The sequence below is a fragment of the Schistocerca piceifrons genome, chromosome 3, assembly GCF_021461385.2.
Source record: "Schistocerca piceifrons isolate TAMUIC-IGC-003096 chromosome 3, iqSchPice1.1, whole genome shotgun sequence".
Classification (NCBI taxonomy): Eukaryota; Metazoa; Arthropoda; class Insecta; order Orthoptera; family Acrididae; genus Schistocerca; species Schistocerca piceifrons.
The window spans coordinates 673175449-673247537 of NC_060140.1; the positions used below are offsets into that span (position 1 = coordinate 673175449).

The following is a 72089-nucleotide window of genomic DNA, read 5'->3' on the forward strand; positions in this document are numbered from 1 at the left end:
AGAGACTGAGTTACAGAGTGACTTAAGTCTGTGTGAAAGCCTTCCCACAAAAATTAGAAAATTCCACAACCATCATTTCATTGGAAAAACGTTATGCAAAATGGTGTTCATTCTGTTCAGAATCGCTTATTTGACACCATAAGAAGGCCGTGGACACAATATCTTTACTTCGCCACACATCACGCTCGGGACACACATTGGTTGCTACTCCACAACCAGAGAGGCAACTTCAAATCCTGTGATCAAATAGAAGTCAATACACATAAAGGCTACTATTTGATTGCTGAAAGTGGTAACTTGGACTAAGCAGTTGCAAACTTAATCTTACTTCTAAGCTAGGCTCGTCACACAAAATCATCAATCTGATTATGTTGCAAGAAATGAATTTATATCAGTATTGCTATGCTCAAAAATGGAAGAAAACTCTGTTTTTAAATAAACGTGGAAAGAACTGAATTAAAGGAACATCAGTGCTGGTAACACATGTTCAGTATTAATATAAACGAAAAAAGAACTCAGATTCAAACTCCGCTCACGAAAATTAATGGAAAAACTCCATGATTCAAAATAAGAAAAACTCCCGAGCATTTAACGAAATTAATGAAACGATTTCATAACAGAAGACAAGCATTTGCCCTCAGCAACCGGAATAGAAATCGTACCAATGCATTATATGTAGCAATCGTGCATACGAGCTCGCCGACCTTGCCAGAGTGCCATTCAAAAACGCCAGGCAGCTGCGGTTGCTGCGAAGACCCGTTTGTTACGTGATTGTGGGAACGATTTCGTAGAGGATAAAAAGTGGAAACAAACAACTTTACCATACCTCGCTGGAGAAGATTATGAAGGTTAGCACCATAGTACCACAGAGTGCATGAAAGTCTGTTTCCATCACCAGTAGATTTGAATACAAACACCCCTCAATCTCACTTGCAGAGAATATTCTTGGGATATGGAGTGGAAGGGGAAAGGATGCTGATTATTACTCAAAATAAATAGGTCACACCCTGCGCATTGTCTTTCCAAGGGACAACACACAGTAAAACTATCTGTGCAACCTATAAACGGGGTTGACAAACAATGACAAATGCTTAGACAGACCCCTTTCAGTGCATTTAGATTTCGTATTTCGTGCATTACGGAGTTTTACTTGTCTTTTATATAATATGCAGTTTAAGCAATACAATGCAATGAACGTCTTCTCAAAACTCATCATTCTATGTACTGTTTGTTGCATTCATATATCGGAAAAAATGTAATGTCAGTGGATAATTATGCTACCACAGGCATGGTGTTGATCAAATTTAATAAAAAACCAGTATTAATAGTCAATAATGTCAATTACATTTTTCTAGTATAGAACAACCTGCGTCATCTTCTTTTCCCCCTAAAAAAGGTGGTAGGTGAAGTGAAGAATTTCTGAACAATTTCTAAGCACACCAGGCGCTGATACTTGTGCTTCGCACCACGAGTAAGATAGCGCAAAGCTGTCTTAATATCGAAATGCCAATATTTTTAAATATTTTGGGAATTAGTTTAGATGTGAAAATAACATTGTGACACTTGGCATAACAACGAATGTGTTTCTGATGAATTTTTGACATACAGTTTAGACTTCACATAACTTGTGTGTGTGTGTGTGTGTGTGTGTGTGTGTGTGTGTTTGTTTTGTGTGTGACTGTGTGTGTGAGCGAACTTAAATATTTGTGATAAATAGTAAATATAATTTGGAGGTAGAAACATTTAATTTGGGGGCTTCATTCCGCTACACACCAACTATGATACAAATATTGCGCGAAGCTCTTTGAGCAGTGCTGCCTAAGATGTAAGTTAGACAGCTAGTACCAAGTTACACCAGTATATCTATATGTATTTTTGACAAATACTCGAATCCTTTTGAACATGGCACGAATTCCAAGATGGTGGTTCTGGGGCGATATAGCGACTGGCTGTTTCGTTTTAATGTACAGAAAAATACTGGGATGTGACTGGCTGTTTCGTGTTAGTGGCAGTCACTGTTGCAAGAAAAGAGGTGTGCTTTCTTGGAGTGTAACTCCATGGGGTGGGCTTGTGGTGTCATGTTGATGACGTCATAGGTAGTGGGCGTGGCTTTCGACGATATGAATGGGGCACTGACCCGTGCACGAGATGTCACAAATGTATAGAAAGTGTGCTGGGGTGTTAATAGTCATACTATTCTGTCTTTCCATTTCATCACCTGCTTGTTTCTGTATGCCGTTAGGTATTCGTCCGTCTTCAGTTTTTCGTTTTTCGTGATGTGAGGGAACTACTTTCTGTTTCGCTGCATTGTGCCGACAATGTCGGTATTCTTACTCGTTGGTTTGTCAGCCAAATCTGGACTAGTGAACCTGTAGTCGAGATCAATACAGTAACTCTTTCCGAGCAGGTTATTATCATAAGCAAGTTTCAGAATAAGATGTTTTCTTCCGGATATGAACAATCAAAAAAATTATCATTGACTAAGAACACTCTATCTTCACTGATGAGATGCACCACCTAGTGGAGGAAGCATTAATTAATAGCATTATAACACCTGCCGACGTGAAAGGCGTCATTCCCGTTCGATACAAGTTATAGAATACTGCAGACGGATATACCCATTGAACAAGTGTGTCCGTCATGTCTACTTACAGGTTTAAGAGGGAAAGAAAAATCGAATAAGCTGTTAGTTTGATTCTGAAACTGCGCGAGCTAATGTGAATCTATTGCTTTTCTGAGGCGATTTATTCATTAGTCGACTGCTAACACCGCTTAAAGAACCGATGCAACTAAAAGTAATTTAGAACTTAAGAACTGAGCGTGTTGCAAGTACCGCTGATTTGAGAACGCTGTATCTGAGACGAGTTGTCTTCGGTGGTGATTACACACTACGTAGAATTGCTTCTTGGATTTGTGTATTAGCAGGGCACTTTTCTGTACGTAATCGAACCATGTACCGGTTGTGAGTCCTACAAGGGTAACATAAGAGAGGTATGGACGCTGGGACTGCCTTTGCTTTAATATTATTGTAGAATGTCAGAGTGGTCTAATTTTAGACCAGAAATCCTTTTCTTCTTATTGTCTCTGAACAAATACTTTAGATATTTTTAAAAGAAATGTAGAGGCTCATACAGCATTCGCCGAACGTTATACGAAGATTTTAAAATGAATAATCGGAAACTATTTTCGCATTGGTTACAATGATGAATGGAACTGCTGCTTTACTGAACTATCAGAATTGTTCCTAATTTTTGTAAAATAAAGTAAAAAAGTCTTGAATCTATAAGCTGGCTTCCTCTTCCGCCTACTTAAATATTTTAGGACTTCACTACCAGAATCGAGATTGTTATCCCAGATTGGTGTTTGGATATGCGCAACAGAGGATGTGTGGACCGACTGAACTTTAGAATATGTAAACTGCACATCTCGATTTGTTAGTCGCTCTATGCGGATTGATTGAAGAAAAAAATAATAAGAACAGAGACAATGAGATGAATGGACGTTCCATATTAGTACTCTGTCTTCCCTGTTACAAATATTGAATAATAAAACACATAATACAATGAATAATGAAACAAACACGTCAACTGGTTAACTGATAATAAGACAGCACTTGAGTAACTCAAAGCAAGTTAATATATTATGATGTTACTACAGCTACAGCCCATGATGCTTACATGTCGAATGCTTAAGGCAAAAAGAGAGGTGCGAACAACCATGCTTCTCCTACCCGTTCTCAAAAAAATTTAAAGGCTGCGCTGTCTTTTATTATACAGATAATACAAATATGAACAGTATCTTTGGTCGGAAATGTTTAGACAAATTTTGACATAAGATATAGCGTTTAGAAAAGTGGTATTACAATGCCCTCTGAATGACAACCATACAATTCGTTGCTTCGTTGGTGAGTTATCATTCAACATTTATACATTGAAAAAAAATTATATGTAACACTTCTTTTCCTCGTTTGATTAAAACAGTTTCAATAAGGATCCTTTTCAATTATGATGAAGTCCTTGGCACAAATTTGTCAGGTCTTATGTCAATGTGGCATAAGAGCCACGCAGAGTTCTGGCGTGAGCGTCGATTTCAAACGCTTGTCAGCTGCGAGTCTGTCGGAGAAGCGACATTAGTCGCGAATGGCGACGTCAGATGCAGGCTATGGCGTCAGATGTGTTAGTGTGACATACCGTGGCGGCGCCAAGCCGGCTGGAATGACGTCCTTGGTAGGCTCGCAGATCGGTCACACGCTTTCGTCTACCTAATTCTCACCCTAGTGTCCGCTCACATACATGTAACAGTGCCGAGGCTCGTGATTTATGAAAAATTTGCAAACTGACGTAGGTTAAATGAATGCGTGGTGCCTGTTCTTTCAGACATGTCAGAAAGAATGAGGCGTACCGCCGTATACCGATCCTGCCTTGGAGGCGGTTAAGTGGGAGATGTGTCTTATAGCTGGATAGTGACAGATGGTGACGCGAGACTGGACGCGCACGTAGTTTATGTATCAGAGCCGATAGAGGACAATATTGGATAGGGCACTGATTTAATTTCGATTGTGCCCACTAGAGTGCACTAAAATAATAGAATGTTTTTCATAAACTGTTCCAGTATTTTCATAAAGTGTTATTATGTCTTTTTGTGTATGTAAAATGTTATAAATGTGTTTTAACAGGATGAATGATGCATGAGTGTGGTTTAAGGTTAATATGAAGATAATTGTTTAACGAGTAATGTAGTGGGATTTAGTGTGGGAACATTTCGAAGAAGTGTGGATATGGACAGAGGGAATTTTTGTAGAATAGGTTTGTAAAGTAAGTTTATGGTAAAGGGAAAGTTAATTCAGGTATAAATAACAATAGTAAATAACTTGATGCATAAGAAAAATTCAGCATATTAGATAATTACGCAAGTAAAAAGTGCAGTCGTTAGATTGACTATTTTGCGATTGGTTATTGATAAAAAGCGCGCATTGACGCGGGAGAATGTTGTTTTGCTGTTGGCTGTTGAGTAAACTGGCCAATGGTAAAGCAATATTCTTCGAGCGCATTTCTCTGATGGTAGAGAAGACTTAGAGTATTCTAGAGAAGAGTGGGAGCCTAGCCATGAAACAGTTCGGACGTGTGTAGTAGTAGTTCCGATGGACTGATGATATGCTGAGACAATGTTCACAGCTAGGTGCAGGTTAGTCGTAAAGAGGCGGAAGGAACCGTGCCACCACAACACCACGCAGAATTTGCAGGTTACACGTTATATGTAAATTGAAGTTGGAGGGGGGGGAGGTAAGAAAAGGAAAGGTAAGGAGAGGAAAAGGAGGGGATCACTGCTGTCAGTTCCATCGGAACATTACGTGGAATCAGCGGCGACGAGTGAAAATATGTACCGGGTCGGGATCTCTTGCTTCTGGGTAGGTGCGTTAACGGTAGATGTGTTAACCACTGCGCCATCCGGGACTCAGCACAGACTATCTCGCCACGGCGCACAGTCCACCCACATTCCCATCGAGAGACACCTGTCCGCAGCCCTTGTATCTCCTCCATATTCGCCCTGTGAGATTCCCACAGAAGCTCGGACATATTTGTGCATGCGCACTTAAGAAGATGGATCCGTAGCCCAGCTATGTCAATTAATTTATATGAATGCGTGGTGTCTGTTCTTTCGGACATGTCCGAATGTTTGGACCTTTCTATATTCCGAGTCAGTCCTGACAAGTACTTATTTTTCGATTTTTTCGTATTTTTCATGTAACCACTTCGCCTTAGCTTCTCTCCACTTACCATTTTTTTCATTCCTAAGTGACTTGCGTTTCTGTACTACTGAATTTCCATGAACACTTTGGTAATTCTTTCTTTCGTCGACCAGCTGAAGTGTCACTTCGCTTACCCATGGTTTCTTCGCAGTTACCTTCATTGTACCTACGTTTCTCTTTCCAGCTTCTGTGACTGCCCTTTTTACTAAGTGATTTACTAGGCAAAACAGAGGTCAATTCGGTCTTGCTAGTTCTGTCGATGGATTTTGTTTTCAGACAGCTGACACAAGTGCTTAGTACTCAATGTACTTTTCGTCACATATTAGGGAAGCAGAAAAATAGGTTCAAATGGCTCTGAGCACTATGCGACTTAACTCCTGTGGTCATCAGTCCCCTAGAACTTAAACCTACTTAAACCTAACTAACCTAAGGACATCAGACACATCCATGCCCGAGGCAGGATTCGAACCTGCGACCGTAGCAGTCGTGCGGTTCCGGACTGAGCGCCTAGAACCGCTAGACCACCGCGGCCGGCCAGAAAAATAGGTTCTCTTACACAGTTTGAGGTACCGTAATGTCTCAGGTATGAAGTCTATACCACATAAGTTTCAGACGGAATCCATACACAGCAAGTGTAAGTGTTAGGATGTCTCCTGTAGAACAAAACGTCATTTTTAAGGTATAATATTGTGTCATACGGCTTGCGTTATTCTGTTTTAACTGTGTTCCCATCTTTTACCAACGTGGATCTGCTTCTTGTAGTTCTTTCATGCTTCTGCACATGTCAATGTAGTATTAAGTTTTTGCAAGAAACTGCCACTCTTTTCTTTTTCTGCACACGATGATACACTCACAGTATATGACCAACTATTTTCTGTGTCAAAGTCTGTAGTGGAAAATGACGGGGTACTTTCTCTGAGGATGACTTACGTGACTCCGTCCCCTACCAGTCTTGCTCTCTCCAAGTTGTGTTTCGAGTCTGATGACCTTGTCACCTACAGTGTAAACCTTAATATTTTCATCACTTTGAATATAATGTGAATACTATGTCAGATATGTATTAAGTTAGAGATGCGAACATTTTCCAGAAACAAATGGTTTTCCGTTAGCGAATTGACTTTAAACTCTTTTTCAAGAACGACCTTAATTTAATACGCAACATGGCGTGAAATACGTTACATTAATATGCAACATTTGTTGAAAAGAATGAACATTTCTGTATTTCCCTCTTTCCTAGCAACTGAAATCATTACTGGTGCATGGAATTCACATCAGTGTACACGTGTTCAGCTTGTTTTGGTTCGATATGGCGGTTACTTGTGTGACAATATGAACGGCGCTCTCTGTCAACACCCGTGTTTATTTGGTGAGCAGTAATCAGTCCCTGAAAGATAAAATTTCATACATTTTTAACCACCAGAATTAGCTTCACGGCGTAATGTACTCTGGGGTTGTTTTTGCTTAGTGAAAAACGGAGATTATTTTCGATTCGTCATTACTGGAACCTTTTCACTCTGGTGTAGCTAATCTTTCCTGAAGTCATTAAATTATTATGTTCTCTTTTAGAAGTATACTAATTCATCATGGACGCTAATTAGAGTTACCTATGAAGTGGTATCTAAAGGGCTCCATTTGAAGCTTGTTTTAATATCATTTCACTACGTTTCACGGAAGTGGGCAAACGGAATACGAGTCTACAGTTTTGCTGGTGTATTGATTTACGTTACCACTTGCAAGTTATCCTGGCTTTTTTACAGTTAAATTTATAATATTGGGAAATAAAAAAAAGTTACGTATTGACACTATTAACTTCACGTACTATAACGTTTTAAGGATTTGTTTATTTGTAAATGAAATTATGAAAAGTTGTTGCGATTTTATATGAACAGACATATTGCTGTTTGCGAAGTCACCTGCGTATGCTGATATGGCGGGACTCAAGTTGGATTCGAACCGTACTGGATGAAATATTCATCAGTAACTGGCTAGCAGTGTAAGGAATGACCAAGACCTTCCAGTCTCACAGCAGTTTGAACGCTCATCCTAGAAAACTAACTTGCGGTTCGTCGTGACCAATTATTCTCACGTATGGTGTGTAAGCTGAAAAAATAGAGACCAACGATAAAACAAACGTTTTTAAAATGAAAATTGCTTCTTCTTGTAGTGTTTTGTGTGCTGGATCCTAATATGATAAAGAAGCTGGGTCGCACTTTACTTTTTCACCATTAAAAAGCGTTTTAGAGATTTTACTGATTTATAATATTTCATACACTCTTTCAGTTAATGATAATAAGAAGTTGAAATCTCGATGACATTTAATACGCTGGTTAGTATGTACGGTGTAACTCAGCTCAGCCGTTCATTCAAATATTCCAGGAGCCATTAAAGATACCTTAATTCTGCATGGTCCAGTCACACACAGACGGAAGGCAGCAGCACGGACAGTGGCGAGTATATAAAACGTATCGAGAGGACGCGCAAAACACTGACAGGCGTTATTTATTTAATATAATGGAATGGCTAGGGCCCCCCGTCGGGCAGACCGTTCGTCCGGTGCCGGTCTTTCAACTTGACGCCACTTCGGCGACCTGCAGTCGATGAGGATGATAGGATGATGATGAGGACAGCACAACACCCAGTCCCTGGGCGGAGAAAATTCCCCAACCCATCCGGGAATCGAACCCGGGCCCAGAAGATTGACAATACGTCACTCTGACCATTCAGATACCGGGGGCGGACACTACAGGTGTTGTAATGCGAAAATGGAGCGATTTATCAAACGTCCAAAGGGGCGTGATCATTGGCTTTCAGGCAAAGGGTGGAAGTATTTCAGAAACGACTAGGTTTTTAAATTGTTCGCTTTCCGCCATGGTTAAAATGTACCACGAGTGGCAAAATGGTGACATCCAAAAACGACACCGATATTTGCGGAGATGTGTGCAGGAGAATACTGAGACCTGGTGATCAAGGGAAGGCAGGATTCGGTTACGATTGTGGACGGGGCCGTAATCAGTTACTATTGGTTGCCTTTTACTGTTACACACAATTTATTTTAAATCAGTAATTCCAGACTCAACAATAAATAATAAAAATACCACACGTTATTAATGAAGGAATAAACAACTGTGAACATAATATTGTTTTCAATGAGTTACAATTTAGCAAATCATCATTAAATACAGATACAACAGCTAATGTTTTAAAAGCAAGCCACTGTGATCTGGACAGAAGGCCTTTCAAGCCAGGAATGACAATAAATTAAGAATTGTTTAAAACTCGCTGCAACTTACGTATTACAGGTGGTACAGTCGCCACAAACACGGCATCAGACGCCAGGAATGGCATTAAATAAGGTTTTAAAGGCTCACTGCGTGCCGGCCGCTGTGGTCGAGCGGTTCTAGGCGCGTCACTCCGGAACCGCACTGCTGCTACGGTCGCAGGTTCGAATCCTGCCTCGGGCATGGATGTGTGTGCTGTCCTTAGGTTAGTTAGGTTTAAGTAGTTCTAAGTTCTAGGGGACTGATGACCTCAGATGTTAAGTCCCACAGTGCTTGGAGCCATTTTTTTGCTTACTGCGTAAATACAAATACCATATCAGAATTTTAAGGGAAGTGACCACAATCATGGCTGAAGGCCTTACATGCCAAGAATGGCAATAAATTAAGAATTGTTGAAGAACTTGCGGCAATTTACAACTTACAGGTATTGAAATATTAAGGTAAGTCGCCACAAACACAGCAGAAGGCATCAGACACCAGGAATGGCAGTAAATAAGGTTTTAAGACTTATTGCTAAAATACAAATACCAAATTAGAATTTTAAAGCAAATGACCACAACCTCGTCTGAAGGCCTTACACGCCAGGAATGGCAATAACACACACACAAAAAATTGAAGCCTGCTGTAAAACACCAAATACAATAGCAAAAGTTAATTTAAAAAAGAAGCAACTAATCCCGACGGTGCTCCAGGAGTCGACCTCCGAGAAGGTCCGGCAACAAACACTTGCGCGAGCGATGAGATAGGCAGCCAAGAGTTGCATTCACTTCACAAGATGGTAACTCAGGCTAGTGGCAGTCTAACGAATTACTAATGATAATCTTGCTGAAGCTACCTGAGTCCGATAAACTAAATGCAACGACGGAACAATACGCCAAAGCCGGAACCGGTGGTCTACACTATATCCAGAATACGGACAGCAGCGGCAAGGCGAGGAAATGTACACTGCCGTTACACACACTAACCCCCAGGGCAGGGAACTGGGGCGCTAGCAGCCACCAGGCAGGAAAAATTACCTCTGGTTGAACTTAACAAATTGTAACAAGCTGAACGCAGTAAATAGTAATAAGAAGTCGAGGAAAGCAGATCCGCCTTCCCCCAAGCACTCCACTTGCTGCTCTTCGCCTCGGGGACACTACTAGTAGCAACACGAACACAAGTCACTGGAGATGGCGAGATATCACAGTGGTAAAGGTTTCTCTACTTGAATTGAAATGAACTCATCTTAAAACTTGCTGGATCCGGTTTACGACGAAGTCGTGCACCCTCGTGACCACAGCCCTTCCATCCGACAGTCCTTGCGTGCCGCCAGCGGTCGCGGCTTGTTCCCGCACTGAGCGGACCTGGCTTCTCCTCAGTCCCCAACCGGACTGGCACACTCACACGACCCGGAAAAACAACGACGTCGCCCCCAGGATAGGGCAATAGTTACCACATATCGATAACCGCCGCTGCTGCCACTAGCGGACGGGCAACTATTGCGAAACCGAGTGGCGCCAGTCAAGACGAGAAGAAGACAAACAACCGCAACCATGCCAACTAAAAGATAGCGTCTGGCCTGCAACAGAGGGCGGAAACCTACAACAGGACCAACGCGAGCCGCAGCACGGCTCAAATACACATTCAACTGTTGAACGACTCACCTTCCAGATGAACCAAGGTTTATATGAAGCCTTTCCTTCTCAACGATCTTTCTGCGAACGTTGCTGCATACATGCCTCCGCAGCAGGCGCCTGGTTCGTGCACCCATGTTGACTGTTGTTCATCGGCGACGAAGCCTGGAATTTCCACGCTAGTACCGCAACTGGGCGTCCACTGGGTGAATAACGTCTTATACTCCGCAGGACAGATGGTCGTCGGCGTGTACGGCGCGAAACGTCTGAAAGTAAACAGATGGGAGCGTTACGGCGTGAGGAATGCTTTCGTGAGATTCTCTGGGTGATCTCGGCATGGGAAGTCACAATGGATCAACACATGTATGCATCTATACTTGGGGACCATGTGCAACCCTACATATAGTTTGTTTTTCTTCGAAGGAATCTGCTAGCTGGACGACAACGCGAAATTTAGCTACTTGTTCTAATCAAACTATCAGATCATTCCCCAGTATTGCTACCGTCGCACTGCAGTGTTACCAAACACTTGTGTAATGTTGGTTGGAGCAGAGCTGATGTATATCAAGCCTCTAAGACTCATTAGCGACAATCTGCCAAGGCGCAGAACTCCGAACACAGTGCAAATGCGGCACCGTTTCCAGACCAAGCGTAGAATATCAGTGTCTTAACAGAACCAAGAGTGTTTTTTCCAATTTCCACTAACTTCCCTCCTAAACTTCGTTCAGGCACTATCCACCTTTCGTTATGGCCAACTGTAGGGCATGGTGCGAACGCCCCTCCAACGACAGATTTATGATAGTAACTCTTGCTCCTATCAAGTTTGTAAAACCGGGGGCTGACACTCCATAGGGTAGCACAAGTGGAAAAAGCCCTGGAACTTTGTCATCACACGCTACGGAATGTCCCGAGAGCGCCAAACTAGGTTAGTAAGAAGTACGTGGAAAGTTTGAACTGTGGTTCCCAAAAATGTTTTGAAACATGTCAGCGGATCTTCCAGAAACCCACTTGTGAGGCCAGCAGAAACAGTTCCTGCCTAACGGAAAATACATCCATAGAGGTGCGTTACTCACAGGCAGCAACGTACCCTGGTGGACTCCGAGTCGGGTGACCAATGTAAGAAGATTAGTGTTGAAGGGCTTCCCAAGACGCCTACATGCAGATCCCTGCCGTGTATTTGCCTCCCCAAAGCAGAGTAAAGGCGTAAAAACACGAAGATAATGAATGTACTAAGGTTTATCCTATAATGACTAAGAAAAGTAAGGAATCGTTAATCTAAATTCCCAGTACCTTCATCGTGTGATCATTCAAGCTGATATATCGGATGAAACAGAAAATTAATCGAAAGCAGACGTATTCAGTAATCTCGCGAATAAAACGTAAAATGAGAGATCGCTGGCGAGAATGACCTGCTTCCTCTGAAGTTGTTAAAAATTACACTACGTTAATGTTTTACCATTCCTTACTCTGTGTTATCTAAAGAATCCTTGACTTTGCAGAATGAATTATTTAAAATGCACGCTTTAACTGACTTTTTAAAGATTTGTATTTTAGTCGCCTCTAATTTCCTTGGGCAGTTTATTGTATAGTTTTATTTCATCTCATAATTTTTTTGTTTGGTCGTGGTAAATGTAAGTCTAGTGTGGTTCTCGTTCCATGATCTTCAGTGATAACGTTTGTGAGGTAACTGGTGAAGTTCTTCTTTATGTGCATAACATATTGGTAGTTGAACTCACATGGTATAGTTAGAGTCCCCAACTGCTTAAACAGATCTTCACAGCTGAAATGCGGTAGGGAGCTGGTGTTGAGTGGACAGAGGAAGACGGAAATACATGGAAATGGACATGGACAGGATCCAACGTTACTTGCTTACTGCAAAAGATACTGTAATATTTTAAGGAAAGTCATTAAGAAGTCGAGAAGCTTATGTGATCTGACAGAAATTAATAATGCGGATAATAAGATTAAAACTGTATGGAATATTGTCAAACGGGAGACAGTGCACAGCATACCATAGCAATAAAGCTAAATGATGATGTTGTGAGTGTAATTCACAAGTTGCAAGTATTTTTAACAATCACTTACTGAATGTAGCAGGAAAAATTGGGTTAAAGAGATCAATTGAAGAAGCAAAACAATATGTTAAAAATGTCATTTCCCAGGACTTTAGGCCTTTAGTAATAGCACCAAATCCCCCAATGAAATTAAGGGAATTATAAATGTACTGAAAAACAAGAGCTAATGTGGTGTTGATGGAGTCTCTAACAGAATTTTGAAGTGTTGTTCTAATTTAATAAGTGGAGTCCTTAGCGATATATTTAATGCTTCGCTGGCACAGGGAATTTTTCCGGATAAATTGAAATACGCAGTTGTCAAACCTCTTCGTAAGAAAGGGGACAAGTTTGACCATTCTCATTGCTGACTTCATTTTCTAAAATATTCGGAAAACTTATGTATTCAAGAGTAGTCTCACATTTAAGTGAAAATAATTTACTCAGCATGTCACAGTTCGGATTCCAGAAGGGTTACTCGACTAAGAATGCTATCTACACATTTACCAATCAAATAGTACAAGCCCTAAATAACGAAGTATCGCCAGTTGGTATTTTTTGTGATCTCTCCAAGGCATTTGACTGTGTGCATCATGTCACACTCTTAGAAAAACTCAGGTTGTATGGAAGTGAAGGCTATACATACAGCTGGTTTCAATAATACTTAAAGAACAGAAAGCGAAAAGTTGTGCTGAATATCTCAAATAATGTCGTGAGGGTCGTAAATTCTTGTGAATGGGGAGGTATCACAGAGGGAGTCCCACAGGGTTCAATTTTTGATTCTCTGCTGTTCCTTTTTCATGTGAATGACGTCCCACTTAACGTTCAGCAAGCGGAACTAGTACTTTTTGCAGATGACATGAGTGTTATAATAAATCCGATTCCAGAAAAAGCAGCTGAAGATAATGTTAAGGATGTCTTTCAAAGAATTATTAAGTGGTTCAAATGGCTCTGAGCACTATGGGACTTAACATCTCAGGTCATCAGTCCCCTAGAACTTAAAACTACTTAAACCTAACTAACCTAAGGACATCACACACATCCATGACCTAGGCAGGATTCGAACCTGCGACCGTAGCGGTCGCGCGGTTCCAGACTGAAGCACCTAGAACCGATCGACCACCAGCGGCCGGCAATTATTAAGTGGTTCTCAGAAAATGGACCCTCCCTTAATTTTCAAAACCTCACTGTATCCAGTTCAGTACACCGAATAAAGTCATACCGACAACTGATGTAGCATATGAACAGGGCTCAGTTAACAGGGTAGATTTCTTCAAATTTTTGGGTGTTCACATTGATGACAACTTGAACTGGAAGAAACATATTACTGAGCTTTTCAAACAACTAAGTTCAGCTTCTTTCGCTCTTCGTATAATCGCTAGTCTTTGTAATAAACGGATCAGCATCCTAACGTACTTTGCATATTTCCACTCGATAATGTCTTATGGAATAGTTTTCTGGGGTAACTCACCACTTAGACGTAAAGTATTGATTGCACAAAAGAGAGCAGTGAGAATAATTAGTGGTGTACACCCAAGGACGTCATGTAGGCACCTTTTCAAGGAGTTAGGTTTTTTAACTGTACCGTCAGAGTACATATATTCGCTAATGAAATTCGTTGCAAATAACCCATCTCAATTCGCGAAGAACAGTGGTGCTCATACGTACAACAATAGAGGGAAAAATGACCTTTCCCATCCGTTATTGAAGCTGTCAGTTGCTCAAAAAGGAGTACATTATTCAGCAATAAAAATCTTTGATCATTTGCCCAACAACATAAAGTGTCTGACAATTAGCAGATCAAGTTTAAAATCTAGCTTAAAATCATTTCTTTTGGACAACTCCTTCTAATCCATGGACGAGTTTCTGTATCAGATATGGTAAAAAAAATTGTACCTCTAAATGTAGTTGCATGTGTAGAACTAAAAACTTCAGTAATATTAATATTAGCACTATTCATATATATATATATATATATATATATATATATATATATATATATATATATATATATATATCTTGTAATATGACTTGTTCCACATCATATCGAAAAAATAATCGGGAAAATGATGTACGGAACAAGACATAACTAAAACTAAACTAACTAAACAGGTACTGAGCCATAACGAATTTATTAACTTTTCTAAAAACACTAATGAATTTATTTTTGAAAGGCAAAAATTCAAGAATAACATTGACTGAAAAGATTAAATTTAAATAGCCAACTGATGGCAAACACTTCAAATGGGCAATAGTATAAAATCACTTCCTTTTTGTAAAGAATATGAAATGAAGAAAAAAAAATGCATTTAGATTACAAACAGCAAAACATGTGATCAAATGATTATGTCACAAATATCAATCATCGGCTATTGCCAGTAATTATCAAAACGCCATTGCCTTCAGAGTAGGCAAAATGACTGACAAATGTGGTTCAAATTTATGATGATAGTGGCGGTAGCAAAGGCAACGCCATAGTAATAATTCCTCTTTCTCCACTAACATAGGACGGCGGTTGCCGCTACCACAGTACTAGAAACTTCATTAAAAATTTCAATCATGGTACACAGGTAGCTTTAACTAGATCACATTTAACAAGAGACACAATCACTTATCCTGTAACACAGAGGCAACTCGTTAATTATTTAGTAAAAATTAAACGTACTACAAATGTAGGAATCCTTCTTTAGTAAACAGCTCGAGCTCGTGATGCTAACCAAGAGGTAACTACAGACATGCCTCAAATATAAGGCAGCTACAGTCAACAATTCTCAATGACTATAAAATACAATTTGAAAGTCAGAATAATTACGTTTGCATTTTATATCCTTGGATTCTAAAATCATTTTGCGATAGTGACAGACACAAGCCAACACACATTCACGGAACTGGATTCAAGTAGAACCAGGCAAAACCTTCATAAATAACACATTTATATACATAACAACGGGCATACGAAGTCAAAATAGTCGCCACAGGAGACCAAGTGACTTGCACACTAATCGCATGCTCACCGTGATTTCTCTTAAAATCCAGGGCCCATTGATAAACGCTTGCTTAGAGAGCGCCGAGAGGAGGATGTAACGAAGATTACTCGTATTGGGAAACCCACGGGTATCACCCAGCAGACGCCACCGCGTCCAGTTCTTGGTAAGATCACATCGGACTCCATCCCGGCACCACAATGGACAGAAACTCTTTGCAAGTTCAATAGCAGAGGCACGCCAAATTCTGTGCGTCCTGCCGAAGTATTTTTTAGCGAGCCACGTTCACGACTGCGACCAACACTCGGCCCCGCCAAACCCGCAGTCAGCAAAGGCACCACTCTTGCCAACGGACCACGGCAGATGCTTGGCCACAGCAACACGCCGCCTCACTTGCGCTCTTCGTCGCCCGTGTCACACTCTCCTTTTTTTCAGGTCGCCACAGCCCGTGTGCTCTTGCGGCCAGAGGGATTTCACATCCGCGGGGAATTACGCGAATTTAAATGCGGGCGCACGGCACAGCAGCGAGCTCGATTAGTATTTTTATTTATTATTCTAATGGCCCTTTTCTGTAATCTGAAGACTGTGATCATCTTTCGTGTGTGGGATCTCCAAAAAGGTATTCCGTAGCTAATAATGGAGTGCATATAGGAATAATACGTAACTATAAGACATTTTCTGTTACACACTGATGACAGTACTCTAAAGGCATGGAAAGCTGATTGCACTTTCTTTGCAAGTGTCGTATGTCCATTCCACTATATTAATTCCGAAAAATTTTCTGTTCGCTATACTGTTTATCAGACTGTCAGCCACATTTAATTCTACAGCGTTCTTGTGACGGCAGCGGAATTCTGATGGTGCTCGCTGTACGGAGTAAGGTGCAGAAATACAGGTACTTACCCGGGTATCATCATGCATCTGTCACCGTAGATTCGGTTCCATTTATTGCTTCTGGAAAAGCCAAAATTCTATTAGTGTGTGGCACCACGGTCGTTCACAGAGGAACAAGCATCTACTACTGACATTAATAACTGTTGCATCAAACAAACTAATTTGAAGTGTGGGAAATGTACACATTTGAATCGGTCACTAGCATCCTGTGATTATGGAAACATGAAATCATACTCGTTCCGAATGCAGGCCTGCACTGTATCCAGAGTTGCTACAATCGGATTTCTACACCATGACTTCTATGAGATCGCTGAAGACCTAGATAACTCCACGCAGGCCCTATTGGTGAGAGAACATGGTCTGGCAGTCACCAAAAGAGTGACATCATTCTTATGGGATTCCCGAACCATCCGTGCTACATTTGTTCAAACATTGCCCTATTGGTTTGTGAAAACTCTCCCTTAAGAGTAAACATCGGCCTGCTGAATGTATTGCACCTAACAGTGCACTACTATCGTATCACAACTGGAGACGACTGTTATGGTGCTCGTAGAAATCTCAATATCTATCTAAAACAAGGAAAGGGATTGGAAACATTGTTTAACAACAACTTCGCGTTATGAAATTAATGTCAAGAAACTCATAATAAAATTAAATTAGGTACAGCGTGTGACGCCCCCTATTGTTGCCTACCGGCGCTTTCACGCTCAGCGAAGGTGCAATGTCCTTTTTTTATACCCAGTCTTTACCTCGTCGAGATATGTGAAAGCGAGGTGGCACAACAATATCTGTCATTGCAATCGATATCTGTTGATCAATAAGTTTAGGTCTAGGGATAGCGTTACCGGCCCCGGCTTCGAAACCCGCCACCACTTAAAATTCCATTAATAATCAGCACTGGCTGCCGAGGATTTCCGTCATAAGGAGTCACCCTCATTCTGCAAACGGCCTTGTCGAAGAGGACACTCTCTTGTCCCTGGGGTGGAAAACTGCACCTAAAGGCTAAAGAATCAGGAATGATCAACGCCATGAGGATGCAGAAGGCAATGGAAACCACCGCATTAAAGACATATAACGTGTATCCACAAAACATGTGGCTTGTAATTGAAGAACTGTCATGATGGTCTCTCCATTGGCAAAAGATCCCAGAATATTCCTCCATTCGGATCTCCGGGAGGGGACTGCCAAAGGGGAGGTGACCAGGAGAAAAAGACTGAATGAGCAACGAAAGGATAACGTTGTATGAATCAGGGGGAGGAACGTCAGAAGCTTGAACGTGGCAGGGAAGCTAGAAAAAAAAAATGGTTCAAATGGCTCTGAGCACTATGGGACTTAACTGCTGAGGTCATCAGTTCCCTAGAACTTACAACTACTTAAACCTAACTAACCTAAGGACATCACACATCCATGCCCGAGGCAGGATTCGAACCTGATACCGTAGAGGTCGCGCGGTTCCAGACTGTAGCGCCTAGAACCACTCGGCCACACCGGCCGACGAAGCTAGAAAATCTGATATAGAAAAGGCAAGGGTTCAATGTAGATATAATAGGCGCCATTGAAGTGAGATGGAGAGAAGACAAGGATTTCTGGTCAGATGAGTATAGAATGATATCAACAGCACCAGAAAATATGACGGGCGTAGGACTCGTTATGAATAGAAAAACAGGGCAGAGAGTGTGTTACTGGGAACGTTTCAGTGATAAGGTTGTTCTTATCAGAATCGACAGCAAACCAACACCGACAGCAAATCTGAAGCTGAAGATGAGGAGACAGAGAAAGTATATGAGGGTATTGAAAAGGAGATGAAAATCTAATAATCATGGGGAACTGCAATGCAGTTGTAGGGGAAGGAATAGAGAAAAAGGTTACAAAAGACTGTGGACTTAGGACAAGGAATGAGAGAGGAGAAAGACTTAGTTCTGCAACAAATTTCAGCTAGTAATAGCGAATACTCTGTTCAAGAATCACAAGAGAAGGAGGTATAATTGGAAAAGGCCAGGTAATACGGGAAGATTTCATTTAGATTACATCATGATCAGGCAGAGATTCACAAATCAGATACTGGATTGTAATGCGTACCAAGAAGCAGATATAGACTCAAATCGCAATGTAGTAGTGGTGAAGAATAAGTTGAAGTTCAAGACATTAGTCAGGAAGAATCAATAGGCAAAGAAGTGTGATACGGAAGTACCAAGGAATGACGAGATACGCTTGAAATTCTGTAAGGCTATAGATACAGCAATAAGGAATATATCACTAGGCAGCACAGTTGAAGAGGAATGGACATCTCTAGAAAGGGCAGTCACAGAAGTTGCAAAGAAAACCCTAGGTACAAAGAAGGTAACTGGGGAGAAACCATAGGCAACAGAAGAAATACTTCAGTTGACTGGCGAAAGAAGGAAGTACAAAAACGTTCAGAGAAATTCCGGAATACAAAAACACAATTTCCTTAGGAATGAAGTAAACAGAAAGTGCAAGGAAGCTAAAACTAAATGACTGCATGAAAAATGTGTAGAAAGCGAAAAAGATATGATTGTCGGAAGGACTGCCTCAGCATATAGAGAAGTTAAAACAACCTTTGGTGAAATTAAAAATAAGGGTAATAACATTAAGATTGCAACGGGAATTCCGGTGTTAAAAGCAGAGGAGAGAGCGGATAGATGGAAAGAGTACACTGAAGTCCTCTATGACGGGGAGGATTTGTCTGAATTGATAGAAGAAGAAACAGTAGTCGATTCAGAAGAGATGGGGGATCCAGTATTAGAATCAGAATTTAAGAGAGTTTCGGACTTAAGATCAAATAAGGCAGAAGGGATAGATAACATTCCATCAGATTTCTAACGTCATTGGGGAAAATGGCAACAAACCGACTATTCAAGTTGGTGTGCAGAATGTATATGACTTTCGAAGAATTATCATCCACACAATTCCGAAGACTGCAGGAGCTGACAAGAGCGAGATTTATCGCACACTCAGCTTAACAGCTCATGCATCCAAGTTGCTGACAAGAATAATATACAGAAGAATGAAAAAGAAATTTGAAGATATGTTACATGACAATCACTTTGGCTTCAGGAAAGCTAAAGGCACCAGAGAGGCATTTCTGACTTTACGGTTGATAATAGGAGCGGGCTTAAATAAAAATAAAGACAAGTTCTTAGGATTTTTTGACCCGAAAAAAGCTTTCGACAATGTAAAATAGTGCAAGATGTACGAAATTCTGAGAAAAATGGGGGTAATCTATAGGGAGAGACGGACCGAGCGAGGTGGCTCAGTGGTTAGCACACTGGACTCGCATTCGGGAGGACGACGGTTCAGTCCCACGTCCGGCCATCCTGATTTAGATTTTCCGTGATTTCGCTAAATCGCTCCAGGCAAATGTCAGGAAGGTTCCTATGAAAGGGCACGACAGACTTCCTTCTCCGCCCTCCCCTAATCCGATGAGGCCGATGACCTCGCTATCTGGTCTCCTCCCCCAAACAGCCCAACCCAAGCTTTGGGAAAGATGGCTAATATACAATATACAAGAGACGACCAAGAACGAAGTGCTCGATTTAAAAAGGGTGTGTCGCATGGTATAGCCCCGTGGTCTAGGGTGTCTCGTCACGGTCCGCGCGGCTCCCTCCGTCGGAGTTTCGAGTCCTCCCTCGGGTATGGGCGTGTGTGTGTTCTTCCTTAGCGTAAGTTAGTTTAAGTCAGATTAAGTAGTGCGTAAGCTTAGGGACCGATGACCTCAGCAGTTTGGTCCAATAAGACATTGCCACAAATTTCCAAAAAATAAAAAGAGTGTAGGACAGGGATGTAGTGTTTCGCTCTTACTGTTCAGTCTCTACATCGAAGAAGCAATGATGGAAATAAAAGAAAGGTTCAGGAGTGGAATTAAAATTCAAGGTTAGAGAATATCAATGATACGATTCGGCGATAACATTGCTATCCCGAGTGAAAGTGAAGAAGAATTAAATAATCTGCTGAACGGAATGAACAGTCTAATGAGTACACAGTATGGTTTGAGAGTAAATCGGAGAAAGGTGAAGGTAATGTGAAGTGTAGAAATGAGAACAGCGAGAAACTTAACATCAGGATTGATGGTCACGAAGTCAATCAAGTTAAGGAATTCTGCTACCTAGGCAGTAAAATAACCAATGACGGACGGAGCAAGGAGGACATCAAAAGCAGACTCGCTATGGCAAAAAAGGGATTTCTGGCCAAGAGAAGTCTACTAGTATCAAACATAAGCCTTAACTGATGAAGAAACTTCTGAGAATGTACATTTGGTGCACAGCATTGTGTAGTACTGAAACATGGACTGTGGAAAAACCAGAACAGAAGAGAATCGAAGCATTTGAGATGTGGTGCTACAGACAGACGAATGTTGAAAATTAGGTGGACTGTTAAGGTAAGGAATGAGGAAGTTCTCCGCAGAATCGGAGAGGAAAGGAATATGTGTGAAAACACTGACAAAGAGAAGGGACACTATCATAGGACATCTTAAGACATCGGAGAATGACTTCCATGGTACCAGAGGGAGCTGTAGAGGGCAAAAACTTTATAGGAAAACAGAGATTGGAATACATCCAGCAAATAATTGTGGACGTAGGTTGTAAGTGCTGCATTGAGTTGAAGAGATCAACACAGGAGAGGAATTTCTGTGGATCGCATCAAACCAGTCAGAAGACTGATGAGTCAAAAAATAAATAAATAAATAAAAACTTCTGGGCTGGTGGCCAATTTATCACCTCCTTACTATGGCTAGTCTATTGGGGGCTCACAGCATTAATTTATGTAGATTTTATTATAGTCGGTACATATATGGCCCAAACTGCCGCCCCACAGCGTCAGTATTGGCTCTTGAGGGAAAAAGTTCGACGATCACTCAGTTAAGTACTTGGGGGTGTGCTTGGTCAGGCAGTGATAATAGATAATGAAATACAGAGGAATGTTCACCAAAATGTTAATATCATGGCAGGGAGGTGATTTCCTGGTACTTGTTTGTATTCCTCGTGCATCGTATCTGTGTATTTATTTCTTGAATGCGGAAAGGCACAACTATGGAAGCCTATAACCATCTTGTCTACTGGAATTGCTTTCATTGCTGGAGACCCAGTCGTTTCTCTACCTTTCCTCCTATAAATTTTATTTTCTGTGGTTAGCAGTCGTAAGTTATTGAAATGTACGGGGGCTTGCTGAAAAGTAATGCCTCCGAATTGTCTGTTCTGTTCTCAATACTGGTTACTGGTTGAGGTATTGCATGTCGTGCATATTATCCGGTCGACATTCTTGCCGGCTGAAGTGGCCGTGCGGTTAAAGGCGCTGCAGTCCGGAACCGCAAGACCGCTACAGTCGCAGGTTCGAATCCTGCCTCGGGCATGGATGTTTGTGATGTCCTTAGGTTAGTTAGGTTTAACTAGTTCTAAGTTCTAGGGGACTAATGACCTCAGCAGTTGAGTCCCATAGTGCTCAGAGCCATTTGAACCATTTCGACATTCTTGCTTCGCCGACGCAAGTTATAACCCTCTGTCGCTAGAGCGCTCCGAATGGTAGCGTGTAACGTGTTTAGGTCGGGGATGAGAAACAACATGCTGTAATAGAGTTTAGAATTCGAAGAGTCCGTCCGCACATGGAGCACCCTCTCCTTCAGCGTGACAATGTCAGACCACACGCAGCGACATTTGGAACAATGCGACACCTTGGGCTCACTGTCATCGATCATTAAAAAAAAAAAAAAAAAAAAAAAAATTGGTTCAAATGGCTCTGAGCACTATGGGACTTAACATCTGTGGTCATCAGTCCCCTAGAACTTAGAACTACTTAAACCTAACTAACCTGAGGACGTCACACACATCCATGCCCGAGGCAGGATTCGAACCTGCGACCGTAGCGGTCGCGCGGTTCCAGACTGTAGCGCCTAGAACTTCTCGGCCACAACGGCCGGCCATCGATCATCCTCCACACGGTCTGACTTGACCCATCCGATTTTCCTCTGTTTCTAGAACTCAAGGAACATCTTCGAGGACTTCACTTTGATAGTGATGAAGCGGTGCAGGTAGATGTGAGGTTGTAGCTCCGTCAACAAAGCCAAACGTTCTACAGTGAAGCCATGACAGATTGGTCGTTTGTTGGGAGACATGTATTCCTCACCAGGGAGACTGTGTTGAGAAATCAATATGTAGACATGAAGAATAAAGATGTAAAATCTTAATGACGAAGAATAAAGACGTAAAATCTTAATAACATTTGTTTTGTTTCAAAAGCTTTCAGAGTTTTCATATACAACAGTCGGAAGTACTACTTTTGAGCACGCCCTCGTAGTTTTGGCAGCAGTCCTCCTGATGTTTTGCTACCACAGGTTTCACACTACATCATAAAAGCGTGGAGCGTTCGTGCTTTTTACCGAGCGAGGTGGCGCAGTGGTTAGCACACTGGACTCGCATTCGGAAGGACGACGGTTCAATCCCGCGTCCGGCCATCCTGATTTAGGTTTTCCGTGATTTCCCTAAATCTCTCCAGGCAAATGCCGGGATGGTTCCTTTGAAAGGGCACGGCCGACTTCCTTCCCCATCCTTCCCTAATCCGATGAGACCGATGACCTCGCTGTTTGGTCTCTTCCCCCAAACAACCAACCAACCAACCGTTCGTGCTTTTTACTCTGTTCTTTTATTGTCCTCACAGTTTCGCTTATCTGCACTTTGCCACAGCTGTACGCTACCTCATACACTCATGCATAGTGAAGGTGACCATATATTTCTGTTGTAGATCAGAAAAGTCGCTTCCTTTTTACTAACTACAGAATGTGACCCAGTACTATTTTTCCGAAGACTTTTGATTATGCGGCCAATATCACTAGAAACAAATAACTTTTCGTATGTGGCCAGTAACTCTAGAAACTAACTGTAGTCTTACAGATTGACATGGCGTTTCCTCGACCTTGTTTATATCATTAATACTCTTGCACTTGAAAATACCTTTAAGAAATTCTGGTCGGCCGGGGTGGCCGAGCGGTTCTGGGCGCTACAGTCTGGACCGGCGCGACCGCTACGGTCGCAGGTTCGAATCCTGCCTCGGGCATGGATGTATGTGATGTCCTTAGGTTAGTTAGGTTTAATTAGTTCTAAGTTCTAGGGGACTGATGACCTCAGAAGTTAAGTCCCACAGTGCTCAGACCCATTTGAACCATTTTTTAAGAAATTCTGTTTCGTTTCCAAGCAGTTGTCACTGATGAAGGTAGCACACGCAGACAGTTTTCAGAACTTCTTACTTGTGGGATGGGTGGTTGTGCGAAGTAGGGCTGAAATACCCATTTACGCTGGTTACCTTCCTGTATACTCTGCGTCTCAGAGTATTATCACGTCTTCCGTAGACCAACACATCTAGTACCGGAAGACGGGCTTCACTCACTGTCTTAAAAGTTAAGTTGATGCTGGGATGAAAATCATTTGAGAAATAATGAAATCTATGTAGGTCTTCTTTACTGAGTGACCATGAAACAAATGTATCATCCACACAGCGGAGGCGTAAAGAAGGCCTTAATGGCGCATTACGTACTGATTATTGTTCGAAATGCTCCATAAAAATGTTGGTTGCTACTGGCGACAAAGGTGAAGCCATCGCAACACTGTCAGACTGTTCGTAAAAATCTACTTTATTTTCCGGATAGTTCGAACCAGTCGAACAGCCGAGTCCCGCAAATATCTCTAAAAAGATGGACATACAGAGAATTTGATCATCTCACACTTATCTTGAACAATGTCATCCTCTACAATCTCTATGGTGTCTTCTAATGGGATTTCGTAAATAAAGATTACACATCAGAACTTACAAGAATGTCAGCCGCGGATGTGTCTCACCAGATGTAGGCCTAATATTTCTAAATTTTCTTAGAATATTTCCCAAAAGTATTTATTTTTACAAATAAATGTCTCAGTTCGATGCATACATAAATTCACAAGAGCCAGGAAGGTATGTGGCATCTATGACGATGAGGCATGCTTTATGACACACGTCCATGGGTAAAAACTACTTTTCGAAATTTCCAGATCTATGTAAATTCACCTCAGCTCACGCTATGGATAACTGAAATATTACACGTTATTCTTAAAGGTTTACTTGTAAATCGGCCTGTCGTTGATAAATAATGCATATTAGCTAATATGTAAGTGAACAGTAAGTCGATAAATAAATGCATATTAGCTAATATGTAAGTGGAAAGTATATGTCATTGAAGGTTAAGGAAAGTTATGACTACATTCAGATATCAGCTTTTCAGCTATCAAAACATGCAATCAGAAGAGAGGATATGTTGATCCCTACGTTTCTGTCTGCAGGGAAAATGAGACGCAAAGGGAAACTTGTGACAGACAGGAAATTTTTACAGAAACATACAAAAATTTTTAATACTGTTCCTACAGAGCATACAGTGTTTTCAGCCATCTAATAGCAATAATACTTTAAAATGTTCAGTGGGATGTATTTCAGAGTGTGATTTAAAAGTATTGAGACTTGTCTCGTTTCATTGCTTTGCATAAGCCCAGTTTCAGACAAGTAACTAAAGTGACATAGCTAGTGACATATGAAGTGGCACCACAGTGGCACCTGTGAACACCGAGTTTCCAGTGGCGTCACTCAAGTGATTCGACTGCTCCATGGTGGCCGTATTTCGAAACATCAGCATTGTGTTGTACTTATCGTGGAATAACTGCTGCTATACTTCGCTCAATTTCAGTGTGTTTCCACTTTATTATCGTTGAAAAGTCAAAATAGTGTTCGCCAGGGATACTTCAGCAGCTTTTGCAACTGCAAGAAGATCAACCCGATATTACTGTTAAATTTCATGTAACAGTAAGTGTTTGTGTTTGTGTGTGTGGGAGCGCGCGCATGTGTGTGTGTGTGTGTGTGTGTGTGTGTGTGTGTGTGAGAGAGAGAGAGAGAGAGAGAGAGAGAGAGAGAAAGAAGCCAGTCATATACATGTGGTTTGAGAGACCATGCGCTGTAGGAATTGTGGACTGTATGTGTGAAATGTCCCGAGTGTGATGTGGCAGCTGCGAAACGAAATTAAAGGGATTCGAAACGCCTGTATTAATTAATACAGTAAAATTATAAAATATGTGGTGTGTCTCTAAATGATATTTACTTGCCAATTGCTAGTTGGTTAGCCCGTAATGGACAGCATTCTAGTCATCGAGTGTTATTTCTTTTACAAATTTGTTTGTTGTCCCTAATTTATTTTTGCACGAAATCCGTTTTAGTATGTAACATTTGACTTTAGTTTTCCTTATAGTTAATTCTTGCCAGCTCTAATGCCACAGTCTGCACAAAAACATTAATACCCACCCAATAGAACAGTTCATAATGGGAGTGAATCTCCGTGGCATACAGTCACCATAAAGAAACTTCTAAAGTAACTCAGATTGCTGCATAACAGTTGTAGAACAAAGCGAGGGTTGTAGATGGAGAGATGCTTAATGGAACGCGTTTGGGTGTCGAGAGTCATGTCTGATAAAGGTGACTGAAATAGGTATTAGTGTCAGTGGTGTTGAGAAACAGCTGAAATCATTAAAACTGAACAAAACTCTTGGGCTCTATGGAATCCCTGTCAGATTCTACACTAAATTTTTGGCTGAGTTAGCCCCTCTTCTAGCTATAGTATATCATAGATCCCTCTAACAAAAAACAGTGTCCAGTTCTTGGAAAAAAGCACAGGTCCTACCCCTCTTCAAGAGGCGTAGTAGAAGTGATCCACAAAACTACCGTCCAATATCCTTGACATCGATTTGTTGAATGATTTTAGAACATATTCTGGTCTCAAATATAATGAGGCATTTTGACAGAATGATCTCCTCGATGCCAATCAGCATGGGTTCCGGAAACATCGATTACGTGAAACCCAACTCCCACTTTTCTCACATGACATACTAAAAGCCTTGGATCAAGGCAGTCAGGCAGATTCAGTATTTTTCGATTTCCGGAAAGCTGGATTGAGGTTTTTTTGGTAGGGAGGATGCAGCATGTTATCTTGGATGGAAAGTCATTGTGTATCAACGACTTTGCAGACAATATTAACAATAATTTTCTACTTTTTGCAGAAGCTGCAGTCGTCTGTGACGAAGTGTTGTCTGAAAGAAACTGCACAAATATTCAGCCAGATTTTGATAAGATTTAAAAGTGGTGCAAAGATAAGCAACTTGCTTTAAATGTTCATAAATGTAAACTGTGCGCTTCACAAAACGAAAAAAAAAAAAAAAAAAAAAACGTAGCACCCTATGACTATAATGTCAATGAACCACCGTTGGAATCGGCGAATTCATACTAGTACCTGACTGTATCAGTTTGTAGACATATGAAATGAAATGATCACATAGGCTCAGATCTGGGTGATGCAGGTGTTAGACTTCCGTTTATTGGTAGAATACTGGAGAAGTGCAATTAGTCTACAAAGGAGATTGCTTAAAAAATCACTCGTGCAATCTGTTGTAGAATACTGCTCAAGTGGGTGGGAGCAGTACCAAATAGGACTAACAGCGGATAATGAACGTATACAGAGAAGGGCAGCACGAATGGTCACAGGTCGGTTTCACACGTGGGTGAGTGTCGCATAGATACTGAAGGACTGAGCTGGAAAAGTCTTGAAGACACACGCAGGCTATCCCGAGGAAGTCTGTTAACAAAGTTTCAAGAACCGGCTTTAAATGACGACTCTAGGAACACACTACAACACCCTACCTATTGCTCACGCACGTGTGGTGGAGGTAAGACTAGAATAATTACTGCCTGCAGAGAGGCATTTAGATAATCATTCTACAAGCACTCCATACGTTAATGGAACGGCAAGAAACCCTAAAACTGATACAATAGGACTTACCCTCTGTCAGGCACCTCACAGTGATTTTCAGAGTACAGATGTAGATGTAGATGTAGATATAGACTATTGCAGTTGACGCAATATTAGAAATAGTGCTGCTGTGTGGAGTTCGTGGCATCCTATGTGACCGGTGTGCCACTGCAGTATGGCGCTAACTGCCTCGTCACGTTAGTTGCTACTGTGAATCTGGCTTTACTATACGCGATGAATTCCAAAGATATGTGACTACGTGAATCGAGTGACTAGCGGTAGCGCTATAGTACTGTCTCGCGGAGTTCTCTGGAGGTTAACCCAATTACGTCATGGTTAGCGGAAGTTTGAAGGTATCGGCTTTTGCTTTAATACTCGTGGCGAATCTTCGGTACTGGGCGGATGCATGTTTAGATGGAGTGCCACGCTGCTTAAATTGATGAAATTACACGACGCTTTTGCTCCTAGAGAATTCCTTGCTGTTCTGACTTTTTGCATTTGCACTCTACTTACTGTTTCTTTCGTGCAGGGTAAATTCATTCGTTTTACTGACGGGTCGGGTGAACGTGAAGTCAGTGTTTTGCATACGAGTTTGAGCTTCGTGTCTAATTGGACTATGATACCACCCAGTGTTTCATTATCTGTTCTTATGCGATGCTTATCTAGCCTCTCCCAACTAGAAGCTAGCCATTTACGTGTTTTAGCAACTATCTTTCTGTTAGGGAAAAATGTATTAGGTAATTGTTCGTCATTGTGGAACTGAAGCTCACATGTACGAGTAGTGGGCCTAATGTCTGCTTTCCCCCTATACTTTTACATGAATAATGTAGACTTTAATGGTTGAACATGGCTGTTAACAGCCACTATGAATAAGCTTCAATTAATAAAGTAAACAGGCAATCAGTGACCGGAAGTTTATTTAAATTTAACATACGTTTAGATGCTAATATGAGTATCTTCTTCAGAAGTAAGTGATGTTACCTAAGAAATTAAGACAAAACAATAATTTGTAGCCTCCGCTTAAGATGTCCAAGAAAACTCTTCGAGGTTTTTTTTCTTTTTTTTAACGTTCGTAACATTACGTCTTTATTCTTTATGTGTACATATTTGTAGCCTTCTGCCGCTAGAGGGCTCCGAATTGTGACTGTAACATGGTGGTGTGTAACGTAGCTATGTCAGCCTGTGAGAAACAGCGTGCTGTAATCGAGCTTCAATTTCGAACAGTTCATCCACACGTGGGGCACCCTGCTCCTCAGCATCACAGTGCCACGGCACACACGAATGCTGCGACAACTACAACAATCTGATACCCTTGGGTTCAGTGTTGACCATCCTCTATACAGTCACGACTAGGTCTCATCCGGTTTTCATCTGTTTCCGAGAGTCAGACGTGAGACACTAATTCCGTTAACAAGACCAAACATTCTGCAGTGACGGTAACAACGAACTAGTCTCTAGGTGGGAGGAAAGTGTTGACTATATTGAGAAATAAATATGTAGACATGAAGAATAAAGATGCAGAATGGCTACAACGTTTGTTTCGTTTAAAAAAATTTAACAGCTTTTACATGAAAACATTTTGAGGCATTACTTTTCAGCATGCCCACATAAAATAATTAAAGTTTATAACGTTTCCTCGTAAAACAAGCTTTATGACTATGTAATTACAATTTTATTTATATATATGCACTGATTACGTCTGTGGACTCTGAATAATAATAGAATAGAGACAATTAGGTTGTAGCCGGCAGCGGTGGCCGTGCGGTTCTAGGCGCTGCAGTTCGGAACCGCGGGACTGCTACGGTCGCAGGTTCGAATCCTGCCTCGGGCATGGATGTGTATGATGTCCTTAGGTTAGTTAGGTTTAAGTAGATCTAAGTTCTAGGGGACTGATGACCTAAGATGTTAAGTCCCATAGTGCTCAGAGCCATTTGAACCAATTAGGTTATATTTTGTATTTTTAAGGGATTAAGTAGTGGATTTGTCAAATAATATCTGTGTCGGCGAGTACCGAAACCGCCACAGAAAAGACTTAATAAAGAAAACCTCAAAGATTCATGACAATCAGCCATTGTATAAATAGTAGTGTAAGAATAATAATGTCGTTGTCGTCTTCTTGGAGTCACGAAGAGAGGAGGAACCTGTGACGCTATGTTTAACGCATAGGTAGCTTTCATTTGTCAAGATTGTAAGCTGGACGCCATTAGGCGCCGATTATAAAGAAAGGTATTTCAGCTTGTTATTATTCGAGTTTTAAACATAGTTATTTAATGAGAATTCGTGTGGTATTATTAGAAAGCTTGCCTGGTATGTTATCCGTTTATTTAAGACATTTTCAGCTTTTTAAGTAGTGTCCGTGGTGCAGAGCTGCGACACGGTGGAACCAGCTGCCGCTGCGGCATATTAAAATCTGATAATAAGGGCAATCAGACCGCAATGAGCGGTCACATAGAAAGTGAATTTACGACTATTTCTTACAGCAGTTCGAGATCGGAGTACAAAGCAGCAGATTTTACATTGTGTTTCACAGGCGGATGCGGGCTGCTAATATTGTAAACTTTAACAGTGTCAAAGTTAAAATACTTTCATATTTCAAAAGGAAATCTTGCTATGAAAAAATTATGGGCTGGTAAAGGTTATAGACAAATCATTTTCTGCTTAACAATGATAGTCTCATGCTCTAGTGTTAGCCGTGGCACTGATTCATAATTAATATTGACGAAAAATCCACTGCAAGGTTTGAGGTTCTTTAAGCATTGCGTACGGTAACTTCATTATTTTTGATAACAGAAACAATTTCAAAACATTTTTACGATAGTTGTAGCAGAGATGGATATGTTGTGCATTCTACTGAGTTACAGTAACAAAGCTGTTCATTTAATAAGAAGCCAGTTCCAATACAATAATGATTAATCTCACGTGTTCGTAGCATACAAATAATCAAAGTAAACCGGTGTACAGAAAAAAATAGTGGAGCGTGAAAAGTTCCCAAATGGACAATGAAACCATTACTTACTGGGTTACATTAATTAAAACATATCATGTGAGTCACTAATCAGCTGAAGAGATATACGGTAACTGTCATTAAAATAGCCATTGAAACTGTAAGAGCGAAACACGTACGGATGTTGAACAAACGTCGAACTATCACATAGCATCTACAGTGCTTACGTACTCTATTGCAACGCAGATCTATGCGAATTGATTGAAATCGGATGTCTGCAGGTTAAACAAAGACATATTCACCGACATCGGCTAATGATGAAAGCTTAACTGCATTAAGCTGTGTATGTGATAAAAATGCAAAATTCTTTATGGACACGCTTAGTTTAAAATTTTCAAATTTACAGTTCATAGGTTCTTAATTATTACCACATGTAGCACAAAAAATCAACAATGTTCTTCTTTATGAACTATAGACAGCGTAAGCTTTTACGGCTGTGCAACAGAGAGCCGCTCAGTGAAGAAAAACGCTGCTGGCAACCTGAACTTGGTTGAAATTTCTCTTATCATTAAGGACGGCAAACGATTGGCTACAACTGATTATTTCCTTTGCACATGTTGTTGTGACTCGCTGCCCTTCTCAAACCGCTGCGTTTGTACTCTATCTCGTTTTCTGAAGAATGTATCCAATTTTATGTCATACTGGAGTTGTTGCTTATTGATATCTCATCAATTACTAAGCTACGGAGCAACGTCATCTTGTTTAGACAGCTAGCTTCTGCTTCCAGTCTTCATTGTTTCAAAGGCGCAACCCCTATTTCTTGTGAAATACCCCAAGGAAACGATAAGGAGTTCGGCTAATGGTCGGCTAATGGGAAATTTCAGCATAAAATCACTGGCATATTTTGCAACCTTTGAGAGAACAATATTGCCAACGTACTGTTTTATTACTTCCCAAGTCCGGCGAGACGATTTTTTATCACCAATTTATTTGCTCCATCAAAAGTTATATTTTAGATACCTTACTTCCTTCTGATAGTGATTATTCCAGGTTTTTACGATGTACCCTATTTTCATACCATGCAAGTCGTCTGTCAGCTGGCGGATATAACGTTCTTGACCCTTTACTTTGTTGCACATTGTCCGTGTTTAAATTTTTTGTGACGTTAGTTCTTTTTCCAAGACTTTTGGTTTGGAGGCGTGTCATCTTATATTTGCTCTCCATCTTCCGTGAATGCATGTAATGGAACATCTGTGCGACTTCCTTGCGTTGGGCTTGCCCTTGTTTTACGTTTACGACACACCGGATTATCAGTTTGGCGCCTAGATGTTTTTGCTACCGGACTTTCATGGAGAAGATAATCTGGAAATCTGCTGGGAATGTTACCTGTTGTCAAGATATTTGTCTTGAAACCAGGTTCATAACCCGCCTCGCTGAATGATAACTGCAAACTGTACACACATTTTACAGTGTTTTTGGCGTGATATTTTCTCGAGAAATCACTCGTAACCAAGTATTTCTTACGTCATTATCGAACAGAAATTCGTCATAACTATTGTCAGCAGTTTTTCTTTTTACATTCTTTCAGAGCGGCACGCAGCAATAAGGCTTCTGTAAGGAATAATGAGCTTATTACAGACTACTGTATACGGCAGAAGCGTAGTATCAACGAACTTTTAGCACAAATATTCAACACTATCAACAACACGTACAACTGAAGAATGACTGCAAATACAGTAATCAAATTTTCAGCATATGTACTTTCTGTATTGCTTACCTTCGTTAAAAGGTGACTGCAGTTAAATAATGATAATCAAAACACAATAATGCAGCAAATCACATGTTAGGTATTCACTATTCACAGCCTACACAAGTACATGTGATTTTGATACTAACAAGCTTACAGTCCAGCAATGCGTGCAGAATTGTGGGTGGAAGTACGGGAGAAATTGCAAGCAACAGCGACACACTCATCCTGGAAACTCGCGAGGCTGTTAGAGCATACTGGCGGGCTGTGGTTTACATAATTACTGGTAGTAGGATGCTGTGTGTTTAGTTGCACGTTTGCCTTTGTTCAACAGCCATACGTATTCAATGAATATGTTGTTGTTGTTGTCTTCAGTCCTGAGACTGGTTTGATGCAGCTCTCCATGCTACTCTATCCTGTGCTACCTTCTTCATCTCCCAGTACGTACTGCAGCCTACATCCTTCTGAATCTGCTTAGTGTATTCATCCCTTGGTCTCCCTCTACGATTTTTACCCTCCACGCTGCCCTCCAATGCTAAATTTGTGATCCCTTGATGCCTCAGAACATGTCCTACCAACCGGTCCTTTCTTCTTGTCAAGTTGTGCCACAAACTCCTCTTCTCCCCAATTCTATTCAATACCTCCTCATTAGTTATGTGATTTACCCATCTAATTTTCAGCATTCTTCTGTAGCACCACATTTCGAAAGCTTCTATTCTCTTCTTGTCCAAACTATTTATCGTCCATGTTTCACTTCCATACATGGCTACACTCCATACAAATACTTTAAGAAACGACTTCCTCACACTTAAAACTATATCCGATGTTAACAAATTTCTCTTCTTCAGAAACGCTTTCCTTGCCATTGCCAGTCTACATATTATGCAAATTATATTAAATATAATCACTGCATGTGACATGAACTGGTTATCTCGTGATTCATTTAACATGTTTTATTTTATGTAACCAAGTGAGTAATGGTTTCATTACCGAATTGGGAATTTTATTTATTTTACATCATAATCAGAAACTATAAATTATTGTTTGTTTCGACATATTTTTTTAGGTAACGCAATGAACTACTGAAGAAGATAGAATAGTATCGAAGCCTACATCAAGTTTATTTCAACTTCCAGCAACTGATTGCCTGTTTATTCCATTAACCGAAAATTATCTCTTAATGCCCCCCCCCCCTCCATGTACCATGGAACCTGCCGTTGGTGGGGAGGCTTGCGCGCCTCGGCGATACAGATGGCCGTACCGTAGGTGCAACCACAACGGAGGGGTATCTGTTGAGAGGCCAGACAAACGTGTGGTTCCTGAAGAGGGGTAGCAACCTTTTCAGTAGTTGCAGGGGCAACAGTCTGGATGATTGACTGATCTGGCCTTGTAACACTAACCAAAACGGCCTTGCTGTGCTGGTACTGCGAACGGCTGACAGCAAGCGGAAACTACAGCCGTAATTTTTCCCGAGAGCATGCATCTTTACTGTATGAAGCTTGCACAGGATAGAGTAGCATGGAGAGCTGCATCAAACCAGTCTCAGGACTGAAGACCACAACAACAACATCTCTTAATGTCTCCAGTGATGGTGGGCTTTCGCATTCTCTTGATAAATTTTGCTTGACGATAATTTGCATCTCCACAGAGTTAAACTATGACAGATCTCGGCCAGGTGTAAATAATTTTCAGGAGATTTATTTCTGTTTTCTGAACTTATTACGCACACTTCTTTTCTTAACACTACGAGCTGCATATCCAGCTACAGATTTAGTTTTCAGTTCTGCGAGATAGGCTGACTAGCGGCTGCAGTGTTCTTCCTTGATTCTGAATCAAATAGCGTCTCTTCACAAGCTGAAGGAGATATTTATTATTTGCAATAATTTGCAGCCAGTAGTGTAATTTTGTTTGTTTTCAAACATATGTTGCTGTAAGTCTGCATGTCATAAATACACTGAAGCGCCAAAGAAACTGGCACAGGCATGCGTATTCAAATACAGAGATACGTAAACAGGCAGCATACGGCGCATCGATCGGCAACGCCAATATAAGACAAGTGTCTGACGCAGTTGTTAGATCGGTTACATCTGCTACAATGGCAGGTTATCAAAATTGAAGTGAGTTCGAACGTGGTGTACTAGTCGGCGCACAGGTGATGGGACGCAGCATCTCCGAGGTAGTGATGAAGTGGGGATTTTCCCGTACGACCGTTTCACGACTGTACTGTGAATATCAGGAATCCGGTAGAACATCAAAACTCCGATATTGCTGCGGCCGAAAAAAGATCGTGCAAGAACGGGGCCAACGACGACTGAAGAGAATCATTCAACGTGACAGAAATGCAACCTTTCCGCAAATTGCTGCAGCTTCCAATGTTGGGCCATCAACAAGTATCAGCATGCGAGCCATTGAACGAAGCATCATAAATATGGGATTTCGGTAGCGAATGCCCATTCGTGTACCCTTGATGACTGCACGACACAAAGCTTTACGCCTCTCTTGGGACCGTCAACATCGGCATTGGACCGTTGATGACTGGAAACATGTTGCCTGGTCGGACGAGTCTTGTTTCAAATTGTATCGAGCGGATGGACGTGTACGGGTATGGGGAGAACCTCATGAAACCATGGACCCTGCGTGTCAGCAGGAAACTGTTGTACCTGGTGCAGGGTCTGCAATGGTGTGGGGCGTGTGCAGTTGGAATGATATGGGATCCCTGATACGTCTAGATATGACTCTGACAGGTGTCCATAAATTGCTACAGCTTTCAGTGCTGGGCCATCAACAAGTATCAGCATGAGAACCATTCCATTGTGCATTCCGACAGACTTGGTCAATTCCAGAAACAATGCGACACCATACGCGTCCAGAATGATGCAGAGTGGCTCCAGAAACACTCTTCTTAGTTTAAACACTTCCGCCAGCCACCAAACTGCCCAGACATGAACATTATTGAGCATATTTGTAATACCTTGAAACGTGCTGTTCTGCACCCCCCATGTACTCTTACGCATTTATGGACAGCCTTGCAGGATTCATGGAGTGACTTCCCTTCAGACATTAGCTGAGTCCATGCCACGTCGTCTTACGGCACTTTTGCTTGCTCACGGCGGCCCTACATTGTATTAGGCGGGTGTACCAGTTTCTCTGGCCTTTTAGTGTAATTCACCCACACGTGCAGTATACAGTGGCTCCAGTTACATTATCGTTGTCGACGCAAGAGGCGATACACACACGGCGCTCACACATGCATTGCACAAATGTTTCCTGTGAGGAACAGACCAATTAAATGCAAGTTCTAGATGTTAAAGGATAGATAACTTCCATTTGGCGACCTTTTCAGGATACTTCAACTTTTAAATAAATGACATGGAAACAGATACGAATTCATAACATTTTATTACGAGAACAAGCACTTCTTGGCACTTCGTTTCTTGTGCTGACTGTTTATACCTGCAAGCTTATTTTTACCAGTCTGATATAACTTAAGTGATTTTTCAGTCTTTAAAATTTCACAATTTTCACAGATTTTCAAACGTACTCTACTCCGTATGGAAGATATGGTACTCTAATCTGACTGTGTGGTGCGACAGCATTGGACGGTAAATGAAATAAATAAGAATGTTATTCGTAGGAGCGATGGTGCAGCGCAGCTCGGGCGCAGGTGCTGCTTCTGCGGCGGCAGCGACGGCTCCAGTCGTCCTTTGGCAGGCGTCACGCCGTCGTCAGTAGGGCACGGCGTTCAGCTTGGGGCTGTAGGTGAGGTCCAGCCTGCGGAGGCAGGTCACGTTGCGCTGCCCCAGCGACAGCAACACGCAGCCTTCTGGCGCGTCGCTCGGGCACTTGCCCTCAAGTTTGCCGTTCGCTTTCCTGAACTCCGTCTTGCAAAGATCGAGTGACCATCTGCTCTTTCCCTGAAAAAGAGGCGCTTGTCACCAAACAGTTTCACAACTAGGCTTTTCATGTACATCTACATGTACTCCACAGACCACCGTGTGACTACTAATCGCCGGCCGCGGTGGTCTCGCGGTTCTAGGCGCTCAGTCCGTAACCGCGTACTGCTACGGTCGCAGGTTCGAATCCTGCCTCGGGCATGGATGTGTGTGATGCCCTTAGGTTAGTTAGGTTTAAGTAGTTCTAAGTTCTAGGGGACTGATGACCACAGATGTTAAGTCCCATAGTGCTCAGAGCCATTTTGAACCTTTTGAACTACTAATCGCTTCCTTTCACGTTCCATTCGAAAACAGAGCGACGGAAAAACGAATTTCTATATGCCTCCTTAGTCTACATCTACATCTACATGGCTACTCTACAAATCACAGGCGGCCGATGTGGCCGAGCGGCTCTAGGCGCTTCAGTCTGGAACCGTGCTGCTGCTACGGTCGCGATGCGAACGATGTCCTTAGGTTAGTTAGGTTTAAGTAGTTCTAAGTCTAGGGGACTGATGACCTCAGATGTTAAGTCCCATAGTGCTCAGAGCCATTTGAACCATACAAATCACACTTAAGTGCCTAGTAGAGGGTTCATCGAACCACTTTCACAATAATTCTCTCTAATTTCGCTCTCGAACAGCGCTCGGAAAAAAACGAACAAACGAACACCTATATCTTTCCGTGCGAGCTCTGATTTCCCCCGTTTTATTATGTTGTTCATTTTTCCCGGCGTCAACAAAATAATTTAGAAATTCGGAGGAAACAGTCGGTGACTGATATTTCGAGAGAAGATTCCGCCGCATGAGAAACGCCTTTGTTTTAATGACCGTCTAGCTCCTGTATAATGTCCATGACGCTCTCTCCCCTACTTCTGGATAATACAATACGTGCTGAAATTTCTCGATGTACTCCATTAATTATATTGTAAGTAAGCTGTTTAGGTTTTTACGTTGGTGACGTGACTTAGCGCTCCGTACGAAAATCACTGACTGTGCTGTGTGCGGCCTGTGGCTGGTTTGCATTGTTGGAATATTCGCTATTGTAGTGTTGAGCTGTTGGATGTGAACAGCGCGTAGCGTTGCGCAGTTGGAGGTGAGCCGCCAACAGTGGTGGATGTGGAGAGAGAGATGTCAGAGTTTTGAGAGGTTATTATGAGCGAATGATCTGGACGTGTGTCCACCAGAAAAATGAAATTTGTAAAGATGGATGTTATGAATATATATATGATGACTTTTGAACATTATTAAAGTAAATACATTGTTTGTTCTCTATCAAAACCTTTCATTTGCTGACTATGCCTACAAGTAGTTAATGCCTTCCGTCGTTAGAATCTTTTATTTAGCTGGCAGTATTGGCGCTCGCTGTATTACAGTATTTCGAGTAACGAAGGTTTTTGTGAGGTAAGTGATTCATGAAAGGTATAGGTTATTGTTAGTCAGGGCCAGTCTTTTGTAGGGATTATTGAAAGTCAGATTGCGTTGCGCTAAAAATATTGTGTGTCCGTTTATTGATGATCAGAATAAGTAAAGAGAGAAATGTCCGAGAACGTTCAGTTTTGCTCAGCTGTGTGAAAATCAAATAACGTAAGAGGTTTACCAGCACAGTAATTTATAATTTTCAATAGGGGACGTTTCAATATCTGATAAAGATCCCACACCTTGCAGCAGTACTCGAAAAGAGGACGGACAAACGTAGTGTACGCATTCTCTTTAGTAGTCTGTTGCACCGTCTAAATCTTCTGCCAATAAAACATAGTCTTCGGTTCGCCTTCCCAAAAACATTTTCTATGTTTTCCGTACTTCCCTAGGTTCTACCAATGGACCGAAGTCTACCATTGTTCTTCCCTACCACAATCCTTACGTACTTGCTGTATTTCATATCAATTTGCAGTGTTACGCCTAGATATTTAATCGATGCGACTGTGTCAAGCAGCTCTCTGCTATGCTTTATTCGGACATTATCGGATTGTCATTCCTAATTATCTACACTATGTGATCGAAAGTATCAGGACTACCCCAAAAGCCGGCCGAAGTGGCCGTGCGTTTAAAGGCGCTGCAGTCTGGAATCGCAAGACCGCTACGGTCGCAGGTTCGAATCCTGCCTCGGGCATGGATGTTTGTGATGTCCTTAGGTTAGTTAGGTTTAACTAGTTCTAAGTTCTAGGGGACTAATGACCTCAGCAGTTGAGTCCCATAGTGCTCAGAGCCATTTGAACCATTTTGACTACCCCAAAACGTTTTTCATATTACCTGCATTGTGCTGCCACCTATTGCCAAGTACTCCATACCAGCGACCTCAGTAGTCATTAGACATCGTGAGACAACAGAATAGGGCGCTCAGCGAGACTCACGGACTTCGAACGCGGTCAGGTGGTTGGGTGTCATTTGTGTCACACGTCTGCACGCGAGATTTCCACACTCGTAAACTCCCCTAGGTCCACTGTTTCTGGTGTGATAGTGAAGTGGGAAAGTGAAGGGTCATGTACAGCACAAACGCGTAGAGGCCGACCTCGTCTGTTGACTGACACATACCGCTGACAGTTGAAGAGGGTTGTAATGTTTACACAGGCAGGCATCTATCCAGACCATCACAAAGGAATTCCAAACTACATCAGGATCCACTGTAAGTACAATGACAGTTAGGCTGGACGTGAGAAAACTTGGATTTCATGGTCGAGCGGCTGCTCATAAGCCACACATCACGCCAGTAAATGCCAAACGACACCTCCCTTGGTGTAAGGAGCATAAACATTGGACAAGCGAACAGGGGAAAAAGCGTTACGTGGAGTGACGAATCACGGTAAACAATGTGGCGCTCCGATGGCAGGGTGTGGGTATGGCGAATGCCCGGTGAACGTCATCTGCCAGCGATGGTGTTATTGTTTGCTCGTGTTTTTCAAGGAGGGGGCTTGCACCCCTTGTTGTTTTGCGTGGCACTATCACAGCACAGGAGTTCATTGATGTTTTAAGAACCTTCTTGTTTCCCACTGTTTAAGGGCAATTAGGGGATGGCAATTGCATCTTCCAACACGATCGAGCACCTGTTCATAATGCACGGCCTGTGGCGGAGTGGTTATACGATAATAATACCCATGTAATGGACTGACCTGCACAGAGTACTGACCTGAATCCCTAGAACAACTTTGAGATGTTTTTGAACGCCGACTTCGTACCAGTCCTCACCGACCGACATCGATTCTCTCCTCAGTGCAGCACTCCGTGAAGAATGGGCTACCATTCCCCAAGAAACCTTCCAGAACGTGATTGAACGTAGGCCTGCGAGAGTGAAAGCTGTCATCAAGGCTAAGGGTGGGCCAACACCTTACTGAATTCCAGAATTACCGATGGAGGGCGCCACGAACTTGTAAGTCATTTTCAGCCAGGCGTCCGAATACTTTTGATCACATAGTGTATATTACCTTACGGTTCTCTAAGCTTAGAAAAAGCTGCCACTCATCATGACAACTGGAAATTTTGTCTAAAAAATCTTGCATCCTCATACAATCACTAGACGACGGAACCTTTCCGTACACCGTAGCATAATCAGCAAACAGCCGCAGATTGCTGTTCACCCTGTCCGTCAGATCATATATGCATGTAGAGAATATGAGCGGTCCTATCACACTTTCCTGAGGCACTCCTGAGAACTTACTGTTGATTAAGAAGTCTTCGAGCCACTCAAATATATGGAAACCTAATCCGTATGCTCGTACAACTCGTTAACGTTCTCGAGTTGGACACTGACTAGACTGCTTACCAGGATTATTAGTTTTCGAACTGAGTTAAATGGACTGGAATTAAATGGTTCGATGGGGGTGGAATCAGTGAAGGTGCACTCTCGTGACTGACATCAGTACAAACTATTCAGGTGTGCTAAAGTAATGACCACGTCGTGTCCAAAATTTTTGCCAGACCTAGATGCAACACTGCTTTCCTGATTCTCGCAATAAATTGGCGTGGAAAACGCTTTGGGAGAGCCTCTGATAGAAGTGTTCGGATGTCATAGGTGGAAACAGCATTGTTGATGAAAGTTTGTGTCTGGCCAGGGGGCAATATCACACAGCATAAAGGTTGAGGTGACTCTCCGTTAACAGCAAGAAATTCAGTTTCGAGTCTTGATCTGGTACAAATGTTCAGTCATCACGAAATATTCACTAGTATGTAGTGGTTCGACAAGTATTGATCCTGCCCAGACGTTTCGTTTAGCGCTACTCTTGGTTTCTGCAGGTTTTCGATTGTGTGCTGTACTTATGACTGTAAGGCACCGATGTGCGTATTTAACACCTGTATTTTTCTTCTCACTGTCGAAGGTCATACGTTAGATTTTTGCATTTCATTGAGCCATATTTACACGGTTACGCGGAGATAGGAATATAAAGGTTAGGCTTTATTGATGGGTGCTCCTCTCCTGTAAATATTTTAATGTTTGTGTCCTTAGTACTTTCCGCTACAGGTGTGGGATGTAAATTATTCTGTTAGTAATCACCGACGTTTTTGAGGAAAGATACACACGGTACCAAACCGACGTGGCACCCTGGTTAAGGCACTGTACACACATGAAGAGGGGAATAGCAGCAAATGATGGTGTCCAGGCTGTACTTAGCTGAAATCCTGGAGTTCCTGTTTATAGGATTATCCACCCTGTGAATATATGTTGATGAACCAAAACATTATGACCACTGGGCTGATAGCATGTTGGCCATATTTGATACACAAGACAACAGTGATTTTGCGTAGCATGGATTCCAAAAAGCATTGGTAGGTTTCCGGAGGTATGTGATACCAGGTCATGCAATTCCCCCAATAATGGGTCGGTGTTTTGCGGGATCGGAACTAGCGCCCGGTAGCGACACAGATGTGTTCATTCGGATTTAGATCAGGAGAAATTGGTGGCCGGCAGAGCGAGTTCACTATCACGCCCTTCAAACCACTGTAGGATTTTGACCTTGTGATAAGGAACGTTATCCTGCATGACGGTAGTGGGGAAGACATCAAGTATGAAGAGATGCAGGAGGTCCACAGTAACGTCCACGAAGTCTACAGCAATAATGGTGCCTTTGATTACTGCCAGAGCAAAGTGAATGTCCCTCGTAGCATAATACTGCCCCATCGGTCTGCGTCACTGGCGCCTTGCTTGTATAGAGCAGCCATTCTCTTGTATGACGGCGTATCCGGGCACGACCATCGACCTGGTGTAACAGGAAACATAATTCATCAGTTTAGGTGGCCGCCTGCTTAGATGTGTGGTCAAGTGTTTGCCCGCCATGCAGCCGACCCAGGTTCGACATTTCCTTCCCTCGTGGACTAGGTGTTGTGTCGTCATCATCCTTTTATGATCAGCGACACGGAAGTCACCCAATGTGGCGTCTCCTGAAATAAGACTTGCAACTCGGCGGCCGAACTCACCCAGCTGGGGCCTCCCGGTTATCAACGCCACACGATCGGTTGATTTCATTTCCGTCCAGGTGACACTTTTCACCGATCCACAGTCCATTTTCTGTAATTCTTGGTCAGCTTACTTGTAACTGAGAGTGTCGCCTGGTCAACATGAAAACACCTAGCCGTCGTCTGCCCCGGAGCCTTAATTTCAAGCTGATCGTTATGTTCTAAGCTCAGTGAACAGCGTGTCTGGCCCCTATGCGAAGGACCAGAGTTCGATTTTTGGTACTTGCGAGGATTTTTCCTTGATGGGGGACTGGAACGGAGTACACTCCTCTTCCTGATGCCAATTGAGTAGCTACTTGAGTAAGAAATAATGTCTCAAAGTCAATAAAGTCTACGACAGTCGGGCCCTATGCCCCTCTATACCGCATCAATGACGCCATTGGCAGAGCGTGACACGGCGGTCGGTGGGTCAAGACTCGCCCATCATTGCTTTACTTGACTTTTTGCACCTCCAGGGCGTAGTGCACGATCTACCTAGCTATCCCTTCCGGTTTGACAGCCGCCACAGCGAGGTTCGGCAGCAGCACTGAAGACCTGGCGCACTCGCTGAAGACCATACCTGGGTTCCGCGTAGAGAGCTTTGGGCACGCTACCGTAATCCGTCTGGAAGCAACTAAGTTGCGTATCTAAAACTTTCGCACTGGAAGATAAGTTTTTGGAATAAGAGATTGTAAGAAAAAGATCAAAGCTGCAAAACGAGGAAACTTAGCATGCATACAACCCTGTGGAACACCGACAGTTGGTACTAACCAGCAGTAACCAGTAGCAAGCACGTGACGATGTCGAGCAGTTTACTTACAAAATGTGATCAGGCGGTAGACCCGAGAGGCATATACTGAACGTGAATATTTGTTTTGCAAAAGGAGTCATGGCGTGGAGAGGATACCAGGGGCATAATGTCATGTATACCTGTTTGTGAAATATCTTAGCTCGGGAACTTGAACTTTAAAACTGGCAGACAATCGCTTTTCGCATTCACCAGCAGAGACTTACACAGAGGTACGAAGAAAAAGCTATAAAAGCTCCTCACTGGATTTGTAAACTGCTACGAACACGAAAGGAAAACTGTTAGTTTTACTAAAACTGTACTTTAATTTTACGTGCATCTACAGATACGAGCAGTCTTCGTTTTGTTGGTTGCTCTGCCTCGTCTGAATCAATGCTTTCTTCGTTATTTACAGCTTGTTTTACATTAAATAATCCAAAATTCATCGCAAAATCAAGTAGTCACATATTTAGGAAATCATAACTCTGTTCTTGATGTCTTGGAAGATCTGCATATCGTTCTTACAGACTTGAGCGAAGTTCAGCTGCTTGATTATCTTCAGATCTCAGCGCCTGATGCCACTGATCAGCCCTTCTCGTACTGAAAAAAAAACCATACTTTCCTGAACTTGAACGTTGTGGAAGATCGCAGAGTCGATGAACACGGGATGGTGCGGAGACTTCGAGCTTTCTCAAAATCCGCATGCATGATTTGAAGAGCTTTCTTGCGATGTTACTTTTTTAGCAAGGAATTTGACGAATGGCTTGATCTACAACTTCAGTTACGTCTGCTGGTGCGTCATTGAAATGTATCTGGCGATGTTGTGGGCAATAGATCCATTTTATCCGCATGGTTGTACGTCCGTATTGGCAAGACAGAACTCGAGAATTTGCTGATTACAATTTTTGACCCAGTTTTCATTCGTCTTCGTTTTAAAGTGGAGAATCGTGCTCTATTTCGATAGAACTCGTCTGAACTCAGCGGTGTTTGTTGGTATAGCTCGCGGCGTTTTGTGGCACATAAGCGTATCAGGGTAAATTTGGTTGCGTTTGGCGAGTGATCCTAAATGTGGATCTTCTTCTTCGCCTGGTAAGCGGCCCTTGATCACTTCTGGAGTTTCAAAAGATAGAGCATTTTCAATCCATACCACGAGATGGACACTTGGACTTTCATGGTTCTGAAATTCAATTCCTGTCCAAAAATCGATGATTTTTCCACAAAGAGTATTTTCATTTTGTGTGATCTGCTTCATGAAAGCGTCGGCACTGCAAGAAAAATGACAGCTCGTCACAATAGAACATGATTCCATCAAACGCTAAACATCACCAAGAAGTAATTGTTTAGAATCATCGGGTCAGCCACCTGCAATCTAAAAAGCTTTGCGCATTTCAAACCGATTCAAATCATTACAGCACGAAGTAATAATCCAAGTTGGAGGACCAAGAGAATGACTAAATGCAATTAATTCGCTATAAGCTCTTCGCCAATATGACGCGGATCCTCTTAGATTAGATTCTCTAAATGTAAATGAAAGTCCTCGACAACACATTCTTGTCCTTGTATAGCTCTTCCACGTCCGTTGCCATTGACTGCACTCCAATTACTCTAACATCGAGTGTGCGTATACTCTGTTTTTTAAAAACGAGTATCCTAGTCTGGAATTCTCTTCTGGAAATAATTCAGTGGCATCCATGTTTTGGTCTTGAGATTCGTTTGGTCGTTCTGGCTGAGCTGGAAAAACGCATACGACATCCAGCGTATTTTATCTTATGTCGTTGTAGAGTAGATTATTTGCGGTAAGCCAATGAAGTACATTGTAGATAAGTTCTGGCGAGACGTTACAATCTCGTGATATATTCAAGTTCTCCAGAGCTTCAGTCACCATAACAGTTCCTACATCTATATTCTTTCGGAAAAGCATTTCAAGCATATTGTCACTGACTTCGAATATATCGAGACCAAAACATGTTTCCTGCCCTTTAAAACCATATTGACAAAAGCTTCCTGTAAATTTGATCCCTTTGACACACAAAATTATGCACTGGCTAAAAAACGTCTCTCTAGTTGAGTTAGTACCGCGATTTCACTGGGAATATAATCCAGCAGCAAGTTACTCCAATATGCCTTGGATGGAGCATGACTCTTTGAGCTCTTCAAGTGTGTACTGCATCGATAGCAATCTCTTTAGCGCCAAGTTCCGATGGCAAGTATGGCTTTGGCGCTGTCAAACGAAATTTTACTACGTGATTAGGGTAGCAGTTTTTCGGGCAGATATCTCATCACTTGTTGAAAAAAATTTTTTCTGCCTCATGAAGTACCGGCTATCCTTTGAGCATAGGCCTCACGTTGATATCGCAGTCTTGCTTCACGTTTCTGATTTGTTTCTGTAGCTTTTAATTCAGAGTGTCTCGGTACGTCTGATTCCAATCGAGAGATAACCGATTCAGTCATCTCAATCGCTCTCGTTTGATTTTGTCCTTCTCTTTGACTGCCGAGGCCAGGGAGATATGCTTTTCGGCTGTTTCATTTGCTCTTGCTTGAGTACGTCGTTGCGCGTCATTGTGAAGTCAAGAGGAATGTACAGAGAGGTAGAGTATACACAGAGAGGCTGTGGCAGTTTATTTTGCGCTCTCTGCGGTACCAAGTTGTACTATTATGTGCCATATTTTCAGAAGTAGTCTTGTGGTTATTATGAAAGCGGGATAATAGGTGCGCAAACGTGTAAGACAAACAGTTGCTGAATTTCGTATCCAAATCATGCCTAACATTTACGCAGCGTGTAACTGTAAACACAAAAACAATAAAACTGCAAATATATCTTATTTCAAGTGGGTACTGTTTTAAAACATTATCTATTAGTGGTTTGTATATGTGTGTTATACACCAGTACAGAAATAACTTTCATGCGTTTAACTTTATGGGTATATGTGAATTTATCGTTTTACCTTAGGTTTCGTAATTTCCTTTCGAACTCTGTTGAACCACGCCCATTTGTTTTGACGTCCGAAAACATGGCGGGAGGGTGTTCAGTTTGCATCACTATGGTCGCGGTGTTGCCTCTCTATGGTATTCTATCCCTTCTCCACCGTCTCGATCGATCTCACTTGAGTTATTCGTGCCTTGGCATTTACACGATCAACAGTGTACCGCTTTACGGGAATTTCTTTAGCCCGCTTACGCTGTCTGGCTAATTTTCCAAACTTACTTCCCTCCCATTCCTGTCGAAGCCTCTCTCGCCGGTTTTCCTTCTCCTTCTCTAGGCGGCACTTACGTTCGGTGGCTGTATCCTTGGCCATTCATGAAACTGTCACTAATGCAGTAATCACTACTGAAATGATAGTAGACTCGCTTTCTTCATCTGTCTTCCAGTTCTGATATATTATTATTTTGTGGTTATAAACAGTTTATAGACTCACATACTTCAACTGCCATCCAATTCTACGATATAAACTGACAGAAAAAAACGCAACACCGAAAAGTAATTAATGTAGAGTAATGAAATTTCGACCATAAATTTTTCTAGGTGACAGATTTAAGTGATTAAGAATGCAAGATCACAGATTAATGTAAATGCGAGGTAAGTCACTGCAAATGTAGAATGCTGGTTCATTAACTGTCGCCGGCCGGTGTGGCCGTGCGGTTCTAGGCGCTTCAGTCTGGAACCGCGTGACCGCTACGGTCGCAGGTTCGAATCCTGCCTCGGGCATGGATGTGTGTGATGTCCTTAGGTTAGTTTGGTTTAAGTAGTTCTAAGTTCTAAGGAACTGATGACACAGATGTTAAGTCCCATAGTGCTCAGAGCCATTTGAACCATTTTGAACCATTAATTGTCGGTCTAACCGCCAGAATGTTGAATGCAAGCGTGCAAACGTTGATGCATTGTATTGTACAGGTGCCGCCACATGGCAGTTTGTAGGATGGAGTTCCATGTATGTTGCGCTTGGTCGGAGAATACAGGCACGGTTAATGCAGTTTGTGAATGACGCTGGAGTTGTTGTTAGATGATGTCTCATATGTGTTCGATTGGAGACAGATCTGGTGATCGAGCAGGCCAAGGCAACTTGTCAAAACCATGTAGAGCGTGTTGGGTTACAAAAGTGAGCGAGAGTTACCCTACTGGAAAACATCCGCTGAAATACTGTTCATGAATGATAGGACAACAGGTCGAATTACCAGATCATCGTATAAATTTAGAGTTAGAGTGCATGGGGTAACCACGAGAGTGCTCCTGCTGTCACACGAAATCACACCCCAGACCATAACTCCAGGTGTAGATCCACTGTGTCTAGCACACAAACATGTTGGTTGCAAGCCCACAACTGGCCTCCTTCCACCCAACACACGGGCATCTCTGGCACAGAGTCAGAACCAGCTTTCATCAGAAAACACAACAGACCGCGACCCTGCCCTCCAATGAGTTCTCGATCGACACCATTGAAGTCGAAAATTGAGGTGGTTTGGGATCAGTGGAACGCACACTATAGGGGGGCGTCGGGATCAGAGCTGTCCTTGAAGTTACCGACTTGTTAGAGTTTGTTGTGTAACTGTGGTGCCAATTACTGTTCAGATCGCTGCTGCGTGTGCAGTACGATGAGCCAGAGCCATAAGCCGAACACGATGGTCTTCCCTCTCGGTAGTGCCACATGGCCGTCTGAAGCGACCATCAATCAAGTACAGAGGCTACATTCCTGCCCCGTCTTTCTGTAATATAGCAACATCCTGCTTCTCATAGCCTTATTAAACGACCTCGTTCAAACTCAGTGAGGTGTTGATCATGGCGTCTTTGTCACCTTAAAGGCTTTCTTGACTAACATCAACTCACCACGTCGAATCTCAGAGGTAACTAACGCTCACTACGTTGCAGTACGTACTTAAAGAAAACTTGATTTGCATCCTCATAGTGGCGGCAAATTTGAATAGACCTCATCTTTCAGATATAGATCTACGCCTAACAATTTTCATTTATGTCGCACAACTCCTTCTTGGTGTTGCGATTTTTTCCGTCAGTGATTTTAAAATGTCAAGTATTGCTCATTGGCAAGTATGTACCGAATAGATTTTTTAGTCTTTAGAGTGTGAAATGTTTCAATCTGGAACAAACATTTCGATGAGATTACAAGAGACATATTTGTTAAAATTTGTACCGAACAGACAAATGGACGGATAAGCCAACAGCAGTCCACCATACTCCAGGCAAAGTAACGAGTTAATATTGAATTGTCATCCTCTTTTGACCGATAGCTTTCAGGTCTCTGGTTCACCGAGAAGTTAGTTAAAATTAGTTGCAATATTTGTAACGAAGAGACAAGCAGACAAGAAAGTGACCTAATAAAAACATTTTAAAATGATTGCATATCGTACCAAAGGAATAAAAAATAACAGAGACATATAATAATGTTGTACACGATGATTCTGCTGCCCCTACCAGTGTGTTTTATGCAACCAGCAAAGCCTTCAAAAACCAAGTGCAAGATTTTGATGTTCTCTCGCTCGCTACGCGCAAACTGTTAGTCATACCGGAAAATGAACAGGACCTTTCTGTAGGAAATTTAATGTTAAAGTTTGTATTGTGAATGTTTTTGCTGGAGACCACGATTTTCGAGTTACTTAAGAAAAACGCATTTGAAGGAAACTTTAATACGGTTTTCTTGAATAACTGGAATACTACGGCCTCTAGCGAAAACGTATTCCAGTACAAAATTTAACTACATTAAATTTCGTAGAAAAATATGCTGTTCATTTTCCTACATAATTAATAATTTGCACGTAGCGAGCGAGAGAATATGAAAATCTAGCATGTGGTATTTGAAGGCGTTGTGGATTGCATCGAACCCATTCGTAGCGGCAGCTGAATCACTCTTTACATAAAACGCTGCGTAAGCCTGTCATGATATCAAATCATATCCACAGCTGCTTATTATTCTAATATTTTTAATTCAGCCTATTTTTAATCCTTAATTAAAAGCAGTTGCAGTTTGAAACTCAATAGAAAAGAGTTTGTATTCACACAGAACAGATGTAACGAACTGTTACAAAGTATGGAAGCATAAAACACATACAAAAAGCGTCCACAGCACAATCGTAGCAATGGCGACAAAAATGAGGTTTTTCAAGCTGCGGTCTAGCGGTAATGTCTGTACCTAGTACTGAAAAAGCATCGTGTCCCTGGGTTCGAATCCAATCGCTACTCATATTTTGAATAACAATTATCAGCAATGGCGTCCAAAGGCTTTCAACGTAAGAAGTCATCAATATTCTGCCAATGGCCTTGTCAAAGAGGGTGGTGGAGCTTGCTCTTAGGGTGGCAAACTGCCTCAAGAAGGTGGAAGGATCGGGAATGATCAACAGCATGAGGATACAAAAGGTAATGGAAATCATAGTGTATATCCACAGGAGATGTGACCTGGACTAGAAAAGTGTCGTGATAATCTCTCCATTAGCAAAAGGGTCTAGATTAGACCCACAGTCGGATCTCCAGGACGCGACTGCCAAAGGGGAGGTGAGAATGAGAAAAAGATGTAATAAACAACAAAGGGATAATATTCTACGAGTCGGACCATGGAATGTCAAAAGTTTGAAAGTGATAAGAAGGCAGAAAATCTAGAAAGGGAAACGCAAGGACTCAATCTAGATATAGTCGGGGTCAATGAAATGAAATGGAAAGAAAAAAAGGATTTCTGGTCAGGCGAATATCGGCTAATATCAACGTCAGCAGAAAATGGTGTAACACGAGCAGGATTCGTTATGAAATGGGCAGTGAACTACTGTTAACAGTTCAGTGACAGCAGTGATAGGTGGTTCTCATCATGTCTGACGGCAGACCAACACCGACAATGAAAGTTTAGGTATATGTGCCAATGTTGCAAGCAGAAGATGAAGAGATGGAGAAAGTATGCGAGGATATTGAAAATTCAGTATGAAAAGAAAGATGAAAACGTAATACTCCATGGGGTTTGGAACGCGGTTCTAAGAGAAGGAACAGAAGAAAGGGTTATGGGAGAATACGGGCTGGGCAGTAGAATTGAAAGAGAAGAAAGAGTAATGCAGTTCTACAATAAATTTCAGATGGTAATAGTGAATATTCTGTTCAAGAATCACAAGAAGAAGAGTCATACTTTGAAAAGACCCGGAGATACGGCAAGATTCCAGATGGATTACATTATGGCCAGAAAGAGATTTCGAAATTAGGTTTTGGATTGTAAGGCGTTCCCAAGTGCAGATACAGATTCTGATCACAATTTAAAAATGATGAAGAGTAGACTGAAGTTTAAGAGAATTTCGGGAGAATAAATGGGGAAGGAAATGTGATACTGAAGTAATGAGTAATGATGAGACACGTTTGAAGTTCGCTAAGGGTGTGGACACTGTGATAAGGAATACCAGAGTAGGCATTTCAGCTGAAAAGGAATGGTCGTCTGTAAGAAGAGCAATCAGAGATGTTGCACAGACAGACATGGTTTCAAGGAACGTAATCGAAGAGAAACGTTGGGTAACAAAAGAAGTACTTACGTTGACGACAGTACAAAAATGCTCATGGAGAGACAGGAATACAGCGATATAAATAACTTAGGAATGAAATAAATAGGAAGTGTAGGAAGCCAAGGCTCAATGGCTCCAGAATAAAAAAATGTGAAGAAATCGAAAAACAAATGATCCTATATACAAGGTGAAAATTATTTAAACCGACAAACTCTGGGAGGTTGTAGGGGACATCAAAACAAATATTTTTCCCTAATGTCATTTTTTTCCTATGAGGAGTATTTAAATCGGTAGAGGAAGGGTTTCTCTGGCAGAAAATTAGTTAAACCTACAAACACTTTTCCATTTTTTTATGGCCAAGAGACAACACATTAACACAATCGAATTTCAATTACAGTAGATTTTCAAAAATGCCTCCATTGACACGTAAACAAAGATTACACCGTTGGATCATGTTCTGTCTGACAGGGGCAAAAATTCCAGGAGTATCCTGAATTGTTCCTGCTACTGCTACTATTCGGGCAAACAGATCCTCTTCTGATGAAACAGGAGTTGCGTAAGCAAGGTTGCGCATCTCTCCCCACACAAAAAAATCCAGAGGGGACATATCAGCAGTCCATGGTACAGGACCACCTCTGCCAATCCACGTTTCTGGGAACCGTCGGTCCAGAAATCGACGCACACGATGACTGAAATGTGCCGGCACCCCGTCTTGTTGGAACCACATACGTTGTTGTCTTGTAGGGAGCGGGACGTCTTCCAACAATTCTGGCAATGCTCTGGCGAGAAAATTGTAATAGCGCTTGCCATTTAATGGCTTAGGTAGCAGATACGGCCCAATTAAACAGTCCCCAACAACAGCAACCCACACATTAACGAAGAACCGTACTTGATGAGCGCTAGTAACTGTGGCATGTGGGTTATCCTCATTCCAAACATGCGAATTGTGCATGTTGAAGACTCCATCACGCCCGAACGTTGTTTCGTCTGTAAACAACACAGAGTATGGAAATGTAGGATGCATTTCACACTGTTCCAGGTACCACTGCGAAAATTGTGCTCTGGGTGGATAATCAACTGGTTCCAGGTTTTGGACACGCTGTAAGTTAAATGGAAGTAGCAATTGCTCTCAAAGTACTGTTCTTACATTCGTCTTATTCGTCTCCATGTTACGTTCAATTGCACGAGTGCTGATTGAAGGATCCCGCTCCACATGCTGCAAGACAGCTTCCTCAAATTGCAGCGTTCTTAACGTGCGACGGTGTCCCTGTCCAGGTAATCTGCTAAATGACCCGGTCTCCCGCAGACGTTGGTACACAGCAGCAAAGGTCGTATGATGCGGGATACGGTGATTAGGATATTGATGATAAACCCGCTGTGCAGCTCGTCTGTTGTGGTGCGCTACGTAGTACGCACCAACCATATCAGTGTACTCACTCCAGGTGTATCGCTCCATTAGTGAACAGAGACAATGCACTACTACATTGGTGGACAGCAGTTGCATACAACTGAAGAGCGTAATACGGCCTCCACCCGTTTAAATAATCCTACTAGGAAAAAATGACATTAGGGAAAAATATTTGTTTTGATGTCCCATACAACCTCCCAGAGTTTGTCGGTACAAATACTTTTCACCCTGTATAGAAAAGTCAAAATAGCCTTCGGTGAAATTAAAAGCAAGGGTGGTACCATTAAGAGTGCAATGCGAAGTCCACTGTTAGAGCGGAGGTGTAAGAGGATAGATGGAAAGAGAATATTTGAGGACTTGTCTGCCGATGTGATAAAAGAAGAAATTGGCCACAGAGGATCCTATAGCCACGTCAGAATTTGAAAGAACTTGAGATCAAATAAGGCAGATGGGATAGATGACTTTCCATTGGAATTCCAAAAATCTTTTGGGAATTGGCAACCAAGCGCCTGTTCAAGTAGAGAGTGCCGATGAACCATGAGAATATCGGAAAAACGTCATCCACACAATTCCGAAGATAGCAGAGACCGATAAGTGCGAGAACTATCGCACAGTCAGCTTAACAGCTCATGCATCCGAGCTGATGACGAGAATGATACACAGAAGAATGAAAAAGAAAGCTGAGGGTCCGCTAGGTGACGATCAGTTTGGCTTTAGGAAATGTAAAAGCATCAGGGATACGGTTCTGAGGTTGCGTTTGATAATGGAAGCAAGAAAGAAAAATAAGAACAGGCTCATAGGATTTATCGACCTAGAAAAAGGTTTAGGCGATGTAAAATGGGGCAAGATATTCGAAATCTTAAAAAAATAGGGGAATGACGCGTGGTATATAATATGCACAGGAACAATAAAACTGGGTGACCAAGAACGAACTGCTAGTGTTAAAAAATGTGTAATAATATAGGGAAGCGGCCTTTCGCCTCTGCTGTTCAATACTTCCATCGAAGAAGCAATGACGAAATAAAAGAAAGGCTGAAGGATGGAGTCAAGATTCATAAATGATACCGATGATATTATTCGCTGATATCCTCAATGGAAATAAAGAATTACAGAGTCTGTTGAATGGAATGGAAAGTCTAATGCGTACAGAATATGGATTGAGCGGAAACCGGAAAAAGACGAAGTAATGAAAAGTAGCGGAAATGAGAGCAGCTAGAAATTTAACATCAGATTTGGGAATCACGAAGCAGAGGAAGTTAAGGACTTATGCTACCTCGGAAGAAAGATAGTCCATAACGAACGAAGAACGAAGACAGAAAAAAGAAGGCTAGCAGAGGCAAAAATGACATTCCTTGTCAAGAGAAGTCTACTAGTATCACACATAGGCCTTAACTTGAGGAAGAGATTTCTGCGACTGTGCAGCACGTTTGGAGCACAGCACTTGTGGTAGTGAGACACGGGCAGTGGGAAAACCGTAAGAAAACAGAATTGAAGAGTCCGAGATGTGATGCTACAGACGATTGTTGAAGGTAAGAGAGAGGAGATTCTCCGCAGAATCGGGGAAGAAAGTTACATACGGGAAACACTGACAAGGAGTGACAGTGTGGTAGGACAAGCCTTAAGACGTCAGAGAATAACCTCCATGGTACTAGAGGGAGCCGTTGAGGGTAAAAACTGTAGGGGAAGATAGTTATTGGAATACATCCAGCAAATAACTTAGGACATAGAATGCAAGTGCTACCCTGAGATGGAAAGTTTGGCGCAGGAGAGGATTTCCTGGGGAGCCGCATCAAACCAGTCTGAAGATTGATGACTCAAAAATAAATCTGGATGCCAATCGATAAATTTACAACACAATATGTGGTCACATTTCTCTTCATAATGATTACTTTCATTCAGTTTTCAACATTCTCAGACCAATTATACGTAGTTGCAGAGCAAGCCATCAGTTACATGTGCTATGTGTAGCCTCCGTAAGTGGCATTAACACACTAGATACTCACAGAGGCTGCGCACAACGAATATGGTGGGTTGCTCTGGAAGACGCGAAGGTGTTGGGGGTTGAACGAATCAGGTAATCATTACACAGACAATTGCGACAAGAGATTGCAATAATCGATATTAGAACATAAAACACTAGTTGAAAGTATAAATACATGGGGTAGAGATGTGGCAAATTACGAATATGCCTTACAGGAAAGTAAGAGCAGTGAAAATGTAATGCAGGAGGTGCTACCGAGGAGCAATAAGAAGGGGTCGCGTAACAAACCTAGGAATAAGAGAAGAGGTAATAGAGATAAATATTCAAAACGACTCAAGAGGTTTGAGCGCTTTAACAGAACGTCTTTCGACATATGGCACCAGGAAGAGCGACAGAAAATAAAAACCGGACAAGCGCGAGTAAGACACGTGCTCTGAAGAGTACATATAAATTTAATTATAAATATAGAGAGTCAGTTTGTAGATTTTGATGAGTAAATTTTGCGAGTTTCATAATATGACATGAATGACCGTATTTATTAATTGCATTGCCCTAGGAGCTGAAGGTCTTTACACCGCTAAGGGTCCGTAGTTCGTAGTATTTGACATAATTTCAACTTGATACCTTTACTCGTTCCTAAGAAACAGAAACCAGATGGCAGTTATAAGAGTCGAGGGGCATGAAAGGGAAGCAGTGGTTGGAAAGGGAGTGAGACAAGGTTGTAGCCTCTCCCCGATGCTATTCAATCTGTATATTGAGCAAGCAGTAAAGGAAACAAAAGAAAAATTCGGAGTAGTTATTAAAATCCACGGAGAAGAAATAAAAACTTTGAGGTTCGCCGATGACATTGCAATTCTGTCAGAGACAGTAAAGGACTTGGAAGAGCAGTTGAACGGAATGGACAGTGTCTTGAAAGGAAGGTATAAGATGAACATCAACAAAAGCAAAACAAGGATAATGGAATGTAGTCGAATTAAGTCGGGTGATGCTGAGGGATTTAGATTAGGAAATGAGACACTTAAAGTAGTAAAGGAGTTTTGCTATTTGAGAAGCAAAATAACTGATGATGGTCGAAGTAGAGAGGATATAATATGTAGACTGGCAATGGCAAGGAAAGCGTTTCTGAAGAAGAGAAATTTGTTAACATTGAGTATAGATTTAAGTGTCAGGAAGTCGTTTCTGAAAGTATTTGTATGGAGTGTAGCCATGTATGGAAGTGAAACATGGACGATAAACAGTTTAGACAAGAAGAGAATAGAAGCTTTCGAAATGTGGTGCTACAGAAGAATGCTGAAGATCAGATGGGTAGATCACATAACTAATGAGGAGGTATGGAATAGAATTGGGGAGAATAGGAGTTTGTGGCACAACTTGACAAGAAGAAGGGACCGGTTGGCAGGACATGTTCTGAGGCATCAAGGGATCACAAATTTAGTATTGGAGGGCAGCGTGGAGGGTAAAAATCGTAGAGGGAGACCAAGAGATGAATACAGTAAGCAGATTCAGAAGGATGTAGGTTGCAGTAAGTACTGGGAGATGAAGAAGCTTGCACAGGATAGAGTAGCATGGAGAGCTGCATCAAACCAGTCTCAGGACTGTAGAGCACAACAACAACAAAAGAAGCAGACAGACTAACGACAAAGTGATACTATAAGGGTTCCGTTTTTATCGTTAGAGGTACGGCATGCTAAACAAGTCGATTATCTAGACGGAATTGGAGTGTGGTTATTCAAGAAGTCTTGGAAGCGCAGGGAGAACAACGGGCGACTGTGAAGAACGGGAAGTCCGATTACTGAGATTTGATGTAAGGATTCAGTCCTTCTCCTCTAATGTTCAGTTTGTGGCAAAAAAAAAAAAAAAAAAAAAAAAACAAAAAAAAAAAATCTGGTGTGGGACTGAAATGTAAGAAGGATATGATTCATAAAATTAATCAGGACATTGCCATATTCCGTGAAAGTGAAGAGGTTCAAATGGCTCTTAGCACTATGGGACTTAAGATCTGAGGTTATCAGTCCGCTAGACTTAGTACTACTTAAACCTAGGGACATCACACACATCCAGGATTCGAACCTGCGAACGTAGCAGCAACACGGTTCCGGACTGAAGCGCCTAGAACCGCTCGGCCACAGCGGCCGGCAAAGTCAAGAGGAATTACATGACCTGTTGAATGGATTAAAAGGTCTAATAATAAAAGAATAGAGTATACCAAGGGGGACAAAAGTACGGAAGAGTAGCAAAACCGACAGAAAAAGATAAAAAATGGGGACTGCGTAGAAGATGAAGTGAAGGGATTCACATCATAAGCAAAGTTAATAGACTTAAGAAGAAGAATGGCGCAGGTAGAAAGAGTAATCCATTAGTATCAAACACAGACCATGAAATGAGAAAGAAATTCTTGAGAGTGAACGTCTGCAGCGTGAGATTGTGTGGAAATGAATAACGGACTGTGGGAAAGCAAGAAAGAAAGGAAACTGAAATGTCTGTCATGTGGCTTTGCAGAAAGACGCTGACAGTTAAATAGATGTTAACAAATCGTCGAGAACAGGATTATGGAGAAAACATTAACTAGTTGAAGGAACAGAAGGGTAGGAAATGTGTTAAGATATCAGGGAATCAGATAGGAAGAGAAGGGGCCGTGAAGGACAAACATGTGGAAAAGGTTCAAATAGTTCAATTGGCTCTGAGCACTATGGGACTTAACTTCTGTCATCAGTTCCGTAGAACTTAGATTTACTTAAACCTAATTAACCTAATGACATCACACACATCCATGCCCGAGGCAGGATTCGAACCTGCGACTGTAGCGGTAGCGCGGGTCCAGACTGTAGCGCCTAGAACCGCTCGGCCACCCCGGTCGGCACCACGCAAACAAACTTTATTTGTTCCTTCATTACTTAGTTGAACTTTAGTCACTATACGTGACTTGGGACATTAGAGTGTAAGACTGTTCAAGACGATCTGAAATACAACAGTTTTGAATGTTGAGCTATAATTTTATAGCTGCTTGACGTATTTAGAACTCTGAAACTGTCTTCGCACCAACTGCATCTGAGAAGAGCCGTACACGGTAGCAAGTGGCCTTGATTTGTAAGTTCACGACATAAACTATCAAAAAGTAACAGTACCTTAACGCCATTAGCAGCATTAGTACAACACGTCGGAACAAAAAACCGCGAGATGAAATCGTAGCGGGGCCGATTCCTGAGATGACAATAAAAAGGAACAATGAGAATGAAACGTCTATGAAGACGCATAAAAGTCATGTATCGATGTTCGGAAGTTTCATTCCGACAGAGGACGACTACGAAAGCCAGCACAACGTCACAGTGTACGAGTTCTACATCTACATTTATACTCCGCAAGCCACCCAACGGTGTGTGGCGGAGGGCACTTTACGTGCCACTGTCATTACCTCCCTTTCCTGTTCCAGTCGCGCATGGTTCGCGGGAAGAACGACTGCCGAAAAGCCTCCGTGCGCGCTCGAATCTCTCTAATTTTACATTCGTGATCTCCTCGGGAGGTATAGGTAGGGGGAAGCAATATGTTCGATACCTCATCCAGAAACGCACCCTCTCGAAACCTGGACAGCAAGCTACACCGCGATGCAGAGTGCCTTTCTTGCAGAGTCTGCCACTTCGAGTTTGCTGAACATCTCCGTAACGCTATCACGCTTACCAAATAACCCTGTGACGAAACGCGCCGCTCTTCTTTGGATCTTCTCTATCTCCTCCGTCAACCCGGCCTCGTACGGATCCGACACTGATGAGCAATACTCAAGTATAGGTCGAACGAGTGTTTTGTAAGCCTCCCCCTTTGTTGCTGGACTACATTTTCTAAGGACTCTCCCAATGAATCTCAACGTGGTACGCGCTTTACCAACAATTTTATATGATCATTCCACTTCAAATCGTTCCGCACGCATACTCCCAGGTATGTTACAGAAGTAACTGCTACCAGTGTATGTTCCGCTATCATATAATCATACAATAAGATTAAGAGACGGTACCGAGTTTGTGGCGGCTTGTGAGCGATAGAGATGTTCCAGATACTCGACGAAGACGTTGATGTCGTCATCGCAGGAGCCCGCCACGACTTGCGCCCGCGTCCAGAGGAGCGCAACGACCAACGCGGCCAGCAGCAGGCGGCGGCATCGGCCGAGTCGGGTCGGCGCGGAGGCGGACATCGCGGAGTTGTGGCCGGCGCACAGTGGCTGCTGCCCATATAAGCGGCACCGCCAAACAGCGCGCCGCGTGCTCGGCCCGTGCCGACTGCCTCGACCTTGCGCCAGCTTATCGGCCACGCCCGACTGAACACCACGTGCTGCATCGGTCGCCCGCAATAATGTTTTTCTGGGAAAAAGTCTCTTATTTAGAGTCTGGAGCTCCATATTACACTTCATAATGAAGTACTCTGTTTTCCTACTCATTTTGACACCTCTCTCTCCTCATGAGCCGGCCGTTTTGGCCGAGCGGTTCTAGGCGCTTCAGCCCGGAACCGCGCTGCTCATACGCTCGCGGGTTCGAATCCTGCCTCGGGCATGGATGTGTGTGATGTCCTTAGGTCAGTTAGGTTTAAGTAGTTCTAAGTTCTAGGGGACTGATGACCTCAGATGTTAAGTCCCATAGTGCTCAGAGCCATTTTTTTTCTCCTCATGAGTCACTGACCTTGCCGCACTCGCGTGTCGTGTGGCTTCCGTGCCTTAATGATACACATATCTGTACCGAGAACTGGGATGTAGGAAGAGGTCGTACTGGGTTGAGACACGTGTACGCACTTTAAACCAATTATTCCTCGAAACAACTGAAATCCTCACTCTGAGAGGGTGTGTACCCAGTTCCCAATACCCTAGGACGCCCAAGCCTTTTTTTCTAACTTGGGTGGCTAAGGGGGGGGGGGGGATTCGGCGAACCCACAGGTATTAAATAAGTTTGCTGACGAAAAATTACAACTTTCAAAATAGTTATGTATTTTAACTAAGGCATCGGTTTATAAATGTTGTTAATTGTTATAAATATTGGATTGAGTGAATAAAAAATTGACATATTACGATACAAAATACAGATGTGTTCATATACAATAGACTACTCTGAGTCCTCAACTTCAAAGCAAGAGACACACTTCACAATTTTTTCTGAATGTGTGTTACATGTTTATGACGCTGTACACAATACTGTTTTGGTTTACTTAGATTGTTGTACTTCTGCTTCATTGTTTTAGCTTTTCTTACACAAACATGGCACCGACCTTTCCCTGCAGGAGGCTGACGTGCTTCTGTTGTCACTTCTTTGATTTTCTTTTGTAGAATAGTCTCCATTGATTGAACAATTTGGTTAGATAACCCTCTTGCATTGGCACTTCTTTCTTCTAGCTGCAATTTCACAAGTTCCATCGCAGTTTGCAGAAGATAAGGTTTCCGTTTGTTGTGTTTCTCTTCATTCCATCTTGGATGTTGCTGGAAGAATATGGTGGTTGCATTGATAGCACAAATGTCGATGAGAGAGTAAAATACAGATAGAGGCCATCTCTTTGTTCCTCTCCTGCAGGTGTACATAAGGGCCATTTGATCAATGGTATCAATTTCACCTTTAGTGAAATTATAATATGCATTAATCTCGGTTTTATTCTTCTCTCCTCCAACAGTACCTTTATCTTGGTGCATTGTTGACAACATCAGTAAGTTCTTACTTGGTTTTATTTTTGCTGTGTAGGACACCAAAGTTAATGGAGGCCTACGTGTTGGGAACTGCACTAACTCACTGCAAGTTTACAAGATAAATAACAGCTGACTGACATCAACAATCACTTCCTCTGAAAGTAAACCGATTGTTGAGAATATCAAGAATACCAACCAATAAGAAACTAACTTGCAGTTGTTGAGGAGATGAGAAATACGAAATCCTACAAAGGGAAATTTTCTATAGCATTGAAGCCTAAGGGGCGGAGGGGGGTGGGGGCGTTGGTGGACCCATAATAAGTTTATTTATTTTTTCTTTCAAAGCAGGAATTTTCTATAAAATATATTGTCACTAACGTTTCATAAAATAGCCAAAAAACAATAACTCAAAGGGAATATGTAGTATGAAAGTTACTTGGTCAAAAGCAGCGCACATAAAAAAACTGTGGGTTCAACGAACCACCCCCCCCCCCTCCCCCTTAGGCGTCCTAGGGTGAAGAACATACAATCGGCAGTGATAACACCGGTTCCCGTCAGATCACCGAAGTTAAGCGCTGTGGGGCTTGGCTAGCATTTGGATGGGTGAGCATCCTGTCTGCCGCGCGCTGTTAGCAAGTGGGGTGCACTCAGGCCTTGTGAGGCAAACTGAGGAGCTCCTTGATTGAGAAGTAGCGACTCCGGTCTCGGAAACTGACATATGGTTGGGAGAGCGGTGTGCTGACCACATGCCCGTCCATATCCGCATCCAGTGACGCGTGTGGCTGAGGATGACACGGCGGCCGGTCGGTTTCGTTGGGCCTTCATGGCCTGTTTGGGAGGAGTTTTAGTTTTCTTTTAAGAATTCTCAGTTGTCTCTTGCGTAAATTGACTGCAAATTACTAATTATATTGCCTCAAGTTGGATGCCAATAATTTAGTGCGCTGAGAATTCTTTGTGATATCACATAGCACGCAAATTAACAATGAAATCTCTCCACGCTGCGCGCCAGAAACGTAGCAAACACGAAATTCTCCTCCGTGGTATGCAATGACATGAACACGACTAATGAGATCACTCCACATTGGGCGCCAAAATGTGGTCAATTGAGAATGCTTTGATCTCTTGCATAAATTGACATGCAGATTACTAATTACATTGCTCAATGGATTTGAGCCAATAATAAAGTGGCAAAAATGGTTCAGACAAAACAAAAAGAAAAAGGTTAGGATATTAAAGGATTGATTAGCGAATGGAATAGATTATTTAGATGAATAAAATATGAATTGGCTGCATGTATTTCAGTGTCTTCACACACACAAAATTACAAATTGCAGGGCAAATTTGATTGGAGGTGGACACGATTGATTTATTAAGGAGAGGGGACTGAATAGTCTCAGCATTCTTCACAGTCATCTGCCGCGTGGCAATGACGTCGGCAGGCGCTGGTCGGGTCGGCGTGTCACCTCGGAGCCGTGCCACGGCGGATCGGCTGCTCTCCTTGGCGGCCCGCAGCCGTGCGGCTACGTGTCGGAGCGGTGTCCGCCCTGACAGATCGCTGTGTGCTGCGGTAGCCGAAGCGGCGTTAACGCGGTGTCGGAAGGCCGATGTTGGCGGTGCATGGAAGAGCCCCCATGTACTCTTGCTACCGCACTGTCTCGCCGACTGTCTTCACACATCTATCCTCATTCTCCTAAGCTCAACGACTCCTCGAAGTTTTACTTCTCTCGGCATTTTCATTGGCGAACTAAATTTGCATGGCTCCCAGTGGTTGATCTTTTTATAACGACGCCTCCCAGTGTAAGGTGGAATTTTTCCATCTTGCATTAATTTGTGCCTGACTCAAGAATTGGAGACTTTCTCATGTTCTCGCTGTCAAGGCTACTCCCACCGTTTGTGGCTCTTTGTTCCTATGTTTTGTTTTTCTGCATTCTTCAGTTGCAGTGAAAGCAGTCACACAACACTTCTTTGTAAAGACAATCTCTGCATGACGTCTGAACAGTCTCTACTACGTTTAAGAATCTGCTGGCATTCGTGATTTATAGGCAACTTTCTACCGTGCGGCTACGTGTCGGAGCGGTGTCCGCCCTGACAGATCGCTGTGTGCTGCGGTAGCCGAAGCGGCGTTAACGCGATGTCGGAAGGCCGATGTTGGCGGTGCATGGAAGAGCCCCCATGTACTCTTGCTACCGCACTGTCTCGCCGACTGTCTTTACACATCTATCCTCATTCTCCTAAGCTCAACGACTCCTCGAAGTTTTACTTCTCTCGGCATTTTCATTGGCGAACTAAATTTGCATGGCTCCCAGTGGTTGATCTTTTTATAACGATGCCTCCCAGTGTAAGGTGGAATTTTTCCATCTTGCATTAATTTGTGCCTGACTCAAGAATTGGAGACTTTCTCATGTTCTCGCTGTCAAGGCTACTCCCACCGTTTGTGGCTCTTTGTTCCTATGTTTTTTCTGCATTCTTCAGTTGCAGTGAAAGCAGTCACACAACACTTCTTTGTAAAGACAATCTCTGCATGACGTCTGAACAGTCTCTGCTACGTTTAAGAATCTGCTGGCATTCGTGATTTATAGGCAACTTCTTTACTCTCCAAAACACATCTTTTTAAGCAGGCTGCCTTCTTCTATAGTTCTTTAGTCATACACGCCTTTTTGATCGAATTCTTGAAGCTTTGTGTCTATGCTCTGTACCTATTATAACACCTCAATTACAGAAACCCCAAAAAACAGCCCTTTGCTGTAAAAGAAGTAGGAAAATTAGTCATTTTGACAGAGACGGCAGCTTTTGACGACAAAATTTAGGCCTACACTTGTGATAATTTGATCAACAGGAATGTCATGTGAATAATAATATTTATCATGAAATAGAGACTGAATGAAACAATTTGATAGGATACGCAACAAAAAACATAAAAGAAAAAATTGCAAAATAATTAATAGCGATGGTTAAAGCCCACATGATAAATTGGCCAAAGATAACATTTACCATAGAAGAGAGTTGTAACCGCATCGAAAAGGAAGGTCGATGTGACTACAGTGTAACTCGGAAATGGAAATATTAGCTTCAGTTGCTATCTAGCCGCTCTCTAGTACTACTGCGATCGTAGCATGCATGTAAAGGTTACTAGATTGTTTTAAGCTAATCGGAAGTTTGAAAGTTTTGCGATATAGACTGAAGCATTATTCAGTAGTCATACTAAAGCAAAGTCATCTTTACCGTTAGCAAGATAACGGGATACGGAGATTCGCTACTAAATTGAATCGTGTGAGATTTGTGATAGGACTTCGTGATAGTGAATAAACACGGAAATTCAAGGACATTGAAAAAGAAAGATCGCCGACAGAAAAACGATTATTAGTTCGAGTAGGTAACATACAAACGCCAACACCAAGAACGTACAATTGCGCCGAGTTGTCAGAAGTTGTCGTCAACGACAGGATTACTGATGCAAACGGAAGCAATTCCCTGGGTGAGAAATCGGCGTGAGTCCTCAGCGTAGCGACAATTAATTACAAGGAACAATAAAACTGGATTCAAACATTAATTCTTCGTGTCGCCTACAGAATTGAATAGACATTATCATGTGTATAGTGACAATTAATTGGCTATTAGAATATTATGAAGTGAAAAATGAATTCATGATTATTTAACGGTGAACAATCATCGATTTGTCCCAAGATTACGACGTATTCTGAACATTGCTTAAGTATACATTATCTCTGGAATTACGTCGTGTAGTTATTGAACACGCGACGTAGCGACGTCTTGCCGACGGAATAACAATTTATCAACTTAACATCCTCGCAATTCCATAATGTGGCCACGACTTGGGTGATGGATTGAAGATTGAATACTTTATATTATTAATATTCAACAACCATTATCTAACCGGGCGTAATAAAAAGATGAACTACAGTTAGCCAGTTCGCGCAAGCGGAAATGTCTCTCGCGGACTCACAACAAAAGAAAACCACGCGAGGAGTTTGTGTTTTTCTACCAGTTACAGGGTGGCGCTGTCGTGAGCGACGGACGCCGTTCCACGTCATACCTACTGGGACGACCATCACCGCCGAGTCGTGTCAACTCTAAGGAGATGCAGACGCTACACTGTGGCTGCAGGGGGTGCCTGAATTCTAGACACGTTGTTGCTTTTTAAGGCAGGTAAAAACGGAAATTTGGAAGTTTGAACGTGGTAGGAAAGCTAGACAATCTGGAAACGGAAATGCTAAGGCTGAATCTAGATATAGTGGGGGTCAGTAAAGTGAAACTGAAAGAAGACAAGGATTTCTGGTCACACGAGTGTAGGGTAATATCAACAGCAGCAAAAATGGTACAACAGGAGTAGGATTCGTTACGAATGGGAAGGTATTATAGAGACTGAGTTACTGTGGTCACATCACTGGTAGAGTTGTTCCCATCAGAACTGACAATTAACCAACACCGACAATAGTTCAGATGTAGGTGCCGGTGTCGCACAGTAGTGCCGAATCCCCAAAACGTGGCCGAAACTCCAAGAAGACGTTTAAGTTAGACATAACGCATCACACGGGGGTTTTTTCGGTAGCTGATTACGGATTTGAAGTTAAAAATTGTCTAAACAAAATGGTGGATTCAATATAGAAATTAGACGCATGTAAACCATTCATGATTTATTAATAATCGTGTATATAGAGGATTTGGGGATCAATGATTACAAAAATTAACACAGTGACAAGCTGATTTGTTTATTAAACCAAAATAGCAGAAAATTCGTCGAAAATGTCTCTGAGAATAATACTTCTTCGATACCACAAAAATTGACATACAATAATATAAAGGAAAAAAATTCCAAGTCGGCGATTAAATACAACTAAGAAACGTAATCGCACAATCAAAGATAGAAGAAATTTTTGTAGTAATAATAATTATGATAATAATAATAATAATAATAATAAGAAGAAGAATAAGAACAGCTGTTGAAGACAATCGGTATTAACATTCAAAACGTAATCTGACTGATGTTGAAGATGTTGTTCTGCTGCATGCAAAACGATGTGATTGGTTTCACACCTATTAATCCGAATCAGTCCCGCTCTCGAAGTCTTTCGAGTCAGGATGTAAATCGGAATCTTCTACGGTCGGTCGCAGTGTGACTGGAATTCCGGGAGAGAGTAAGTGCTCTATTGCTTCCTTCGACAAACGTTTCACATGTTTTTGTGGCGGTTTTCTAAGACTGGAGATATATGGATCGAAAGTTATCAGAAGCCACTCGAAAAGTCTTCCATTTTTTTACTCGTGAACACTTCCTGGAAAAGTCTTAGCGATATATTTCCATATCTTCGATTCTCGCTACTTATGCTGCTTCGGATAATTGACCGATTAATAGCAATGCATGGGATATTATATGAGGATGTGCATGAATAGCTTATGCACGGTAATGTACAGTCATACTCAAAAGTATCCGAACGACCTGAACTGCATTTCGCCTCATTCGCATGCAACCGGCATAACCCAGCTGTCTAGCAGGTCCTCTAATCGCTCCTTGGTACAGTCGTTTGATTACTGAAAATGGTTCCAACATGTCAGTACTAGAAAACACTGCTCTGTATCGCAGTAACTCAAGACGTAAAGTAATACCACGATGCTACAAATATCAGGGAACACCTTATCACAGATAAGACTGTCCTTAAGGCTTGTAAGCTCACATTTATTACAATAAATGACAAACCTGAAATGTTACCACTGTCATTATTACGTCAGATAGGTAATGCACGCAGTAAGTTCGTCGTATTCATGATTTCCTCTTCAAAGTAACATACAGTATTTATTATTTAACAAAAAATGACATTAAAAATTCAAGTTATTCACGAGCAGTTGGTTGAGAATATGTATGAACTTCACGTGACACGACGAACCGTCTCGTTCTGCATATGGATTCAGACCCAGGTCAGGCAGCCTAAGCAAGTATTTCGTGACTGACGCAAACTAACAGTCATTCATGATAAGGCATACAGAGACTGATATACCTCGATTTTAGACAGTATCAGTTAGCAAATATCATCTTTAAATTACATAATGCAAACATTTTTAGCGCACGCGAATTCCTACCCAGCATCTATTGTCCCTGTTAACGAACTACGAGAGGTGTTAAATATATCTTCTTTACAAGTAACTTACTTGAAAGGCCGTGAGGCATACCTTTGTGTTCACCAGGGATTCGAACCCAGAAACCAATCGGATTGATATCGAAGCACAACCAACTGTGACATATCGGATTTTCTCGGCAGTAGCTAGATGTTTTAACTGAAATGACGAGAAGAAACATAAATTTTTTCCTTGCCAGGACTCCAACCCGGCACCTATCGCTGTTATATTCTAGAGAATACGCACGTTAAATATGGGTTTGTTGCACCAGCAGCGACATGTGAGCATGTTTGAACTAGAAATAATATGACGAAGAGTTCAGTGCTCACTGGGAATAGAGCCCCACACATATCGTTGTTGACTACACCCAAAGAGACGTCAGCTACTGAATTTTTCTCCACCAGCAGCTCGGAATAACATCTTGAACTTACAGTGATCTCGCAAATAGTTCTGTGTCCCACTGGGAGCCAAAAACGTCAGATATCGTTAGTGTTAACAACGAATGAAAAAATATTAAAAATCAAAATTATTATCCATCAGCAGATAGGTGTTCTCATGCTAGAGCTTGATAATGAAATCTTTAGTGCCGGGCCAGGATTCGTACCCATTCACACGTAATATTTGGAGATGTTGAGGAATCTGCAGTTTTGAACAAACAACAAATTGTAGCCGAGCTATATTGTCACGAAGGGATCAAATTCCGCGTTAAGGGTGGTCTGAGTTGCATTCTCGGATCAGAACCAATTTTATCGACATACAGAAGCTCAGATAAAAGATGGGATAAGTGTCCTGTGACCCTTCATAGCGTTTGTTTCGTCACTAGAAATAAATAACTAGTATAAGATAGGTTACTGGTGATAGAGTTTCTACATGTCGCCACTCCAAACTTTATTGTGGTTCAACCTAACGTCTCCTTGGCAGAGAAGAAATATCATCTTTAATGTGAATTTCAGACCACACTGCCATTATATCTTCTTCACTTGGCGTAATCAGAAGAGAAAGGGATATTTCTCTCCCTATCTAAAATCATTGACAGAAATGGGAATCGAACCCAGACCATAGGTATAAAAACCTCCCATCAGTCCAACAGACCACCAAATCCTCTTTTCAGTGACTCATTTTTCTATCGTAACGCCGTTGCGCCACAGTGGATGAGAATTCTGACACACAGGCTCCCTGTAGTACATTGCAGCATGTTCAGTAAATTCATTTACCTGGTTGACCGAATCACCATGAACTAGCTGCCTCGGCTACCCAGTGCATACATTCGACTCTATTTTGTAATCACCGAAATAAAAACACTTAACTGCCACCTACACAGAACTGCCAACAGTGTAGGATGCAGAAATTTAAATAGGAAGTGTTCCTTTCCATTTGAGCTATTCTATTGGGCTATTTGTCTGTAAAAAACGCCGAGCAGCGCAAAAGAAAAGCTGTAACTGTTTCTCTCAGAAGTCTAGACACGGCCATTTGCATTATCTCGCAGCGCTGTGGTATGCAGAAGTTCTGGATTAATTGTTGTTCAGCTCTGGAGCTGTTGTAGCTATGTGTCAGCTAGTAGCGTAATGGTAAGTGTAAAATGTCCCGAGTTCGAATACATTTACTGCTAAATTTTTTTAAAAACGCAGTTCTGCTGTCTGCTGAAGTTACCAATCTAATGGAACTTTGCACATAATTCCCTTCACTTCTCAACCCAAAATAGTCGCATGTGGAGAAAGGGATAACTTCTGTGACATTTTGTTCTTTTCAGGTGTAATAGACAGCCAGGCAGCAGATGCATCTCGAAGCTTTTGTATTACGTATGGGGAGCGCGCATCGTGCCCAAAAATGTCAGAGAAGTAAGTATTTTCTACATTAGCTGCCGTGTGGTAGTGGCATTTTATTCTTCTTCAATCATTGTTTGACAGCTTTAACTCAGAACAAGTTTTCTACATGCATGTATTCAATAAACTGCATGTACATCGTCAGACTGTTATAGATAACATCAGAGAATTCGCATATATCGTTGATGATTAATTTCGCTCTCATGTTTACTATTGTTTCAACAACACTAAAGGAAACCTAACGCAAATTGTGCACTGTAATATAAGAAAGGAAATAAAACTACACACGATAACCTTACGACGAAAGTCTGTTTTAATAAAACTGAGTATCTGTACACAAGCATGCCTCTATCGACACGAATTAGTAAAATACTACTCACTTAGATTTTGATTGGGTCTGTGTTTAATTGGTATGCTGTGTGATACTCAAGAGGTATGCAAATGTGGCATTTCATAAATATAGTTATGTATTTCTAGAAACCCAAAATTTGCTTGTCAGTAACAGAAAGAGGCGTTACCTGTTGTGCAGCATTGTAAGTTTTTCACCATTGCACTATGAGCCGAAAGTATTTTCTTGCGATTTCCTTATTGATGTTTGAGCTGACTGCTTGTAGCTCTTTCACAGAAGGTGTAAAAACGTTTAAGTCAGTGAGACTGGAGCTGCGAACCTTAACAGACGCTTTTTTCACAGTCAGCACATTACCACAGATCTGGCGAAGAGGTATGTGTCTCAGCTTCCTCTTACGAGGACATTAGTGGCTGGAACACATAAACCGCTATTTAAAGAACGAGATTAGTAGCGATTTCCACCTGCAACGACTTTCCTGGGCTGAAAACCGTAAGTTTACAATCTTTTGTTACACCTCAAGCGATAATAACTGAGATTATTCAATGGAAATGACAGGTAAAATCAAGTAAACTTTGAGGCTTAATTCCGTGCACACAAGGAAGTAACTCGTCGATCGCAGAGTTGCCAAACATACGTTGCCTTGTTGCCAAATGTCAGTTACAGTACCAGCAGGAAGAAGACGAACCGATGTGATCCTACAGCGGGCTGGGAAGTGACCATAGCTGGTGTCTCCAAGTCGCAGCTGTTACTGCCTGGAATACGTAATGCGTCTGATTCGCATTTCTGTAACTAGGTTTGGGGACTGGATCGTAGTTACTAAAAAAACTCAGAATTGACTGCAAACTCAGCATCATAAATCAGTAACTCTCATAGTTGTTTATACTTTTCTTTCGTAAGTGTACTCTAAACTAAGAAACTCATTGACAGGCGTTTTCGTGCCACGCCGATAGTCGAGCACAACAAACAAATAAAAAAAAAGAATGTGTTTGTGTGTGTGTGTGACGGAGAGAGAGAGAGAGAGAGAGAGAGAGAGAGAGAGAGAGAGAGAAATAAAAAAGAATGAGAGAGAGAGAGTGTGTGCAAAAAATTGTTGCAAAGATATTGAATCATGGTAGGTAAAGAAATCTTTCATTTAAAATGACACATTCCACATCATTACGAAATGTCGTATTCATGATCTATGGAACAATAATTAATCTAATCTAATCTAATCACATCATATTAATGACTAGCTATGAAGAATCATGAATTACCGAAATTTTTGCCAATACCAGTAACCAATACTAAACTTGAAAATAAGAGACGACAATTTTTGTAATAATCCGGGACACTCATCAAGACCCTTTCGTCCCTGTTAACTGACCACGAAAGATGTCTGATATACCTCCATTCTGAAGTAACAAAGTGTGCATGCATTTAAAGATTAAGTGCATGATGTCAAGTTCTGTGACGGAGATACGAACCCAACACGTAATCGGATTGTTAACTAAGAAAATCAAATGTTACGTATCGGTTTTTCTTACGAGCTGCTAGGTGTTTCAATCTAAAATAAGCATACAAACTTTTGTACCCAAGCGACAATCGAACTGCACACCTACCATGCATCCACGAATATAGCTTAAGTATCAGTCGCTTACTCACCAACAGTAAGATGTGTGCGTGTTTGACCAGAAATAACGACACTTATTGCGATTGTTGGCAACACATGAACAGACATTAAAAATGCACGTTAATTTTCACTAGCAATTGGGTGTGCACTTGATAGAGCTTGAAATGAAATTATGAATATTTTTGTACTGGATTCTTTGGAGTAGACCTAGGGAAGATTGCAGTCTTGCGAAAAGGAATGAAATGATTGAATTATACTGTTCTGAGAGATTCGGATCCTCGAAAGAGGAGATACGAATTCAAATTACTGTCCAGCACCAAATTTTTCAACGACTCTACTTCAATCAAGTACAAGTAAAGTAAGAGACCTGTTCCTTTACATGGCTATCGGTTCATCAAATAAAATAAAATTTTCTGATGTAAGTAAGTTTACTGGCGACTGTATATCTGTTTGCCATGACTTCCGCTATGAGGGCTATCGGTTCATCAAATAAAATAAAATTTTCTGCTGCAAGTAAGTTTACTGGCGACTGTATATCTGTTTGCCATGACTCCCGCTATGTCATTTCCCAACGTAAACCGGCTCTGCCCAGTTGGTAATGAAGGAAGGTGATGTTTAATGCTGATTATGGATTATTACGACTTTCTCTTGAGGTTACCAGTGGTAAAATAAATCTGTTACTGCCTCTTAAAAGTAAATTCCTGAACCCACGCTATGCACCTGTGATAATTCGTTCCACCAGACCATTGTGGCCACATTTCCCAGCCTCAAGAGTGTGCTGAAACGGATGATGTGCTTAGCTTACAAAATTAGTCAGGGTGGAAAAAATGGGAGTCTATTAAATGGTTAAGTAGAAGCAAGCTTTTGACGCGGAGATTATGCTATTCTCATGTCAGGAGGATGTAAAGACTCTTCTAGGCAACAATTGATTTTCTAAAACAGAGTCTGTCATACAAAAATTGAAACAGGTCATGTCGACCAAATCATATGGAAGAACTGACAGCGACGTATATCGGAAGGCAGTAAGATATCTTGCCTTTTGGTTTGGCAGTACTCGATAGTCATTTCTAGGCGGAAGTAAATGAAGAAAGGCAGCGAGTTTTTGTTATCAAGTAACATCTTCATCAATTACTTTAGTTTTCATGTAATCTACGAGTAACTGCTGATGTTTGATACTAACATGAAAAGGAACCGTAGACAGGGAAAGAACCTGTTCTTGGGAAACTACTTCTATATTGACCAAAAGGCATTGAATGGTCTTCAAGCACGTGTGTTCCAGCAGCGGTATGAATAAAATGATAGTAATAATGACGGTAATAATCGAATTATCGGGTAACTTCACACTTCACAGTGGATTTTCTCGAACTAAGAAATTTGCTCAATTTGTGAAAATTTAAAATGGCTTTACTTTGAGCCTACGATGCCTAGAAGAGTCTTTACGTCCTCCTGACATGAGAATAGGATAATATCCGCGACGAAAGCTTGCTTCTACTTAACCATTTAATAGACTCCCATTTTTTCCACCCTGACTAATTTTGTAAGCTAAGCACATCATCCGTTTCAGCACACTCTTGAGGCTGGGAAATGTGGCCACAATGGTCTAGTGGAACGAATTATCACAGGTGCACAGCGTGGGTTCAGGAATTTACTTTTAAGAGGCAGAAACAGATTTATTCTACCTCTGGTAACCTCAAGAGAAAGTCGTAATAATCCATAATCCGCATTAAACATCACGTTCCTTCATTACCAACTGGGCAGTGCCGGTTCACGTTGGGAAATGACATAGCAGAAGTCATGGCAAACAGATATACAGTAGCCAGTAAACTTACTTACATCAGAAAATTTTATTTTATTTGATGAACCGATAGCCATGTAAAGGAACAGGTCTCTTATTTTACTTGTACTTGATTGAAGTAGAGACGTTGAAAAATTTGGTGCTGGACTGTAATTTGAATTCGTATCTCCTCTTTCGAGGATCCGAATCTCTCAGAACAGTATAATTCAATCATTTCATTCCTTTTCGCAAGACTGCAATCTTCCCTAGGTCTACTCCAAAGGATCCAGTACAAAAATATTCATAATTTCATTTCAAGCTCTATCAAGTGTACACCCAATTGCTAGTGAAAATTAACGTGCATTTTTAATGTCTGTTCATGTGTTGCCAACAATCGCAATAAGTGTCGTTATTTCTGGTCAAACACGCACACATCTTACTGTTGGTGAGTAGGCGACTGATACTTAAGCTATATTCATGGATGCATGGTAGGTGTGCAGTTCGATTGTCGCTTGGGTACAAAAGTTTGTATGCTTATTTTAGATTGAAACACCTAGCAGCTCGTAAGAAAAACCGATACGTAACATTTGATTTTCTTAGTTAACAATCCGATTACGTGTTGGGTTCGTATCTCCGTCACAGAACTTGACATCATGCACTTAATCTTTAAATGCATGCACACTTTGTTACTTCAGAATGGAGGTATATCAGACATCTTTCGTGGTCAGTTAACAGGGACGAAAGGGTCTTGATGAGTGTCCCGGATTATTACAAAAATTGTCGTCTCTTATTTTCAAGTTTAGTGTTGGTTACTGGTATTGGCAAAAATTTCGGTAATTCATGATTCTTCATAGCTAGTCATTAATATGATGTGATTAGATTAGATTAGATTAATTATTGTTCCATAGATCATGAATACGACATTTCGTAATGATGTGGAATGTGTCATTTTAAATGAAAGATTTCTTTACCTACCATGATTCAATTTCTTTGCAACAATTTTTTGCACACTCTCTCTCTCTCTCATTCTTTTTTATTTCTCTCTCTCTCTCTCTCTCTCTCTCTCTCTCTCTCTCCGTCACACACACACACACACACACACACAAACACATTCTTTTTTTTATTTGTTTGTTGTGCTCGACTATCGGCGAGGCACGAAAACGCCTGTCAATGAGTTTCTTAGCTTAGAGTACACTTACGAAAGAAAAGTATAAACAACTATGAGAGTTACTGATTTATGATGCTGAGTTTGCAGTCAATTCTGAGTTTTTTTAGTAACTACGCTCCAGTCCCTAAACCTAGTTACAGAAATGCGAATCAGACGCATTACGTATTCCAGGCAGTAACAGCTGCGACTTGGAGACACCAGCTATGGTCACTTCCCAGCCCGCTGTAGGATCACATCGGTTCGTCTTCTTCCTGCTGGTACTGTAACTGACATTTGGCAACAAGGCAACGTATGTTTGGCAACTCTGCGATCGACGAGTTACTTCCTTGTGTGCACGGAATTAAGCCTCAAAGTTTACTTGATTTTACCTGTCATTTCCATTGAATAATCTCAGTTATTATCGCTTGAGGTGTAACAAAAGATTGTAAACTTACGGTTTTCAGCCCAGGAAAGTCGTTGCAGGTGGAAATCGCTACTAATCTCTTCTTT

At 41.8% G+C, this 72089-nt stretch overlaps 1 long non-coding RNA gene across 1 annotated transcript; it reads right to left on the bottom strand.

Moving 5' to 3' along the window:
- Positions 1 to 35465: 35465 nt before the first annotated feature.
- Positions 35466 to 57270, bottom strand: LOC124790082. Its single transcript, XR_007016217.1, has 2 exons — positions 57102 to 57270; positions 35466 to 35999 (listed from the first exon to the last, which is right to left on the bottom strand). It is a non-coding gene; the product is annotated as an uncharacterized LOC124790082 (long non-coding RNA).
- Positions 57271 to 72089: the final 14819 nt, after the last annotated feature.